This window comes from Symphalangus syndactylus, chromosome 6 (genome assembly GCF_028878055.3).
Source record: "Symphalangus syndactylus isolate Jambi chromosome 6, NHGRI_mSymSyn1-v2.1_pri, whole genome shotgun sequence".
NCBI lineage: Eukaryota > Metazoa > Chordata > Mammalia > Primates > Hylobatidae > Symphalangus > Symphalangus syndactylus.
Window position 1 is genome coordinate 114,205,731 of NC_072428.2, and position 72,089 is coordinate 114,277,819.

Below are 72,089 nucleotides of genomic sequence, written 5' to 3' on the forward strand. Positions count from 1 at the left end.
AGAAGAAGCAATACTTTGGGCATAGCACAACACAACCAAGTGAGCACTGGAAACCTGGTGAGTTCCCTGTTTTCCACTTCAAAAATGCTTCTCAGCCAGTTGAGTCACGGGCAGAATGAGTTTTATAGAATGTTCTCTCCCTTCTTCTGAGATAGAGAATGTTCCATTATACTAACTTGCTTCCAACCCCCTGTCTCTATCATAATGGTTTATTCTCTTTTTCTCACTCAGGATTGGAGACTTTTGTGCTTTGGGGTATCTTTAACTCTCTTTACCCCAACATCCAGGAAGAGAACAAAAAGTCATTCCTTCTTCATGATGGCACATTTTCATTCTTCTGGGAATCACTTTACTCCCATAAAATACTCCCCTAAGCAGCTTCCAGACTGAGGGAGAACATAGCCCCTTTCTTTGAATATCTGAGGAGCTGTGGTACAGAAGCAGCAGGTTGACCTGTGTTGCCTCACAGGGCAGCGAGAAGACTGGGCATCTGAGCTGTGCTGCAGACCACTGTGTTCAGCATCCAGCAACCTCACAAAAGAGTGAATCTCTTATTTCTTTGTTCTAAGCAGAGTTCAGATGATCCTGTCAGGGAGGTGGTAGAAGAGATTTCTACATGGGAAACGTAGTTGAATTTGAATCTGATATTCTGCGATTATTTGATTAAATCATTAATGACATATATATTGCAACAATTTATCAACTTTCTCAGCAGAGTATAGGAAATTCAGAGTAGAATTAAGTGTTATATATTAAGGAAAAACACATAAGCATGTTCAATGGTATTTTAAAATAAGTCTTGGCTTACAGCATCTTATTTAGGTACCATCTTTAGAACAATTAAAATTAATCACGTATGCTCATCCATCTGCTTTATAATATCCTGGTAATAATACTCAGCATTTTAATCAATTTTAATTTAGTTAATACCCTCGTTTCCGTTTTGCAGAGGAATGCAGCACAACGGTCTATAAATGAGGACACTTTCTGGTATTTGGCAAACATGTATTTATTGAAACCTCATGAAAATGAGCAGAAGCTTTGAAGTTTAAGGTTGTCTAAAAATTTTGGCAGCATGCTGAACATGATAGGCAATTCTAAATGCCAGGTGAGATGTTAGTCAGGGAATCCAAAGTAGACAAACAAGAGGTTGGTGGACAATAATTGAGTATTCCTTCTGCATTGAGGTTGTATAAAAGAAGAAAAATAAACAGAACATAGTTTCTGTCTACCTTTATATAAAAGAATAACCCTTTCCACCTTTTAAGATTATAAGTTGTTTGTTTGAATTCTATAAATGCAGTGCATGGATCTTTGTTGTGGAGGAACTTCATGTTCTAGTTTACTTATTTGGTTAAAATATTTATTAAATGCCTACCACATATCAGGATATACCAAGTGGATACGGAATGGATTACTTTTTGTATGAATTCCTGCAAAACCTTTCTGGACTCTTTCCTTACCTTCAGCAAATACTCCTTCCAGTCAGCCCTCCACACTACTGCCAGAGTCATTCTTTTAGAACACAGATTGCCTCACTGTCATAGTTAAACTTTATAACGGTTCCCACTGGCAACCAAATGAAACCCAAACACCTGTTCTATCATCTATTTGTATTTCCAGCCTAGTGTTCTAACGCTCCCTTTTGTGTTCTGTTTCACCCATCATAAATGACCTACTACAGATTTAAGAACAATTATACTTCCATGCTTTGATATATACTGTTTCCTAGACCTTGAATGCACTTTTACTCATTTTCTGCTTTTGCCCTAGTCAATGGGATATATACTGAAGACACTTCCCATTGACTTAATTTTTATTTCTTCTAAGAGTATCTCTTTAACGAGTAAGTTTCTCCTTAGTGTCTTGGTTTTAGTAATCTAGTTCCTCTGGTGAATGCAGGATGGTTAGAAGAGATGATCACTGGGTATGAGAAGACGAATGACATGGAAGGAAGTATTGATGAAGAGGACTCAGTTGAGGAGGCTGACAAAATGTCAGTAGAAGCCAAGTAGGCATCTAGCTTTCACTGTCAGTACCAACTCATTCCACCACTCAAGAGGTTAAAGTCACTCCTCCTTAGGTTGAGAACTTACACATATTTCTGCCTCTTCAAGTATTTTTCAGCACCTTTCTCCCATGAATATTTGTCATCTAGTATAATAATTAGCTTCTTATATTTCTGCCTCCCCGACTAGCCTGGTGTTTCTTAAAGGTAACTAGCCTCTACAAGGTTCTCGATGTGATTTGATGAATGAATAGCAGGCCTTGCTTCCACAGAAAGTGGTGAAAGAAAATGATGACTTCCTCAGCATCAGTCATTATGGCAGACACTGGCTAGGAAGGAAAAAAAAAGACGATTAGGATTCCTTTTGTGGTGAGTGGTGAGTGACAATTTTTATTATTTTTACTCCCTTTCCAGCTTTAAGGTATAATTGACAAACAAAAATTCTATATATTTATTGTGTACAATGTGATGTTGTATACATTGTATACAGTGTATACAATAATATATGTATACATTATAAATTGATTACCATAATCCAGGTAATTAACTTATCTGTCACCTCACTCAGAATATTTTTGTGTGTGCTGAGTACATTTAAGAACTACTCTTTTAGCAATTGTCAAGTATACAATACATTATTATTAGCTGTAGTCACCATGCTGTAGAATAGATCTCCAGGATTTATTCACCCCGTCTAATTAAAACTTTGTATCTTTTGAGTAACATCTTCCCATTTCCCCCCCTTTCCCACGCATCCCCATCCCCCGGCAACCGTCATTATACCCACTTCTCTTGTGAATTTGAATCTTTATATTCCACATATAAGTGAGTCCATGTAGTATTTATCCTTCTGTGCCTAGTTTATTTCACTTAACATAATGTCCTCCAGGATCTTCTATGTTGTCACAGATGACAGAATTTCCTTCTTTTTTTAAGGCTGAATAGTATTCCATTGTGTTCTTCATTCATTAATTAATTGATGGACATGGATTATTCCACATCTTGGTATTGTGAATAATGCTGCAATAAACATGGGAGTCCAGATAGTCTTTGACATCTTGATTTCATTTCCTTTAGATATGTACCTAGAAATGGAATTACTGGATCATATGGTAGTCCTCTTTTTAATTTTGGGGGGAACTTCCATACTGTTTTCATAATAGCTGTGCTCATGTATACTCTCACTACAAGTGTGCAAGAGTTTTCTCCACATCCTTGCTAACACTTGTCTTTCATCTTATTGGCAGTAGCCATTCAGCAGGTGTGAGGTGATATTTTGTTTTTGGTCTTTTTTTTGAGACAGAGTCTTGTTCTGTCACCCAGGCTGGAAGGCAGTGGCACAATTTTGGCTCACTGCAACCTCGAGCTTCCGGGTTCCAGCAACTCTCATGCCTCAGCCTCCCGAGTAGCTGGGATTACAGGCCTGCACCACCACGCCTGGCTAATTTTTGCAAGTTTAGTAGAGATACGTTTTTGCTACATCGCCCAGGCTGGTCTTGAACTCCTGGCCTCAAGTGATCTGCCCACATTGGCTTCCCAAAGTGCTGGGATTACAAGCATAATCCACCGCTTCCAGCCTGTGAGGTGAAATTTGATTGTAGTTTCTTTTTTGTTTCTTTTTAGGCTGAGTCTCATTTTGTTGCCCAGGCTGGAGTGCAGTGGTGCAACCTTGGCTCACTGCAACCTCTGCCTCCCATGTTCAAGGGATTCTCATGCCTCAGCTTCCTGAGTAACTGGGACTACAGACACGTGCCACCATTCCTGGCTAATTTTTTTGTAATTTTAATAGAGACGGGGTTTGACCATGTTGGCCAGGTGAACTCCTGACCTCGGGTGATGTGCCTGCCTTGGCCTCCCAAAGTGCTGTGGTTACAAACCTGAGCCACTGCACCCAGCCTGATTGTAGTTTTGATTTTCATTTCCATCATAATTAATGATGGTAAGCATTTTTTCATATATTAATATTTGTTGGCTATTTGTATGTCTTCTTTTGAGAAATGTCTATTCAGGTCCTTTGGCCATTTTCTAATTGAGTTATTTTCTTGCTATTGAGTTGTTTGAGTTATTTCTCTATTTTGAATATTAACTTCATAGCACATATGTGATTTGTAAACCTTTTTCTCCATTCTATAGGTTGCCTCTTCATTCTGTTCATTCTTTCCTTTGCAATGCAAATGCTTTTAATTTGATGCAGTCCTATTTGTCTATTTTTGGTTATGTTGCCTGTGCTTTTGGGGTTGTATTAAGAAAAATCATTACTCAGACCAATGCCAAGAAACTTTTCCTTATGTTTATTTCCAGGAGTTTTAGGTCCTACACTTAAGTCTTTAATCCATTTGAATTTATTTTTGTATATACTAATGACATGAGATAAGGGTCCAACTTTATCCTTCTGCATTGTGGATAGCCAGTTTTCCCAGCACGATTTGTTGAGGAGACTGCCTTTTTCCCACATTGTGCATTATTGGCACCTTTATGGAACATCAATTGACCATAAATGTGTAGATTTATTTCTGGGCTATCTGTTCTATTAGTCTACATGTCTGTTTTCATGGGCAGACAATTTTTGAAGGAGAGGATCACAGAGAAGTATTACTTATAATTAGAATATAATATGATGATTGCAATTACGAGGTTCTTTACAATGCTGAACATATGATTAGCTTTGCCTTAAAGGATAATTAGGTGGGTAAGATGAGATAAAAGCAATATGTTATATAAAATCATGTTTTAAAGCATGGAGATGTAAATGTATATGTGTCTTCAGAGGCATGATTCATAATTCACCATAACTACAATGAGACTAGCATGTGAGGCATGATATTTATTTAATGATATTTCTGACCCGGGATCATGATTCTAGGTACAAATATCTCCAAATGCCCTAGACTTTCCAAACCTAGTGCAATACTGTAAGACTGTAAGATCCATGAGAGCAGAGAATGTGTCATTGACTTGCGTATCCTAATGTCTCACAACATGCTTAGTCTTCGTAGTTCTAGAGTTATATTTCTGGTTCTCTCTTACCTGGTCTGTGAGAGCCTTTCTGTGATTAGCAACGACACTTTAAAGGCACTGTTCTATTATCAGCTGTGTCCTATGTGTATGAGAGCGCTCTTAACGTGTACTTACAATCTGGGGATTTTGAGAAAAAGTGGGATTTTTTTTTTTGTCTTTTTCCTTCATCTGGCATTTATTACTTCAGATATTCTGATTAGGATAGGTCAGGGACTGTTCTCAAATATTAAGAATCTTTATCTTCAAGGAAATTGAATGTTGGTTAGTACTACAGGTTCAAAGCTAGGGAAAGGATCTTCCTTGTAAAATAGATACATTTCAAATAACAGGCTCTTTTTCCTGTGGGCAGAGAAAACCACCTTGTTTAAGTAAAGCAACTTGATCTCTTCAAGAAACTAAAAGATGTTTCTTTTTAAAATTATCTTTGATTTAGCAATGTAATACTTTAAAAGTGCTTCTGAATATGGATTACAATCAAGTCAGTTGGAGTATCTATATTCAGTTGTAACGCTGGTTTAAACATAGAGTCACAAATGTACTTTGTAGAATTCTGGCATGATGCACACTAGCATTATCATTTATATTTTCTCTAGGATATTCACATTAGTTAAGGGGAAATATTTCTATAAAAAATGTAATAGAGCAGACAGCAGACATACAAACAAGTTATATAAAAACAATAAAAATGAATAAAAACTTATAGTACTTGGGGAAAACTATCGTTTTGAGACCAAACATCCCATTCTCCTCTATTCTTTTATTGGCCTTGTTACCAGCATGTGTACTTAGGTCCTCAAGACTGAGGTAACCTTTGTTTTTCTCATAAAATATAAGAGACAATTTATATTTCAAGTTGACATTATTTCCCTGTAGAAAACCACATTTTTACTCAATCTCTAAATTTTGAATCTGGATTGCTATAATCGCCATATTTAGTATTTTAGAATCAAGACACATATAGAGTAACCCTAGGGAAGTTTTATGAAGCCTTTTAGATTTCAAGGCAAACAGCATTTCAAAGACAAGGCTACCTTTCTGGGGTTAAAACAACTTTTTAATATAAATGGGCATGATCTGGAAAAGGGAACAGTGTATTGTCAACATCAAAATAATGTGGCATTGCCTTTCCAGGATGATGCCCATTTAAAGTCATTTCTTAAAGCAGGTCCCATTTATAATGAGGTTAAAAGTAGTTAGTATGTTGTTATGTGGGTTTTACTGCATAGATTGGGCATAATCAGAAATTCTAATCATAAGAAGCCAAGAGAACATTATAATTGCGGAAGAGGGAGGTCCAGCATGTGTCAAAGTCTCAGAAGGGAAGTGGAGATTTATCACATCAGTGGTGAGACAGGTGATAGATGAATGGGGTGGTTTAGTGTCACTGCAGTGAATTTAGTGAGAAAATGAAAGACAGCCTTTGGGGGGGTGGTCTAAGAAAGAGTTGGGAATTTATGAACTAAAATCTGTGTTATAATGGGATTGATCTCAGGAATCTTACTCTTCTGTTATAGCCACAGCCTCATAGATGAGTCCAGTTAGTATTTTAATAAAAACCTTTCAAGCCAATTGGATGTGCATTACCTCCACGAAATTCTGAACAGCTGCAAGCATTCCAAATTTCAGGTTTATGCCTGTGTGTTCCGTGAAGGTAAAGATCTCGTTACACATTAAGTTTTTCTTTCTGTTAATAGAAATATTTGTGAAGTAACACGTGAACAAAATTAGATTTGTTTTCTTTATTCTCGAACCTACATACCTCCATCTGTACTTAATTATGTATTGTAAATGTTCAGAGTCAGTCATGGTGAAGAGCAAAAGCCCCAAAGGGAAGACTAAGGAGCCTCTTTTTGCTGCTACCTTTTCTTGTCCCAGGTATTTAAAAAACACAGATTTGTAAGGTGAGCATACTGGATTAGCAAGAGATAAATTTGAAGGTCCGTCTTGTTCTAGCATTCCATGAAATAAGAAAGGGACTATGACTCTATTTTATACCTTTAATGAAAAATAAGATCAAATATATAAAATACCAATAGCAACCAAACACCAAATCATAACTATGTCAAAACATTAGCATGTAATATAAAGTAGTAAGTAGATTTACTGATTTTTGTTATATTTATGTCATCATACATGTATATCCTATATCTACATATCTGATGTAAAAATTACACTGTGTCTCTGTCTGCACTGAAAATATTTTATTAGATACACGTTAGGATGGTTATTGTAAAAAAAGAAGAAAAAAACAAGTGTTGGTGAGGGTGGGGAGAAATTGGAACCCTTGCGCATTGCTGGAGGTAACATAAAATGATACAGCCACTGTGGAAAATGGTTTGGCGATTCCTAAAAATGTGGTATATAGAATTACCACATGGTCTAGCTATTCTATGTCTTTGTGTTTACTCAAAATAAATACAAGCAGAGATTCATACAGATGTAAAGGTTCATAGCAGCATTATTCACAATAACCGAAATGTGGAAGCAACCCAAGTGTTCATTGACAGATGAATGAAAAAACAAAATGTAATGTATATGCAGTGGAACAAAATGTGATGTATATACAATATTCAATCTTTAAAAGTAAGTAAATTATGACAGATGCTACAACATGGGTGAACCTTGAAGACATTCTAAGTAAAATAAGCCAGTCACAAAAGGACATTTACTATAATACTTCAGTTATATCAGGTACCTACAGTAATCAAATTCATAGAGACAGAATGCAGAATGTAGAATGCTTGAGGGAGGGGAAGGAAGGGGAAACTAGTGTTTAATGGGTACAGAGTTTTCACTGTGGAAGATAAAAAAGTTACTAAGTCATAATGTTGCACAACAATGTAAACATACTTCTTGCCACAGAACTGTGCACTTAAATTATTAAAATAGTGTATATTATGTTATGTATACGTTACCACAATAAAATATTCTATTAACATAAAAATAATTAATATAGAAGTTCCATTTATACTTTGGAAATGGAGTCACTTTAGTTGGCTTCCTTTTCTGACTAGATTTTTAGGCAATTTACATTTCTACTTTTTCATTATAATGGAAGCCATTGCCAGAAAGTAAGAGAAATAGATGCTGAGTAAGCAAAAGTAGCAAATGCTGTCTATACCATAGCTCCAAAGCAGGATGTAGGCTTGAGGTAGTTGCAAAAGCTAAAAAAACAAGTCAGGAGGAGAGTTCTGGCAATCAGAAGCGAGGGACCATGGATTTTACAGAAGGGTCAAGAGGGCTTTTGTGAATAATGTGTTTTACTTTTAGATTCCTTTCTCCACCCGTAAAATGGGAGACTCATCAGATAACTATTTACAGTTTTTGAATCAGTTTGAATCATCATACAACCCCCATTAATTCAGTTCAGCATTTTGATTCTCCCTCTAGATTGCAAGATCCTTTGAATATAATTGATGCTATTTTTATTCCTAAATTCCTTGTCATTTATGGTAATAATTTATTAATAATGAATAAATGAAGGCAAACTCTGTAACATGGTACTCATCTTATCAGAATGTGCAGTTCAGGGAAATATTGATTTGCTTATCAGCCAAACAACTGATATATCTTAATTGATAAGTTGAACTATCCAGTTCAGGAAAAATATTCAAAGATTTTGTTAATCTACAAGTGCAGAATAAAATACCAATTTTGGTGAGTTGAACCTGCCACAAAATAACAATCCATAGAGAAAGATAAGATAATAAAAGCATAATAACAGTCAACATTTTATTTAGCATCTACTAAGTGCCAGACTCTGGATTAAGCACTTTTTATGAATTCTCTTATTTAAATTTCACAATGAATTTTGAAATATGTATTTTTACTTTAATGGTGAAAGAATCCAAAGATATAAAGTTAAATAATTTTCCCAAGACCAAAGCAACTATTAGATTAAAAGTTTAAACCCAGAGAATTGAATCCGTGACCTATGGGGTTTTAAAACCAATGTACGTTTCTTAACTGGGGTGGCATGAGAAGAAGAAGACCAGGAAGTTCTGACTTTGTGTAAGCATTGGGCCACTCGGCACATGTAACTTCTTAACTCAAAGATTTGTGCTAACTCTACAATGACTGTTGGTGAGATCCTTATTAGTGGTCACAAATTTCACAGCCTTTTTTTTTTCTGTTTTCTGTTTTAAGGAGTGAACATTTTAATGGTTTTCAGTAGTGAAATAGCCATTTAAGGTTTATTAAGAGCATCTGTAAGCCGGAGGCTTTTTGTGGAATTCTATGGGAACAGATACATATTTAAAATAAAAGTGACATGCCTATTTCTGTAAAAAAGGAGCTAAAATATTTCTGTAGGAAAAGATCTGGCTTTTAAAACAGATAGTTAAAAGTAACTTTTTCAATAAAATAAAACAGTTTAACTTCTTAAGTACGTGATTTAGTTATTCATGCCAAAAAAGTAAGTACACATGAGTTCTCATTTTAAGTGCTCATGTGAAAATATTTCTCCTTGCAAAGCATGCTTTACAGGTGTTCCTGTAACATGGGGCCAGCCTTATATGTAGCTTTTCAATATGCTAGACATATATGATATGTATAATACCACTGACCAGGTGTACACTCATTGGTAATTACTCTCTAGCCTATTTAGCTCTTTTGGTTTTAGTGTACTACTAATGAGATCTAGCTCACCACTTCATTCCTCCAAATCACGTAGCTCTAAACAAACAAAGCATAGCTGCATAGAGCATCCTCCACCTCTTTAACCCAATTTAACTCTCGTCCATATGTGTTATATTGATTTGGGCAAGAGAGTCTCTGTTGTGGAAACAAAAGAAACTAAATAAAACAAATAAGAATCATCACCCCTACTCCCACCAGGCAACTCAAAATATAGGCCCTGATTTACCAATACTATTTTTACCTTATTTCTGCATTATTTGATAAAGCCATCAGTTTAATCATTATGTTCTATTTCTGAAGTTGTTTCATTGAAGAATAACAGACACGTAGAAAAAGAAAACACCATGAATATACATCTCAATAATTCATCGTGAAGAAACTATTCTCATTTAACCATTTCCAAGGTATGCACGATAGATAGTGATTTCTAATATTACAGTCTGGTTTTCCCTAGTGTTTGGCTCTGTGAATAAGTGTCTACTCACATTTTTGTTGGTATATACTAGGAAATGGGATTTGCTGCATCACAGTGCAGGTTTAGATTCAGTTTTAAGATATAATACCAAACCATATTGCAACATTGGTTGTTTAATTTTACACTCCTACTACAGGGTAGGAGAGTTTCCATCACTCATATCCTTGCCAACCTTCTTATAAGTAACACGAGGCTGAGTTATATTATTGTACCAATATGACAAATACTTTCTTTTAATTTGGGACATTTCATACTTTTACATTCAGTATAGTTACTGATATGATGTAAATCTGTAATCTCACTCCTTGCTTCATATATGATTCACCTAGCTTTTCTTCCGGTTAATGAGGATCAAACCCTATGTTTTGCTTCCTTGCCTTTGCCTTTCCATCTCCTATTCTAGCTTCATCAAGGGCCCTAGGGAAAAAGCACCCTCACACATAATTTTTTTAAATTCGGCAACTCACACTTTATTCCAGATCTTCTGCAAAAAAACAAAAGCAAAAACAAAAAAAACCCCTACAAAACAAGATCTCTAGTTTATTGTACACATTTAAATTTGAGAACATATAATTTTTATAAGCATTTGGTGTTTGGTGCCTTTTGTGTGCTAGGCATTTCATAAACCTTGTCTCATTTTCTCTTCAAAGAATTTTACATGAGAGAGAGGATAAGAGAAGAAAAAAAGAGAGGGAGAGAGAAATAAGTCAAGCTACATGATCAAGGTCAGGTTCACTTATGTAGGAAGCTAAAGAAGGCAGTATGACCCAGTTTATTTAATTCTAAAGTCTGTACAATTTTCAGAGGATCCCATGATCTTTCTTGTTACATCCACTTTTTAACATAAAAAAGATACAAAATAATCATAAAGCTAATACATTTTATAATTTTAGTTAACAAATGACTGTTTCTTTCTCTGAGAATATTTAACTATAGTTTTACAAATTCATCCCTTCAGAAAACCTATGTATCTGTATACGTATACACATGCAGAGATAAGCACACATGTATATAAATACGTATGAAAGATGTATGTGTGCATACCTATAACATATACATATAGATATAATTTGGAATGTTTTCCCCTTTCATTGTATATATTTATGTATACGTATACTTTCAAGTGTACACATATAAGATTTGGCATGTGTTTTCTTTCCGTTTCTATTTTTTATTTCCAACTTTTTAAGTTCAGGGGTACATGTGCAGGATATGCAAGTTTGTTACATAGGTAAAACTGTGCTGTAGTGCTTTGCTGCACAGATTTTCCCATCACTCAGGTATTAAGCTGAGAATCCACTAACTATTCTTCCTGATCCTCTCCCTCCTCCCTCCCACCCCCAACTCTTCAACAGCCCTAGTGTGTGTTGTTCCTCACCATGCATCCAGGTGTTCTCATAATTTAGCTCCTACTTATAAGTGAGAATGTGTGGTATTTGGTTTTCTGTCCCTGCATTAGTTTGCTAAGGATAATGGCCTCCAGCTCCATTCATGTCCCTGAAAAAGACATGATCTCATTCCTTTTTATGGCTGCATAATATTCCATGATATATATGTATCACATTTTCTTTATCCATTCTATCACTGATGGGGACCTAGGCTTATTCCATGCCTTTGCTATTGTGAATAATGCTGCAATGAACATACACATGCATGTGTCTTTATAATAGAATGATTTATATTCCTCTGGGTATATACCTAGTAATGGGATTGCTGGGTTGAATGATATTGCTGTCTCTAGGTCTTTGAGTAATTGCCACACTGTCTTCCACAATGATTGAACTAATTAACAATTCCACCAACAGTGTAAAAGCGTTCCCTTTTCTCCACAACCTCACCAGCATCTGTTATTTATGACTTTATAATAAAAGTCTTTCCGACTGGTGTGAGATGGTATCTCACTGTGGTTTTGATTTGCATTTCTCTAATGATCAGTGATGCTGAGTTTTGTTTTCATATGTTTTTTGGCCACATGTATGTCTTCTTTTGAAAAGTATCTGTTCATGACCTTTATCCACTTTTTAATGAGGTCTTTTTTTAAAAAAATTGTTTAAGTTCCTTATAGATTCTGGACATTAGACTGTTGTCAGATAGATGGATTGCAAAAATTTTCTCCCATTCTGTAGGTTGTCTGTTCACTCTGTTGACAGTTTCTTTTGCTGTGCAGAAGCTCTTTAGTTTAATTAGATCTCATGTGTCAATTTTTGCTTTTGTTCCACTTGCCTTTGGCATCTTTATCATGAAATCTTTGCCAGAGCATATCTAGTGAATGATATTGCCTAGATTTTCTTCTAGGGTTTTTATAGTTTTGGGTCTTACATTTAAGTCTTGAATGCATCTTGAATTGATTTTTTTATATTGTGTAAGGAAGGGGTCCAGTTTCAATTTTCTCCATATGGCTATCCAATTCTCCTAGCACCGTATATTAAATAGAGAATCCTTTCCCCATTACTTGTTTTTGTCAGGTTTGTCAAAGAGCAGATGATTGTAAGTGTGTGGTCTTACTTCTGGGTTGTCTGTTCTATTCCACTCCATTGGTCTATGTGTCTGTTCTTGTACCAGTACCATGCTGTTTTGATTATTTTAGCCCTGTAGTATAGTTTGAAATCAGGTTGTGTAGTGCCTCCAGCTTTGTTCTTTTTCCTTAGAATTGCCTTTGCCATTTGTGCTCTATTTTGGTTCTATATGAATTTTAAAATAGTTTTTTATAGTTCTGTGAAGAATGTCATTGGTAGTTTGATAGGAATACCATTGAATCTATAAATTGCTTTGGGCAGTGTGGCCATTTTAATGATACTGATTCTTCCTACCCATGAGCATGGAATGATTCTCCACTTGTTTGTGTCATTTCTGATTTCTTTTAGCAGTGGTTTATAGCTCTCCTTGAATAAGTCATTCACTTCCCTTGTTAGCTGTATTCCTAGGTATTTTATTCTTTTTGTGGCAGTCGTGAATGGGAATACATTTGTGATTTGGCTCTCAGCTTGCCTGATGTTGGTGTATAAGAAAATGCTGGTGATTTTTACACATTGATTTTGTATCCTGAGACTTTTTGAAGTTGCTTATAAGCTTAAAAAGCTTTTGGGGTGAGATGATGGGGTTTTCTAGATAACGGATTATGTCATCTTCAAACAAACATAATTTTACTTCCTCACTTCCTAATTGAATATCCTTTATTTCTTTCTCTTGCGTAATTTCCTTGGCCCGAACTTCCAATACTATTTTGAATAGGAGTGGTGAGAGGGGACATCCTTGCCTTGTGCTGGTTTTCAAGGGGAATGCTTCCAGCTTTTGACCATGCAGCATGATATTGGCTGTGGGTTTGTCATATTTGGCTCATTATTTTGAGGTATGTTCCTTCAATACTTAGTTCATTGAGAGTTCTTAACATGAAGTGACGTTGAATTTTATCAAAGGTCTTTTCTGCATCTATTGAGATAATCATGAGGTTTTTGTCTTTAGTTCTGTTTATGTGATGAATCACATTTGTTGATTTGCATATTTTGAACTAACATGGCATGCTGGGGATGAAGCCTACTTGATTGCAATGGATAAGCTTTTGATGTGTTGCTGGATTTGGTTTGCCAGTATTTAGTTGAGGATTTTTGCACTGATAGTCATCAAAGATATTCACCTGAAGTTTTCTTTTTTTGTTGTATTTCTGCCAGGTTTTAGTGTCAGGATGATGCTTGCCTCATAGAATGAGTTAGGGAGTAGTCCCTTCTACTGAAATTTTTGGGACAGTTTCAGTAGGAATGCTATCAGCTCTTCTTCGTACCTCTGGTGGAATTCAGCTGTGAATCTGTCTGGTCCTGGGCTTTTTTTGGTTGGTAGACTATTTTACTGCCTCAATTTTAGAACTCATCATTGATCTATTCAGGTATTCAATTTCTTCATAGTTCAGTCTTGGGGGGGTGTATGTGTCCAGGTATTTATCCATTTCTTCTAGATTTTCTAGTTTATGTGCATAGTGGTGTTTATAGTATTATCTGATGGTTGGTTGTATTTCTGTAAGGTCACTGGTAATATCTCCCTTATTATTTCTGATTGTGTTTATTTGAAGCTTCTCTCTTTTCTTTTATTAGTCTAGCCAGCAGTCTATTTTATTACTTTTTTCAAAAACCAGCTCCTGTATCCATTGATCTTTTGAAGGGCTATTTGTGTGTCTATCTCTTTCAGTTCAGTTCTGATCTTGGTTATTGCTTGTCTTCTGCTAGTTTTGGGGTTTTCTTGCTCTTTGTTCTCTAGTCCTTTTAGTTGTAATGTTAGGTTGTTAACATAAGATATTTCTAGCTTTTCGATGTGGGCATTTAGTGCAATAAATTTTCCTCTTAACACTATGTTAGCTGTGTCCAGGATATTCTGGTACATTGCCTCTTTGTTCTCATTCGTTTCAAAGAACTTGATTCTTCCTTAATTTCATTACTTACCCAAAAGTCATTCAGGAGCAAATTGTTCAATTTCCATGTAGTTCTAACATTTTGAGTGGATGTCTTAATCTTAAATTCTAATTTGGTTGTGCTGTGGTCCAAGAGGCTGTTTGTTATTATTTCAGTTCTTTTGCATTTGCCGAGGAGTGTTTTACTTCCAATTCTGTGATCAAATTTAGAGTAAGTGCCATGTGGCAATAAGAAGAATGTATATTCTTTATTTTAGGGTGGAGATTTATGTAGATATCTATCAGGTACACTTTATCCAGAGCCAAGTTCAGGTCCTGAAATGTATTTGTTAATTTTCTGTCTTGATGATACAATATTGTCAGTTGGGTGTTAAAGTCTCTGATATGGTTTGACTGCTTCCCCATCCAAATTTCATCTCGAATTGTAATTTCCACACGTCAAGGGAAGAACTTGGTGGGAGGTGACTGGATCATGAGGCCAGTTTCCTCCATCTTTCTCATGATAGTGTGGGAGTTCTCATGAGATCTGAGGATTTTAAAAGTGGCAGTTTCCGCTTTGCACTCTCTCCTGCCACCATATAAAATGTGCCTTGCTTCCCAGTCACCTTCTGCCATGACTGTAATTTTCCTGAGGCCTCCCCAGCCATGCAGAACTGTGATTCAATTAAGCCTCCTTTCTTTATAAATTAGCCAGTCTCAGATAGTATTTTTATAGCAGTATAATAATGAATTAATACAGACAATTTGTACCAAGATAGTGGGGCATTGCTATAATGATAACCTGAAAATGTGGAAGCAACTTTGAAACTGGATAACAGTCAGTGGTTGGAATAGTTTGGAGGGCTCAGAAGAAGACAGGAAGATGAGGGAAAGTTTGGAACTTCCCAGAGCCTTGTTGAACGGTTTTGACCAAAATGCTGATAGTGATATGGACAATGAAGTCCAGGCTGAGAGGGTCTCAGGTGGAGATAAGGAACTTATTGGGAACTGGAACAAAGGTCATTATTGCTATGCTTTAGCAAAGAGACTGGTGGCATTTTGCCCCTGCCCTAGAGATCTGTTGAATTTTGATCTTGAGAGAGATGGTTTAAAATTAGAACTTAAGTTTAAAAGCAAGCAGATCATAAAAGTTTGGAAAATTTTCAGCTTGACTATGTGGTCAAAAAGAAAAACCCATTTTCTGGGGAGAAATTCAAGCTGGTTGCAGAAATTTGCACAAGCAATGAGGAGCTAAATGGTAATAGCCAAGATAAGGGGGAAAATGTCTCCAGGGAATATCAGAGATCTTTGAGGCAGCCCCTTCCATCACCTACTTAGAAGCCTAGGAGGGAAAAACAGTTTTGTGGACTGGGCCCACAGCTTCACTGCTCTGTGCAGCTTAGGGACTTGGTGCCCTGCATCCTAGCTGCTTCAGCTCCAGTCTTGGCTAAAAGGGGCCAATGTACAATTCGGGTCATTGCTTCAGAGTGCAGGCCCCAAGGCTCGGTGACTTCCACGTGGTGTTGGGTCTGCAGGTGTGCAGAAGACAATAGTTGAGCTTTGGGAAACTTCTGCCTAGATTTCAGAGGATGTATGGAAATGCCTTGATATCCAGGCAGAAGTCTGCTGCAGGGGCAGAGCCCCCTTGTAGAACCTCTGCTAGGACAGCATGGAAGGGAAATGTGGGGTCAGAATCTCCACACACAGTCCCCACTGGGGCACTGCCTAATGGAGCTGTGAGAAGAGGGCCACCGTCTTCCAGACCCCAGAATGATAGATCCACCAACAACTTTCACCGTGCACCTGGAAAAGCCACAGGCACTCAACTTCAGCACATCGAAGCAGCTGCAGTGGGTGTACCCTGCTAAGCCATAGGGACAGAGCTGCCCAAGGCTGTGGAAGCCTACTCACTTGCATCAGTGTGCCCTGGATGTGAGACATGGAGTCAAAGGAAATTTTGAAGCTTTACGATTTAATGACTGCCCGGCAGGATTTCAGACTTCTGTGGGGCCTGTGACCCTTTTTTTTTTTTTGGCCAATTTCTCCTCTTTGGAATGGAAATGTTTACCCATTGGCTGTATCCCCATTGTATCTTGGAAGTAACTAACTTGGTTTTGACTTTACAGGCTCATAGTCAGAAGGGACTTGACTTGGCTCAGATAAGAGTTTGGACTTGGACTTTTGAGTTAATGATAGAATGAGTTAAGACATTGGGGAACTCTTGAGAAGGCATTATTAATTTTGAAATGTGAAAAGGACATGAGATTTGGGAGGGGCCAGGGGCAGAATAATATGGTTTGGCTCTGTGTCCCCACCCAAATCTCATCTCAAATTGTAATCCCCACATGTTGAGAGAGGGACCTGGTGGGAGGTGATTGGATGATGGAGGCAGTTTTCCTCATGATGTTCTCATAATAGTGAGGGTGTTCTGACACGATCTGGTTGTTCAATAAATATCTAGCATTTCCCCTGCACTCTCTGTCTCTCCTACCACCATGTAAAATGTGCCTTGCTTCCCATTTACCTTCTGCCATGATTGTAATTTTCCTGAGGCCTCCCCAGCCATATGGAACTGTGAGTCAATAAATCTCCTTTCTCTATAAATTACCCTATCTCAGATAGTATCTTTATAGCAGTGTGAAAACTGACTAATACAGTTTCCCAGTATTATTGTGTGGAAGTCTAAGTCTCTGAAGGTCTCTAAGAACTTGCTTTATAAATCTGAGTGTTCCTATATTGGATGCATATATATTTAGGAGAGTTAGATCTTCTCTTTGAATTGAACCCTTTACCATTATGTAGCGCCCCATTTGTCCTTTTTTATCTCTGTTAGTTTAAAGTGTGTTTTGCCAGAAACTAGGATTGCAACCCCTGCTTTTTTTGGTTTTTCATTTGCTGGTAAATTTTCCTCCATCCCTTTATTTTGAGCCTATGTGTGTCTTTGCAATGTGAGCTGCATCTCTTAAAGTTAGCATAGTAGTGGGTCATGGTTCTTTATCCAGCTTGCCACTCTACATCTTTTAATTGGGGCATTTAGCCCATTTACACTTAATGTTAATATTTCTATTTGTAGATTCGATCCTGTCATCATAATGCTAGCTGGTTATTTTGCAGACTTGTTTATGTGGGTGCTTCATAGTGTCACTGGGCTGTGTACTTCAGTGTGTTTTTGCAGTGGCTGGTAATAGGTTTTCTTTCCATATTTACTGCTTCCTTCAGGAACTCTTGTAAGGCAGGGCTAGTGGTAACAAATTTCCTCAGCATTTGCTTGAGGATCTTATTTCTCCTTTGCTAATGAAGCTTAGTTTGTCTGGATATGAAACTCTTAGTTGGAATTTCTTTTCTTTAAGAATGTTGAATATTGGCCCCCAATCTCTTCTGACTTGTAGGGTTTCTGCCCGCAGCTTCCCTTGGTTAGGGGTAGGGGGTCCCTTGGCTCAGTGTCACTCCTGGGTGGGCGGGCGCCCTGCCCTGCTTTCCCCTGTTCTGCATGGATTGAGTTGTTTCCCTGATCAGTTCCAATGTGAGTACCTGGATATTTCAGTTAAAGATGCTTTATTTACCTGCCCCTTTCATTCCTCTCCTGAGTGCCGCACAAGGTAGCTGCTTCTAATCAGCCTTCTTGGCCCTGACCCCTCCTTTCTTTCTTTTAAGACATTGTAATTAAAAAGCCAGTAAGTCATAAATACTTATTTTAAATACATTCTTAGATAAAAAATTTTAATATAAAAGTAAGGATTACTTTTTTTTTCCTTTTTTTTTCTTTTTTTGAGACGGAGTCTCGTACTGTTGCCTGGGCTGGAATGCAGTGATGCGATCTTGGCTCACTGCAGTCTCTGCTTCCCATGTTAAAGAGATCCTCCTGCCTCAGCCTCCCAAGTAGCTGGGATTACAGGAGCTAGCCACCAAGTCCAGCTAATTTTTTGTATTTTTAGTAGAGACAGGGTTTCACCATGTTGGCCAGGCTGGTCTCGAACTCCTAAACTCATGATTTGCCCACCTCAGCCTCCCAAAAAGCTAAGGATTTATAATACAAAACTAAGGAGATTTCAGGAAGCCTAACTATTTTAATAAGTAATATTGACTTTATTTCTTAGAATATTTAAGTTTCTTTCACCATGAAAAAATGTAAACAAAAATCAAATTATTTACTTGGTTTGGAATATATGCTGTTGCAAAGGCCAGTATCTGAACAGTGTCAGCATTAGCCAGAATGGTCTAATTAATTTTAAATCTTTAAAAATACAGTTAATGTTGAAATCTACCTTTTTGACATTAGCATTACACCTTTGTGTAGTCAATTTTTTTAGTATTTCAAATAATTATTTAAAAATCAATCAATTCCAACACTACTATTTGTTTGCTGTGTTGTAAACCTTAACATTTCCCAGATATAGTACTATATCTGACAGTGAAACAGTTGACTACCATTATAAACTTGATATGAAATATTTCGGATTTTGTTTTTCATTTTGAGTGCAGGAACCCATAGGCTATTGAAAGTTATCAGGATATTCTTCCTGCTCCAAGATCCAGGAAAGTAACACATCAATACAGGACAAAGAGATGCTTCAACATCAGAAATGCTTGGGAGAGGTATGTGTTCTTCCCTGGGCTGATTTTGAGCAGTTCTTTGAAGATTGCATTGACTCTTCCTACCTTCCACTCCCCTGTGTGTCTGGCACATCAGTTTGCCCTTAGGTCCTTGCACTGAGTTTCTTTCCCTCAAGATTCCCTTTGCTGAAATTGTTGCTGATTGTAATAAACATCCAGATGAGTTGGGCTGTGCTTTACCACTTGCAAGTATTTTCAGGTCAATTTTTTGTGATTTTTGTTTTATATGAAACATTAATTTTACTATGATGCTTAATGAACTTGTGATAAATATCAAAAAACTATGTCAAAATTTAAGGTTGGACCCGAGTTGTTCATATTTAGGGATTTAGGGATGACTGAGACATCAGTTCAGCCTTTCCACAGGAAGAAAATTATGCACAGTAAAAAATATAAAAACAGAAGGAAAAATAATTACTTTGTGCCTATTTTTGCTAGCTACTGTGCATACATCATTTTATTTTACACAAAAACCCTCAAGGAAGTTACATCACCTCTATTTTATGGAGAAGTAAGTGGGCATTACAGAGGGCAAGTATCATAATTTACAGCACCTGGTAAATTATGAGGATTTACCTCATATGGGTAAATGGGACACAAGCTGACGATTGTAGGATCAAAACCTGGTGAGCCTCATTCCAAAGCCTCTCTTCTTTTCATACAAACATCTCACCCTGCCAGACGTGTAACTATTGGTGATAGTTATGAATATACAGACAAATAGTAGAATAAATCTATGCGAGTAATTTTTTCTAACTTGTTTTTCTCCATGCATGGGAAGCAGGATGGCATAATGGTAGATAAATGCGATTTTGGTGGTCAGGCGAGCACAAATTTCAATCTTAACTCTAATATCTATTAATTACTTTCCCTCTAATATGCATTAGAGTATTAAACTGAACTAACTTCTGTGAGGCTCTGTTTTCTCATATGTAGAATGGGAATAATAATGGTACCTAGATTGTAAGATTGTTTAAGTTATAAATGAGATAATGAAAATTAAATGCTTAACAGTGTATAGTAGATCGTAAGCTTGCAAAAATAATAGCTATAAGTCTTAGTACCTATTGTCAACTTTGACCATTTAAAAACTGCTTAAAACAATGTGCCTATTATTAGCAAAAAATTAAAAAGTAAGTCATAATTTATCACCATGTTGTGTCCAAGAAACATATTTTGATGAGTTGGCAATCATCCATAAACACATTTACCATCATTTAAAAATAAATGGGGCTGAGTGCAGGGGCTCATGCCTGTAGACCCAGTATTTTGGGAGGTTGAAGTAGGAAGATTGCTTGAGGCCAGGAGTTTGAGACCAGCCTGGACAACACAGTGAGACCCTGTCTCTACAAAAATTTTAAAAATTACCAGGAATGGTTGTGTGTGCCTATGACTACTCAAGAGGCTGAGGCAGGAGTTTGAGGCTGCAGTGAGCTATGATCACACCACTGCTCTCTACCTGGGTAAAAGAGTGAGACTCTGTCTCTAAAAAAATAAAAATGTCAAACAATCTTTAAATTGGAAATAAAAGTATCAGTACAAGCACAATTGCAGTTGCTTACTATTAATGAACTTTATACTGACAAGGAAAGTAAGGACTCAAAATGTCCATTTCTTTACATCTTTGCTTAAATCTTCCTGATTCTAATAAGGGTTATAAATTGGGAGTATTAATTGTGAAATCGTTTTTAATAAAATCCAGGTACTTACATAAAATTTTGACCCACTTGTAATTGTTTGGTCTGGAACTTTCTGTAAAGCCATGATGTGGGAGGAACCACATAACACAATAGCTATGGCAGTGAATTATAAATAAATAACTGTTGATATATGGAACAAAGGAATTCATCAAGTTTAGCATTTTATTTCAGCTCAGTAGTGATACCACTTCAAACTGGTATCATCGACTAAGATTGAGTTTACTGGTTGTCATGACCACAGTTCCAAGCACTCATAGTTGTTTTCAGTCCACTCAGCACCTTACAAAAGGGGTAATTTTCTTATCATTGATCTATTTCTTTTTCTTTGGCATGCTTTACATGGGGAACTTCAGAATGTGTCACCTTTCCAATCTTACCTGGGTCACAAGCTGGAGTAGGAAGGGATATCATATTTCTAGCCTGTAGAAAAGGAAGATTTCCAAATATTTGGAAGGAATGGGAAGCCTAGTGGATCCAATTTAACTTCGCAATAAAAACATGTCATTGTACCCTCAAGATTAACAACCTAAGTAAAATATATTATACGTGAATGAGTATTTTTCCCCTCCACATGTGAATAAAAGTCTTGTGGAAATGTTTTTTCCCATGCAACAAAATATTTTTGGATTTTATCAGAAATACTAAATGCAGCATTTTTATGTCTAGTTTACATTTGCCTCTTATCTACAGAAGAACCCTGTGACTCAGAGAAGCTGTTACTCTGTCCTACATTGTTCCTGTGAGAAAGAATACATTACAAAAGAATAGGGCTGTGTCTCAATAAAGCTTTACTTAGGGGTATTGAATTTTGAATATCATATAATTTTCATGTGTCATAAATATTATTTTTAAAATGTTTTTTCAACCCTTTGGAAAAAAAATTCTTAGCTCATCTACCATACAAACACAGGTAGTAGGCTGGATTTGGCCTATGGGCTGGCCCCTGCACCAGGTGACTGAATTGAAAAAAAATTGACATACTGTGATGTTGATGTATCTTACTCATACAAAGGTATCCTGGTCCTTCCCTAAAAAGAATATTCCCAAACTCTCACACTAAAACTAACAGCTCAATATATTAATGACTATTTGAAAAAGTAATTCTTTGACAAAATATAATTAAGTCAATTTTTTTGTATGTTTTATACTCATCATCTGATAGAAAGTTAAGTATTTTTACTGTCCATATTTTCTAAGGAAACTTAATGTATAATTTTTTGGTTTACAAAGGCTTAAGTCCCAATTCTTTTGTCATTTAAAATGTTGAATAATTTATGTCTATGTATTAAAGAACTATAAGAATAGGTTTGTCTGACAGCATAAAACCAATATGTTGCCAGATGTTTGACTGTTCATGGTTGTTTTTACATGCCCACTCTAATTTTTAAGGAGTCTAGGAAGCTCATTTTTGAAAATTATCATGCGAGGATGTTTTAAAAAGTCAATAATGGTGGCAATAAATCAAGATGAGGACCCAAACCTCATGCTTTAATCCCTTTGGGCCTTAGTGTCTTCAACAACTGAAAAATAAAAATGTCTGACTCATGATTTCATGGAGATTCTTTCTAAATGATGACATGCTAGAACCATATAAAAGACTATAAAGGCTAGGATCATTATTTAATTAAAATATCGATTTTAAAGATAAAAAATTGTGGGTATATATGTACGCTTTTTAAGTGGTTATTACATGAATTCAAAATTTGGAATTAAGTATGGAAGTAGAAATTTCTTTGAATGCATGTGTGTTTGCGGGTATATGACATAAGATAGATGTGTATATATATATTCAAGGAGCTTTAATTTACATTTTTTAATAGATAGTTTTAACAAATTTGCCTAAAAGTCTCTTAAATCTGTACTTTTATCACAGAAAAAGATATATATATATATCATAATGAAATGTCTTTGATTTCTTCTTTTAGAGTTGTTGCTGCCATTGAGATGCACTGTGTTCTCTATCTCTGACAGTTAGATTCCAGTATAACTTATCTCTGTCAAGCCAGCTACCCTGAGATGGCAGTCAGGAAATCGCTGTGCACCAGTGATGATGAGGTGAGATGCAGCAGAAAGTATGGGTTGCAGCTGAAGATATCTATGGCACTGCAGCTCATTCTTCCTCAAACTTTGGATTTTTGTCACTTAAGTAACAATTTGCAGTGAATGCCTGAATAAACAACCCAGCTTACTCAATTATTGAATAGTACATGGAAATTCTAATTGTATGCATTCATACTGTATTATTCTGCTGATTGGAATTAAGAGAAATGTAATATGAAAGAATATTGCTTCTTGGATTTCAGAGCTTCAAAACCTTGCCTTTGTCCCCTTGGTGTTTCTTTGATGTATCTGTGCTTGAACTTATTTCTTTAATTTGTTTCCGTTGGTTTAAGAAAGATTATAATTCAATGAACTATTTTTTTTCTTCTTGCATGGCTTTGAGTTTCTTTCTTTATAGATTTAGAGGAAGCTTACCTATTAGATTCATTTCATTTCATTGTGCGGATCACCTTTTACCTGTCTGGTACGTGAGATGAGTGGTAGTTATCAAAAGCAAAATGACTGATCTGCGGTGGTAAAGAGTAGGAAGGATGGGATTATGATGGCTGATGACTGCTGCTATTCAGAGTCAGGCACTTTCATCTCTGGATCCATGTCTTATTTATTTTTCACCCCCAACACATAGAGCAATGCCAAAGAACACAGAAGATAATCAATAACTTTTCAAATAAAAGAAAGAGCAGTAGTGCCTGAAAGAGAAATAGGCATTACATTAGAAGCAAGCCTGCAGCTGATATTTCCGAGAATATGAGCCAAATGTCTTATTTCTGAATGTTGGTACCCTATATGAGCTGGGAGACAGGAGACAGATGATATTTACTACACTCCGTGTCACCCCTCCTGCCAGGCAAAGTTAGAAACAGCAGGGACACTATGAACTCCCTGGTACTTCCTGATGTGTCTCAGTGGTGCTATAGCTCATCTTGCTTTTTCTTCCTCCTCTTACAAAAAACATAGTGTAAATTTCCTGGAGGTTTCATTAAGCATCTTTCAACTTCGGTGATTCTTCTCAGAATTAATGGTATAAGATGAGGGCTACATATCATTTTTTTTCTCTAAATGCTGCTCATCTGCACACTGGAGGCAAGAAGGGACCATAGCCAGGTGGTGGAGACAAGGAGAAAAGGGTGAATTGGAAATGAATCCACACATGAACCTACTAAGTTCTTGCTCCATCTCTTAATCAATTCATGAGATGGCAGGAGAAAAGACAGATACTACCATTTAGATATGTGATAAATTTAAACTAAATGCAAGTGCTATGGTTCTCAATAGTAAAATTTATTTCCAAAGACACACTGAATGTAAAGTTTTATTTAAATTCTAAATCATTCCAAAAAGGAGTTGAATTTGGAGTGCCTATGTATATATAATACAACAATATAAATATATCATGTGTGGTAAACTAAAAGAAAATTGACAATGAAGTTTAAAAATAAGGTGTAATCTAGAGTAAGGACAGTCCCCATGTAAAGAATAGGAACATACAATAAGGTTTTCTATGGAATTGTTAAAGTTGACCAATAAAGTAGTCAGGGTTGTCCAGAGAAACAGAACCAACTATAGATATATGAAGAAGTTCATTGACTCATGTAATTACGAAGGTTAGAAATTCCATAATCGGCAGTCTGCAAGATGGAGGCCCAGGAAACCTCATGGTGTTATTTAAAGACTTGAGAGCCAGAGAGTTGATGGTATAGATTTCAGTCCATGTTTGGAGGCCTGAGAACCAGGAGCACCAAGAACAAGAGAAGGTTGACATCCCAGCTCAGTCAGTCAGGGAGTCATCAAATCCTCATTTTCTCCACCTTTTTGTTCTATTCAGGCCTTCAATAGACTGAAAAATATCCACCTACATTGGGAAAGGCAATCCACTTACCCTGTCTACCAATGCAAGTGTTCATCTCCTCTGGCAAAACCCTCACAGACATACCCAGAAAGAATGTTTAACCAGATACATGGGTATCACATGATCTAGTTAAGTTGATGCATAAAATTAACTATTGTTATCTCTCGTCTTAGTGGTCAAGATTCCATAAGATGAATGTAATGGATTACTGAGGAGACATATTAGTCTTCTGGCATTGAAATTTGTAAAACATTTCTCCTGTGACTCTTATAAAGGAGAAATAGCACAATGCCCTCAGCATTTCCAAAATAAATATAATAGTAAGTTTCAAATAACTGCACCTTCATGAAGGCCAGTGTCATGAGGCCAGAGTATAGTTCAGTTGAGGCGATTCCATGAGACACTGAAGAAAACTTATCCCTATGTATACTTTTCAATATTTAGATTGATGCAATAATAAATTTAGTCTGTAGATCAATGCTTTTCAGTATTTAGTGTGGTATTCCATTAGGGTAGATAACTGATCAATAATATTTAAAACTCCAAAAAAAGTCCTACACTTATATAGTCAATTGATATCTAATAAAAATACTATTGTGGAACTATTTCAACCACTGGATACTCATGGGGAAAAAATGAACCTCAACCACTATCTCACATCTTATACAAAACTTAAACTGTGATGGATCATAGACTTAAACACAAAAGCTGTAACAATAATGTTTCTATCAGAAATACAATAATATATATTCGCAACTTAGGGATAGACCTAGTTTTTTATGCTCTTCTTTTTTCTTTTGACATTCAGCATACATACTGGAGATGTTTTATGTTTTATCTAAGCAATCAGCATAAAAGAAAATAAATTCAGCAACCCAAAACTTTTGTTTATTATAAACAACACCATTATAAAATGCATAAAGAGACCACAGCCTCGAAGACTATATTTGCCAAACACATAAGACTGCAGCTTTCTATTTGACTTTCAGCTTTTATTGCACAGACTGAGGAAAGCCCTCACTCAAGTGAAAAGCTAATAAATGTGTGTCAGTCAGTGCAATTTTCCTCTGTCAAGGGTGACTCCCTTCAAGTTTCTGCCTGCTTTAGGCCCTGGTCCAGTGGATTCAAATACTTCTTTTAAATTTAGGGTACAGAAGCTTATAATTGTTACTTGTTAGAGGGCTAATCCAACCAAGCTACTCCACAATTTCTTAAGGTGATTCTTATAAACTCTAAAGTTTAAGAAGCACTGCTAATTTTTTTTGGAGCGGAGGGGTGGGAGGGGGTGATACGTAAAGTCAGTAATTCCTTTCAGCCAATAATATTTCAAGATCTTGTTTAGTAAATGAATGCATAAGGTGGTCAAAAGCAGTATGGAAAAACGAACTAATTCTTCATCTTTGAAGGAGATGAATGCTCAAAGATCAAACATTATTTCTTTAAACTGTAATTAACTTGGTATGCAGTGAAAAAAAAAGAGACTTAACAAATGTCCATGATTGTAATGTCCATGCCAGAATCCAAAACCGACCTCTGAATCCTTTATATAATCCCAGGGCTGCGTATGTGGAGAATAATTATAGAATTTGGCATAAGAAGAGTAAAATATGGGCTCACCTCCACTTCTTAATAGCTCGGTTGTCTCAGGTGAGTTTTGTGGTCTCTCAGACCTAAAGTAGAGGTCATAATTTTATTGGCCTGAGAAGATACTGTGAATAGCAAATGAAGTAATAGTTGTAGGAGCACTTTGTAATTAAATAGTGATATAAAATACTATTTATTACTATTATTTTCATGGTTGTACCTGGAAATCATTCGTTTGCAGTCTGTTAATCTTTTTAAAGAACTTACTTAAAAAAATGAAAGCATATGCAAAGCTAATTATACAAGTAAAAGGAACCCTGGTAGCTCATCACCCAACTTCAACAACCATTAACTTTCAACCTTTTTGCTTCATCTATTACCACCCCACTTTTTTTTCTTGACATAATTTAAAGCAAATATAAGACCTTATATTATTTCATTTGCAGATACTTCCATATGTTGCTTTACTGGTTAATTGTTAGTAATTACTTAAAACACAGCCATTGTACCACTACCCAACGCAACAAAATTAATAGTAATGTTTAAATATTACATAATGCTCATTCCATCTTCATTTTTTCTCAATTGTCTCACAAAAATATTTTTAAAGTTTATTTAAATTAGGATTAATACAAGTTCTGCCCACTAGATTTGGTTTATATGATTCATAGTTTCATTTAAAGTATAAAAATTATCCCTCCTTTCTTTTTCAAGCTATTTAGTTTTTATAGCAACCAGGTAATTTGTCCTGTAGTATTTCTTTTATTCTGGATTTCACCACTAATAAATAATGGATCTAAACAACTATCATCAATGGCTGATAACACTGTTAGGTGAAAAACTGGTAGAAAACTTCATACTAGATATAACATGTAGATATCATCTGAACCCAACAGTTATTGTAAACATCATTGAAGTGGGGCAACAAGACATTATATTCCTTCTGCTAAATATATAACTGTAAAAATAAAAGTATTATTATAATACTTGGGAGGCTCCTTGAAATGTTACTTTCTTTAAAATAAAAGAAAAATTATGAGAAGATAATTTACATTCACTTTATAGATTCAGTGAAAATGTATCTACAAACAAGAATGTTGTAGTCACTAGGGAATCAAGCCAAGGCCAAAGCAGTACAGCAAAATAAGTACCAAGAGGGAAGTTTATAGCAATAAATGCTTATGCCAAAAATGTAGAAGGACTTCAGATAACCAATGATGTACCTCAAGGAGCTAGTAAACCAAGAACATACCAAACCCAAAATTAGTAGGAGGAAAGAAATAATAAAAATCAGAACAGAAATAAATAAAATTGAAACCAAAAAAAATATGGAAGATTGACAAAATGGAAAATTGGTTTTTTTAAAGGTAAAAAGAATCAACGAAACTTTGGCTAGACTGAGAAAAGAGAGAAGATCCAAATATATGACATCACAAATAAAAAGACATAACAACTGAGACCACAGAAATACAAAGACTCATTAGAGACTATTATAAACAACGTATGCCAACAGCTGGGAAACCTATAAGAAATGGATAAAATCTTGGACACATATAACCTACCAAGATTGAACCACGAAGAAATATAAAACCTCAATAAACCAATAACAAGTAATGAGTTCAAAGTTGTAATAAAATGTCTCCCGTCAATGGAAAGCCTGGGACTGGATGGCTTTACTGCTGAATTCTATCAAGCATTTAATGAAGAACTAACACCAATTCTACACAAAATGTTCAAAGATATGAAGAGGAGAGAACATTTCTAAGCTTCTGTAAGACCAGCAATACCTTGATACCAAAATCAGACAAGTACAGAAAGAAAAAAGGAAAACTGCATGTCAATATCACTGATGAACATAGATTTAAAAATTCTCAACAAAAATACTAGCAAAATGAATTCAACAACATGTTAAAAAGATTATTCACCATCATCAGGAGGGATTCATTATGGGGAGGTGAAAGGATGGCTCAACATTCACAAGTCAATAAATTTGATACATCACATGAACAGAACCAAAGCAAAAATATATATGATTATTGCAATTGATGCAGAAAAGCATTCAATAAAATTCCACATCCCTGAATAATGACAATACATAGACATAGGGAGGGGAACAACACACATCAGGGTTTGCTAGGGGGCAGGGAGCGAGGGGAGGGAACTTAGAGGATGGGTTGATAGATGCAGCAAACCACATGGCACACGTATACTTATGTAACAAACCTGCATGTTCTGTACATGTATCCTAGAAATTAAAGTAAAATAAATAAAGTTCAACATCCTTTTGTGATAAAAACCTTTATCGAAATAGGTATAGAAGGAACATACCTCAATATAATAAAGGTCATATATGAGAAAACCACAGCTAACATTGTACTGACTGGGAAAAAAATTGAAGGCATTTTCTCTTAGATCTGGAACAAGACAATCGTGCCCATTTTCCACCACTTCTGCTCAATATAATACTGGGAATCTTAGCCAGAGCAATTAGTCAAGAGAAATAAATGAAGGGCACCCAAATTGGAAAGGAAGAAATCAAATTAGCCTAATGGCAGAGGACATGATCTTATAAAAACCTGAAGACTCCACACAAAAACTGTTAAGACCAGATAAACAAATTCAGCAAAGTCTCAGGATACAAAAATCAACATACAAAACTTTGTAGCATTTCCATTTGCCAAGAGAAATAATCTGCAAAAGAAACCAAGTAAGCAATCCCATTTAAAGAATATGAAATAGCTAGGAATCTATTTTGCCAAGGAAGTGAAAGATTTGTATGAGGAAAACTATAAAACACTGATAAAAGAAGTTGAAGATGACACAAACAAATAGAAAGTATTCCATGCTCATGGTTGAAAGAATTAATATTGTGAAAATGACAATACTACCCAAAGCAATCTACAGATTCTATGGAACCCTTATCAAAATACCAATGACATTCTTCACAGAAATAGGAAAAACAATCCTAAAATTTATATGGAACCAAAAAGACCCCAAATAGTCAAAGAAATCTAGAAGAAAAAGAACAAAGCTGGAGATACCATATCAACATGGTACTAGCATAATAACAACATATAGATCAATGAAAAAGAATAGAGAACTCAGATATAAATACATACATGTACAGCCAACTCATCTTTGACAGAGGTGCCAAGAACATATAATGGAAAAAGAGAGTCTCTTCAATAAATGGTGCTGGGAAAACTAGATTATGCAGAAGAATGTCACAAAATCCCTATCTCTTACTATACACAAAAATCAAATCAAAATGGATTAAAGCCTTGAATCTAAGGGATTAAAATATGAACCTACTAGAAAAAAAACACTGGAGAAATGCTCCAGGACACTGGTCCGGGCAAAGATTTTGTGTGTGTAAGACCTCAAAAGCACAGGCAACCAAATTAAAAATGAACAAGTGGGATAACACCAAGCCTAAAATCTGCCGGTGTTCTGCTGTTTTCACAGCAAATAAAACAATCAACAAAGTGAAGAGACAACCCACATAATGGGAGAAAATATTTTCAAACTACTCATCTGACAAGGAATTAATAGCCAGACTATATAAGGAGCTCAAACAACTTGGCAGCAAAAAAAAAAAAAAAAAAAAATTTAATGGGCAAAATAATACATTTCTCAAAAGAAGACATACACATGGCAAACAAGTATATGAAAAAATGTTGAGCATCATTAATCATCAGAGAATTGCAAATCAAAGCTTCAATGAGATACCATCTCTCCCCAGTTAAATTGGCTTTTATAAAAAGGCAATAACAGATGCTGGCCAGGATGTGGAAAAGGGGGAACCCTTGTGCACTGTTGGTGGAAGTGTAAGTTAGTACAGCCACTATGGAGAACCATAGGAATGTTCCTCAAAAAAACTAAAAATAGAACTACCATATGATCCCGCAACTCCACCACTGGATGTATATCCAAAAGAAAGGAAATCAATATATCGAAAAGACATTTGTCTCCCATGTTTATTGCAGCACTATTCGCAATAGCCACAACATGGAATCAACCTAACTGCACATCAACACATGAATAGATTTAAAAATGTAATATCTATATCTATATCTATCTATCATCTATCTATTTATCTATCTATCTAATCTACCTATCTATATGCCATATTTTATGGCTGTGCTATTCCACAATGGAATATCATTCAGCTATTAAAAAAAGAATAAAATCCTGTCATTTACAGCAACATGGATGGAAATGGAAGTCATTATATTGAGTGAAATAAGCCAAGCACAGGAAGACAAATATCACATATTCTTACAAAGAGGCTCTCAGGAAGATAAAGAGTAGATTGGTGATTGCTAGACATTGGGAAGAATAGGGAGGATGCGGTACTGAAAAGAAATGAATAATGTATAAAAATATATGGTTTGATAGAAGAAATAAAACTTAAAGTTAGATCACTAGAATGACTATAGGTTACAATAATCTATGGTATATTTCAAAATAGCTAGAAGAGGAGAACTGGAGTGGTTCTACCATAATAAAGAAGAGACAAACATTTAAGGGGATGGATATCCCATGTACCCTGATTTGATCTTTACAAATCATAAGAACATATTAATTTACCCCATGTGCCCTGAAATTATGTACCTCAATTATGCGTGTATTTTTAAAAATTTTAAGAGAATAGAATTTAAAGAGAATATATGTTGACTAAATTAATAAACTAATGCATAATTGGATACTGTTTTAGCCAGATAGTTACTGTAACCTTAGCTTTTTACCTTCCAAACTATTTTACATTCAGTAAGATTCTCCTAGAGAACAGCTCTGTTCATGTTGATTCTTTAAGAAAAATAATTATAAAAACCAAATTTGATCAAAATATCTGGCCTAATATTTAAAGTTATTCACAATTTTATCCATCTTAAATTTTACGTATTCTCATTGGGAACACTATTATGACTGAACTACATTCCCACAACCATGACTCATTTTCTTTACCCTGCCCCGCCGGTTTTATTTTCCTGTAATTAGTAGCCTCTACTTCTCATCTTTACCTAGGGAAATTTTGCCTATATTCAAGACCTAATTTCTAGATGCTTGTTTTAATGGCATTTGTCCAATTATGTTGGAGACAAGTGATTATTTTTACCTCTGAAATTATCCTTAATTTTTACATTTAAAATGCTTTTATTATATTCTTCCCTTTGTTGACTTCTCTTCTCTGGATTATAGTCTATGTGAGGTTAGGAATTTAGCTGATTCATTTTAATATAAATTAATTAAATAATAATTGAATGAACAAAAGATAATGAGGATAAAACATTTGTAGCTGGTTGGTCAGCAATATTATACTATAGTATTATTGGGAAGGTTTTCTACCAAGTGCCTTAAAATACACTATGTCACATCCTCTTGGAAAATCTCTGAGTCACTCCCCTTCTTTTCATTTATTTCTCACATCTCTCTACCTAATTTCCTCTTTTCCCTAGCTTTTATTTTTCTCCCCAGCACACACTTCCAACTTGAACTTGTCTTATGCAAGCTCTCCTTGAGGCTAGGGAAGCCAATGATCCCTATACTCTGCCTGAATATTAAAAAGTTTAAACGTAGGTAAATCAGAAAACATCCTTTTCTTTCAAGCAGTCACAGTCTAGTCAGAAGTATGTTTTTATTGTGGTAAAACACACATAACATGGGATCTACTCGCATACATGTACTGCGGATCTCTCCCCATTTCTGCCTCTCCCCAACCCTAGCAACCACCATTATACTTTCTGCTTCTACACACTTGACTATTTTAGATACCTCACATAATCGGAATCATGCAATGTTTGTCCTTCTGGCTTATTTCACTTAGCATAATGTTCTCAAGTTTCATCCAGGTTGTAGCATATGACAAGATTATTTTTTAAGATTGAATAACATGTCATTGTATGAGTATACCATATTTTATTCACTTATTCATCTGTTAATGGACATTTATGTTGTTGCCACCTTTTGGCTGTCATAAATAATGCTACAGTGAACATGGATATGCAAATATCTCTTTGAGATCCTGTTTTCAATTCTATTTTTAATACCACCTTAATGGATCACGTAAGGGTGTTCCTTGTGAGAAAACAACGGCTCTACGTAGGATAATTTAAAAGAATACTATGTACTCTCAACTCTGACCATTGAAAAATAGAAGACTTGTTAATAATTGACTGCTTTTTTCTTTTCAGTCCTTAGACCTATTAACAATTCAGTACCTAATTTTGCAGCATTGAGAAATCAGGAAAGTAACATTTCTAGGGAGATCTTGAAGGACACTGGAGATTGGCAAATAAAATGTGTAGGTCAGATGTACATTTGTGTACATTTGCTTGTGACCAGAAAATTTTATATTTAACACATCTGCATTAACAAATGAAAGTTTTGGTGAAATTCACAGCACATCAGGGAAAAAATTTAGAAAACCAGAAATTATTTGAATTTCTTTTGTTATTTAAGAAGAACATATCTATATACTTGAGAGTCAAGCTAATAAAAGGCTTTGCCAAACTGCTGAAAAATAAATGGAGGTGGAATATAATTTATTTATAATTTATCTGATAAATTAATCATTTAACAAACATTTCTTGGATAGCCACTGCTTAAAAAATATTGTAAAAGCCATTTGATGAATAATTCTCTGACTCATATACAAATAACTGTAATAAAATTCTTTACGGAGTAAGCACCATGGGTAAGAAATAATATGTTATAGAAATTCAAAGGAAAAAGTGAATTCCAATAGAATGAATAGGCTATAAACTTTCAAAGCTCCAGGCATAGTTGAATGAAATAATTAAAATGTAATTCTTTGACAAGGTAGTTTAATGTAAGCTGTATCCTGACTTGCAGAGGAAGAAAGAGGAGGTACTACAGGTAGAGTAAGTAGTACACTTTAAGCTACATTAGAGAAAACCATAAGATATAGTATGGAAACAATTAATTCAGATTAAATACAAATTATACATGATTAGGATGGAAAGTAGATTGAAGTCACTTTGTAGAAGTCCTTTACCCATTACTCACTAGGATATGGGTGGGGGGTGAGCCTAGGGAGGTTTTTGAGCAGTAGAGTAACAGGACAAAATATTGTTTTTAAAAACTGATCTTAAAGAAATATATAGCATAATCTGTAATCCCAGTACTTTGGGACGCCAAGGCAGGTGGATCATTTGATGTCAGGAGTTCGAGACCAGCCTGACCAACATAGTGAAGTCCTGTCTCTACTAAAAGTACAAAAAATTAGCCAGGTGTGGTGGCACACAGCCTGTAATCTCAGCTACAGCTACTCGAGAGGCTGAGGCAGGAGCGTCCCTCGAAACTGGGAGGCGGAGGTTGCAGTCAGCCTGGAGATCATGCCACTACACTCCAGCCTGGGTGACAGAGATTCCATCTCAAAAGAAAAAAAAAGAAATATATAGTATATACTGAAGGTAACTCATTAGATAATTGCTAAATCTGTAACAAGAGATAATAAGGGCCTAAACTAAAGTGGTGGCAATGTGAGGAGAAATGAGGATATATATGAAAATATCTAATAGAGGTAGAATTGTTAACACTTAGTAACCAATAGGAAATTGTGATGGAGACAAGAAGAAAAAAAAATTTAAGAGACCTTAATTTTTCACATCTAATTTAGGTAGAGAATTTTGCCATTATCAGAAACATTAAAATCAGAAAGAGAGGGTAGATTGAAGAGAAGAGGAAAGATGTCAGATTTATAATACTAACAGCATAGAAGTACACAACATAGTTAGAAAAACAAATAGAATGCTAAGAAGATGTTACAGATTCAGATTTGAAAATCATTTTTAAAGAATTAATAGTCATATGGACTACCATATTATCCAGCAATCCCACTGCTGGGTGTATATGCAAAAGAAAGGAAATGCGTATATTGAAGAGATATTTGCACTGTCATGTTTACTGCAGCACTATTCACATTAGCCAAGATATGAAATCAGCCTGTGTCCATCAACAGATGAATGGATAAAGGAAATGCAGTACATATACACAATGGAATATTATTCAGCTATAAAAGATGAAAATGTTATTTTTAACAACATGGATAAAACTGGAGGATATTTTGTTAAATGAAATAAGCCAGGAACAGAACAACAAATGTAGCATATTCTCACTCATGTAGAGAAGCTTTAAAAAATGGATTTCATAGAGGTAGTGAATAAAATGGTTGTTACCAGAGGCCAGGAAAAGCCATAATGGAGGAGGAGTGGATAAAGAGGGGTTGGTTAATAAATACGAAATACAGTTAGATAGAAGGAATAAGATCCAGTTTTCAGTAGCACAATAGAGCAACTGTAGTTAACAATAATTTATTGTATATTCCAAAGTAGCTAGAAGAGTAGATTTGGAGTATTCCCAACATGAAGTAATGATAAATGTTTGAGGCGGTAGATATCCCAACTACCCATATTTTGTCATTACATATTGTATGCTTGTATCAAAATATCACATTACTTTACAATTATGTATAGCAATTATGTACCCATAAAATTTTTTTCAAAGAAGTAATAGTCAATTCTTTAGAATGTAATGAAATACTAAAGGAAAAGAGAGACTCTGGTGAAAAGGGAAAAAATAAATGCTTGAGAATGTTTTTGTTTAGGGAGAAAATAGAGCCAACTCTATATAGAAGAGGAGGAGTTAGAGATGAGAGGAGACTCAGATTGTGTCACAAAACCCAGTGTGAGCATGGTTATAAGACGGTAAAAAAAAAAAAAACAGGAGAAACAGGAACAGAATTTTCATTATAAGCATCAAAAGAATGATGTGGTAGTGAATAGAGAGAGTAAGAAAATTGTCACTGAAGTAAATGGGGACATAAGTTATGTAATAGTGTTATGAAAGTTTGCAAAGGTAGTGTTTTAGAACAGGCTAGACATAGCACTGTGTCAATAAATCTGAGGAAGTAGATAAGGAGGGACCTGTTTTAAAAAGAAAAAATGTAAATGGCTATATCAGGACAGAGAAAAACACATAGGAAATTTATTATAAAACGGGGGTCAAGGGAGTATCTTTGAAAGGAATTACTCTGATACAAGATAAAAATAGATGCAGAGAAGTTGAGTGAGTTCATTGCGCAGGTTCTTGACCTTCACAGTAAGGAGAAAGTTATATGGTGTGCAGTGACGTTGGGAGGCTAAGACAATTGAAGAGGTTCTGTGTAGCCACACTGAAGGTGGCTGTAAGAGCTCAGGTGATTTGAGTGAAAAAATGTCTGGGCACAGGGGAAGTTAAATGGCAAGAGAGTGGACCCCAGATAGACATAATCTTGCAATAGTATTTGATATACTTGGCTGGCAAAGAAATGGCTTCCATTAAGTTTAAACAAATTTTGCAGGAGATACTGGAACCACATTGAGGAACATGCTAAGTTATTGAACAGCTCAGTAGTTTGTCATGAAAATACATTTTGCTTTTGTTCTTTGTTGTACATATTTCCTTCGGAGAGTTTGTTATAAACCAATATATTGCTTGAGAATGAGAAAACTTAGGAGCATCACTGTTACTCTAAGAAGTCGTTACTATAAACAAACCTGTGCAACTTTGCTCAATCCAATATTTTTCAGATTTTTGTGACAGGAAAATTAGAAACATGTTGATTTGTGTTATGGCACTTGAGTGCTTACATATGATTTCAAACCTAACGGTGTTTTTTTCTTTAAGAGTATTTGTATCTTGGGTTCATGAAGATAATGCATCTTCAATATAGATAACATTCTGCAAATTCATTTAACTATTTTTTTACAGGTACTTCTGGAAGACCCAAAATGCTGCCTTAAAATAGAAAGGATTGTTGAGCTGAAGACTAGAAGCAGCAGATGCCAAAAAGTTCTCTGCTTTCCCTCTATTTGCCTAAAAACAGGATATCGACTTATAATGACAAAATGTACCCTAGCCTCACTTCTATCAGGGAGGAAAACGGTTAACCAGAGAGGACGTCTTAGGACATTTACTGGCCTGGAGATGGTACCAGAGGAGTTTATATTGACAAACTTGACTAACTAGCCTTTATCTCTCATTATTTGTCTTCCCCCAAGATGCTGTCCTATAGAGGCTCAAAGTTATTTTCCTTCGTATTGTCACTTCTCTAAAAATTTACTGTTCTTTGTTGAAGATGCTGTATAAGCTGGATTTCCAAGCTGCCTCTTCCAGAATTCTTCATTCCCTGGTGTCTCACATGTATATATGTAATATACATATTAATAAATCTTGTTTGTTTTTCTCTTATTATTCTGTTTTTTTTTTTGTTAGAGGGGCTGTTCCATCTAAGAACATATGGGGGTTATTCTTCCCCTACACTCTTATTCTTCCATATTTGCGTATATCAGAATCTTTGTTCTTTGTTGTGGAATTGATATTTTTTCTTTCATGTATATCTTCCAAGTTTATTACCAGACAATAACAAAGCTTTTCTTTCAGCTGATACTAATATCCAAGAAATCTAAGACAAAAGCTAAAGTTAGATAAAGGAAGATTTGCTGTCATAGTAAGTGTGGCAGCATGATGGGGAAATTAGAGTTTCTTCCTAAGTAAAAGTATGGATGAGCCCCTAAAATCCCAAAGAAAAAGCTGCAGAACCCTGGGAGGGCAGGGTAATTGCCAACAATAAAGCAGGTGAATGTTTTTATGTTAACCAAAAATAGTGCTTCCCAAACTTTTCCACACCTTAGAAACATCTGGGGAGCTTTTCAAATATCCCAATGCCCAGTCTCATCCAATACCAATTAAATCAGAACATCTGGGGTAGAAGGATGGTATTAGTATCTTTTTAAAGTATACTAGGTGATTCCAAAGTGCAGCATAATTTGGGAACTGCTATTCTGCAATATCCTTTAAAAATACTGACTAAATTCTATTATTTTGACTAAACTCCATATATTAATAGTTTATATTTACCCTGATTCTTTAATTTTCTTATCCAGGCTAATGAAAACTTTTGAGGCTGAAGATTTATGATCAGGCGCATTGCAGTGAGGTGGCTTCAATGAACCCTGACTGTTGCTTTTGTTTTTCCTTCCTTGTTTGCATATCCTTAAGCTACTTATTTGAACTGATTGTCCTAAATGCGAATGTTTTTGCATGATTTCCTCCCTGCTCAAATTGTCTGATTTTGTTCTGCCTCTTGTGATCCTTGCAAAAGTGCCTAAAGTCCAGGGACATGCTTGCGGAGTGACTTCCTCCACTTGGTGTCATTCAATTAGGTAAAGATTACCAACAGCAATTGCTTCTATCCTTTGCAATTTACCCACAGTAGCTACCTCATATGCTTCATTTACATGAAGTTATTTTGTTTACTAACCTCTGGCATAGGTCCCTAAGTCTTAATGCACACTTTAAGTGTCCTAAATAGACAAAACAACGGTTTCCTTGAGGTGGCATTAGATAACGTAATGGTAAAGCTCTTCAAGAGTTTTTCTTTTTTTCTTTTTTTTTTTTTTTACATTATTCACAGGCAGATTTTACTTATAAACTTTTCAATAAGTTATGTAGAAATAGGGTGAGAACAGCTCTAACTTGTATATGATTATATATATGAGAAAATTCACTAGCAAGGACACTCACTAATTGTTTCTCCTAAAACCCTCTTAAAGCTAATCATTCCAACCCACATTAATGTAATCATGGCAGAATTGTTTTTTTTTAATATAAGAGTTGTATTTCTTTTTTTATATTTATTATTATTATTATTATACTTTAAGTTTTAGGGTACATGTGCACAATGTGCAGGTTTGTTACATATGTATCCATGTGCCATGTTGGTGTGCTGCACCCATTAACTCGTCATTTAGGATTAGGTATATCTCCTAATACTATCTCTCCCCCTTCCCCCCCACCCCACAACAGTCCCCAGAGTGTGATGTTCCCCTTCCTGTGTCCATGTGTTCTCATTGTTCAATTCCCACCTATGAGTGAGAACATGTGGTGTTTGGTTTTTTGTCCTTGCGATAGTTTACTGAGAATGATGGTTTCCAGTTTCATCCATGTCCCTACAAAGGACATGAACTCATCATTTTTTATGGTTGCATAGTATTCTATGGTGTATGTGTGCCACATTTTCTTAATCCAGTCTATCGTTGTTTGACATTTGGGTTGGCTCCAAGTCTTTGCTATTGTGAATAGTGCCGCAATAAACATACGTGTTCATGTGTCTTTATAGCAGCATGATTTATAGTCCTTTGGGTGTATACCCAGTAATGGGACGGCTGGGTCAAATGGTATTTCTATTTCTAGATCCCTGAGGAATCGCCACACTGACTTCCACAGTGGTTGAACTAGTTTACAGTCCCACCAACAGTGTAAATGTGTTCCTATTTCTCCACATCCTCTCCAGCACCTGTTGTTTCCTGACTTTTTAATGATGGCCATTCTAACTGGTGTGAGATGGTATCTCATTGTGGTTTTGATTTGCATTTCTCTGATGGCCAGTGATGAAGAGCATTTTTTTCATGTGTTTTTTGGCTGCATAAATGTCTTCTTTTGAGAAGTGTCTGTTCATGTCCTTCGCCCACTTTTTGATGGGGTTGTTTGTTTTTTTCTTGTAAATTTGTTTGAGTTCATTGTAGATTCTGGATATTAGCCCTTTGTCAGATGAGTAGGTTGCGAAAATTTTCTCCCATTCTGTAGGTTGCCTGTTCACTCTGGTGGTAGTTTCTTTTGCTGTGCAGAAGCTCTTTAGTTTAATTAGATCCCATTTGTCAATGTTGGCTTTTGTTGCCATTGCTCTTGGTGTTTTAGACATGAAGTCCTTGCCCATGCCTTTGTCCTGAATGGTATTGCCTAGGTTTTCTTCTAGGGTTTTTATGGTTTTAGGTCTAACATGTAAGTCTTTAATCCATCTCGAATTAATTTTTGTACAAGATGTAAGGAAGGGATCCAGTTTCAGCTTTCTACATATGGCTAGCCAGTTTTCCCAGCACCATTTATTAAATAGGGAATCCTTATCCCATTGCTTGTTTTTGTCAGGTTTGTCAAAGAGCAGATAGTTGTAGATATGTGGCATTATTTCTGAGGGCTCTGTTCTGTTCCATTGATCTATGTCTCTGTTTTGGTACCAGTACCGTGCTGTTCAAGAGTTTTTCTTAAAGTTCCTGCCCATTTGCACTTCCAAGTTTTTATTAGATTTCAAAGCATCATGCATTTATATATATCAATTTCTAAATACTATGAAGTGTTTCATTAAATTGAATTTCTCTGATGTTTCCTGTCTCAGTTATATGCCAATTTCTAAACAAAATATTAACTCAAAATTTGATAATTTGGTATTATCCAAATATTTATGCTTACCTGTATATTAATAATGTCCATTAAATTTATATATATAGTCTATTGAATAGCGACATTCTAAACATATTCACATCTTAGTTATAATTAGTTCATCCAAAAGGTTGTATTAGAATTATTTTTAGGCTATCATTCACATACCTGATTATTTACAGGAAGGATTTGAATGACAAATACAGCAATATCCAGAGACATACAGTGAAGAAGCTATGACATAGAGAGAAGAAAGAAGACAGCCTACTCAAAAACACTGGCCTTGAAAAGCAAAGAGCAATTAACAGGGGAAGAGAATTATTCAATTTTCAGAACTTGAAAAAAAATACACAAAATTCTCTGAATTTTGTGGTAGTCAAATTAAAACAGAAGTGACATAAAATCATAATAATCTCATTAGATATTAAAAGGAAGCATGCCAACTCACTACAAGGGCCAATATTTTTGCTGATTCTGATGTCTACAAGATATGCTGAGTCTGATGTCTAAGAGAGATGCCATCATATAAAGTATGTTTAATCATATTATTACATATGTAGAAAATCATTAATACAACCATGTTTATATAGCCATTCCTTATACTGACCATTAATGTACATCAGTAATAAAAGATTAAATCACAATTGTTCCATGGCAGTTAGAATGCACTGTAAAGCAACTCGTATAGCTGTCTAGTATTTTTACATTATGTCCAGATAAAATTCAGAGAACTCCATTCTAAAGAGAAACATTTTACCATGTCTCATAGGCTATTTTTTACACTAAATTATTTCAGACTATTTCTCTCATCTTTTTTACAATGTAAAGTTTGTTTGTTTGTTTGTTTTCTTTTGCTACGAAATAACCATGACCATATTTGTAGTTAGTAGAGAAGTCACACACATAAATGAATCTTGTATATAGTACAGTGGCCATATTTATTCACCAAGATAAGATTGATATAATATGTAACAATAAAAATAACAGTTGGGTTAATGTGCATTTCTTTATTGTTGCAGTTAGCAAATAATGCAATGAGCAACTAAAGGAGGAAGAGAATTATTCAATTTTCAGAATCTGAAAAAGAAATACACTTAGTCAAATGTGGTTTTGTATGGACTCATGTCTTAAAGGCACAACCAACTCTTCTCTTCCCTGGTCTAACTTATTATAATTTGTTTATTTTTTGGAGTTTATAATTGAGGGTAATCACGGTATTTATCACTCAGACTGACACTTTGTGGACTGAAAACGGTCTTCTATTAATTATGAGGCCAGGAAAATAGATATAACTTGAGATTGTCCTGGAAAAAAGGAATGCAGATTGTGAACACAGAAAAATTAATTTGCTTTCAATTGATCAGCTATTTAAAGAAAGCTTTTTGGTGTCTACCGCTTCTTTCCGAAGTGTTTAATTTATAGATGGTTTAATTACAGCTCTGTTGCAAAATTCTGGGCCGAAAAGAATGTTCACACTCTCAGCTTTATATGCCAGGATGCCCTTTCCTGGATTATTTTCATCCTTCAGTTCACAGTGGAATTATCATCTTACATAAGCCTCTTCTGCTCAGTTCCAAGTAATTCTACAATTTGAGCTCCAAAATAAATAAGGAGAGCACTCCTCTTTCCAAGAATGTAAACAAATAAATGTAGAAGACGTGGTATAGTTAGAAAAGTACCATTCTAAAATCATCATACTAATAATTAATTTAGGTAATAATCATCAATGGAAGCCAAAACCATTTGATGAGAGTTAGTTAGCAGTAAAATATTTATAGTCTCACAGATTCTCCGCACAGAACAGTTAATAATCACACAGGGAAAAAATTAACTGCAGTTAAACAAAATCTAGGCAATATCCATTTAACCAAGTGATCAAAGTTAATATCATCAAAAAATGAGAAAAACTATTAGATGACTTGTAATTTGACACACTGAGGACATAATATTACTTATGTAATATTTACTTTAAAATACCTAATTCAAATCTAACCATTACAAAACAAACCCAGGTTGAAGACAATCTCTTCAAAAATGTCAATGTCACAAAAGACAAAGGAAGTCTAAGGAATAGTTCAAGATTAAAGGATACTAAAGACACAGTATAACTAAATTCAATGCATGATCCTAAAGAAAAAAATTCTATAAAGGACATTATTGAAACAGTTAGCATATAAACTCTTTGCTAGATTATAATATTATATCAAAGGTAAAATTCCTGAAATTTGAAATTATAGTGTGATTAAGAGAATGTCTTTTTTTCTTAGGAGATACATGCTGAAGTATGTAATGATGAAAGATTATGATCTTTTACTTTCGATGGTTTAAAAACCTACTCTCAGTGTTTCATAAACACGAATAAAAATAATACATTAGTCTGCTCAGGCAGCCATAACAAATACCATAGGCTAGGTGGCTGAAGAAACAGAAATTTAGATTCTATTTCTATATTTAGAATATATAGAGGCTGGAATAGATGGAGGCTGGAAATCTGAGGGCAGGACGCTAGCATAGTCAGGCTCTGGTGAAGGCTTTCTTCTTGGGAATGCAGAGAGCCACATGCTCACTATGTCCTCATATGGTAGAGGCAGAGCTTTGGTGTTTCTCTTTTTAATAAAGATACTAATATCACCATGAGGGCCTCACCTGCATGACTTTATCAAAATCTAATTACCTTCAAGAGGCCCCATGTCTAAATCACATTGGGGGTTATGAGGAGGGGCACAATTAAATTAGTATCAAATAACTATCACAGTATTTAAGTTTAATATATGTTTAAAGATATTTAAATATATGTGTATATTTATATATATGTATATATACACACACACACACACACACACACAGAGAACAGGAGAGGAGAGGAGTGGGGAGAACAGGAAAAGAGAAGGAAGAGAAGGAGAGAGGAGCGGAGAGGAGAGGAGAGGAGAGGACTCAGTAGGTGTCCTCTTCCTACTGAGAAGAGGAGTAGAAGTGAGAACAATGTGACTGATATGGTTTGGCTGTGTCCTCACCCAAATCTCATGTTGAATTGTAGCTCCCATAATCCTCATGTGTCATGAGAGGGACCCAGTAGGAGGAAATTGAATTATGAGGGCAAGTTTTTCCAATTTTGTTCTTGTGATAGTGAGTAAGTCTCACAAGATATGATGGTTTTATAAAGGGCGGTTCCCCTGCACATGCTCTTTTTTCTGCCACTGTGTAAGATGTGCCTTTGCTCCCCCTTCACCTTCTGCCATGATTGTGAGGCCTCCCCAGCCATGTGGAACTGTGAGTCCATTAAACCTCTTTTTCTTTATAAACTACCCAGTCTCAAGTATTTCTTCATAGAGTATGAAAATGAATGAATACAGTAAATTGGTACTGCAGAGAGTGGGGTGCTGCTGTAAAGACACCCAAAAATGTGGAAGTGACTTTGTAACTGGGTAACAATTAGAGACTAAAACAGTTTCGGGGGGTGCTCAGAAGAAGATAAGAAAATGTGGGAAAGAGCCAGGCACGGTGGCTCATGCCTGTAATCCCAGCACTTTGGGAGGCTGAGGCGGGCAGATCACGAGGTCAGGAGATTGAGACCATCTTGGCTAACACGGTGAAATGCCGTCTCTACTAAAAATACAAAAAAGTAGCTGGGGTGTGGTGGTGGGTGCCTGTAATCCCAGCTACTCAGGAGGCTGAGGCAGGAGAATGGTGTGAACCCGGGAGGTGGAGCTTGCAGTGAGCCGAGATAGCACCACTGCACTCCTCCGGCCTGGGCGAAAGAGCGAGACTCCTTCTCAAAAAAAAAAAAAAAAAGAAAATGTGGGAAAGTTTGGAACTTCCTAGAGACTTGTTGAATGGCTTTGACCCACATGCTGATAGTGATATGAACAGTAAAGTCCAGGCTGAAGTGGTCTCCATGTAAGACCTTGCCACCATGTAAGACGTGCCTTTGCTCCTCCTTCACTTTCTGCCATGATTGTGAGTCCTCCCCTGCCACATGGAACTGTAAACCCACTAAGCCTATTTTTCTTTATAAATTACCCAGTCTCAGGTATTTCTTCATAGTAGTATGAAAATGGACTAATACAGTGACAAAGTATTAACAATGTGGAAATATAGGTGAATGGTATGTGAGTATTTATTGTAATGTTCTTGCAACTTTCCTGAATGGCTAATTTTTTAAAATAAAGTTTAATAAAACCTTGACTAGATGCCTTTCATCTTATTATTGTCTCTCACAGTGCACTGTTCTTTTCCTGGAACATATACTACAATTTACAGTTTATTTACTTATTTGTCCATTTAATGTCCAATTCCTTTACCAGACCTAACACTGAGACTTGGGATTCGATCTATTTGGCTTATCGTTCTATCCACATCATTTTACAGGCATATTAGTGCTCATTCACTATTTATTGAATGAAGGAATGAGCTGTTTCTGAACTTCCCAAGTAAACAAACTGAAGGAAGATATAGATTTGTATGTACACTCAGCAGTATGGACCTTGCAGAAAACAGCCGTGGATCACCTCTGCCTTCTGACTGAGGAGATCTGGCACCTGCAAGTATCTGGCAATATAGTTGCATTAACACAATTTGCTTCTGAACACTTACAGTCCAGCACCGAATGCATTTACCTTCTGTAAATGGAACACCTGTGGTGAACACTTCTCTCTTAAGAGAAGTGACTTGTGTGAAGGCGCTCCTCATTCATCACGGGTGTTCCATTTACAGAATATGCCTTTCTCATCTTCTCTCACTACCCAGATAGTACTCATGCACTGAGCAACAGCAGAAGAGCCCTCCAGCACTTTCTTGAAGACTTTCTTACCATTTGGTACTGTGATCACCCTCTTTGCTCTGATTTCTTTTGTAATTGTTGAATCATTTATTTGGGTTTTATTTATGTACTAATTTATATTCTTATAAATTGTCCTTGTATTATTATAAATTATCTTATAAACAATGGATTATTTTGTATTATACAGAATAAATTATATTGCATTGTAATTAATCTTATATAAGTTATAAATGATCTTTAATTATTGTTTATGTTTATCCTATCTCCTTAACTATACTTTAAATTCCTTGAATGCAGGGAATACTTATGTGCCATTTTATATTTCCAGTAACACTGTCTTAGTCTTTTTGTGCTGTTTTAACAGATTAGTTCCAGCTATGCCCATCTGCGACTGGGTAATTTATAATAAACGGAAATTTTATTCTCACAGTTCTGGATGTTGGGAAGCAGAAGAACAAGGTGCCAGCAGATCCAGTGTCTGTGAGAGCTGCTGTCAGCTTCCAGATGGTGCCTTATTGCTGCATCCTTTAAGGTGTTGAACCCTGTGTCTTCACATGGCCAAAAGAACAGAAGGGTAAAAAGAGCCTTGCTAGTTCCCTCTAGCCCTTTTATAAGGTACTAATGTCATCTATGAAGCCTCCACCTAATTACCTCTGAAAGGCCCTACCTTTAATAACATTGTATTGGGGATTAACTTTCAACATAAATTTCAGAAGGAACACAAATATTCGAACCATAGCAAGCACCTAACCAATTGTGGTACACATAGGAGGCTCTTGCTTTTGTGTAATAAAATTTGTCTGGACCTGTATCTACATACCTGAAATCATAAGGCTGGGGCATATTTTGTTGTAATTTTATAGACATTATTATGTGTCTCTTTTATTCCTTCTTTTGTAGTAAATGTAAAACTGGAAAATACGTTTAGAATTTGTATTTGCTAATGACAGAGGAAAGATTTGGGTCCAAAATCTGGTAACGATAATGACAAGGAGGGTCTTATGGTATTTAGTCTTAATGGTATTTACAAATTGATAAAAAGAAATTCAACTTTATCAGACAAGAAATTCTCCATTAATCCATTTTTCTATGTTGGGGCATAAACTACAGTATTGCTATAATTATTTTTCTATCCTCTTTCATTAATTTCCTGTATTAATGATGCACTTTAGTAATATGGTTTTTTTTTAGCTTTTTGGTAAATTCTCTGTTGAGATACGAAACGAGGCCACCAATGTTGGAAAGATCACTTAGTTTATGAATTCAAAAACTGTGAATTGGTGATACTACTTTATAATGCTCTTCCAAATGGTTTATACCCCTTTTAAGTTGCCTCATAATGCCAGAGGCAGTTTTAGATTTTCAGGATTAAAATTAATATCAGGGATTTTATATCTATCTATCTATCTATCTATCTATCATCTATCTATCATCTATCATCTATCTAAAGTATATATCTTTTATATACAGTTTTAGCTTATATATATAGCTGTATATGAAACCATAAAAGCTATATATATAATATATATTATATATAATATTATAAACAGGATAGAAAGATATATATATATCTATAGCTATATATATATAGTTTGTATAGTTTTATACACAGTTTTGGCTTTTAAGGATTAAAATTAATATCAGGGATTTTATATATATATAAAATAATCCATTATATATACATATGTTTATATATAGACATAATAATCCATCTCTATATAGGTATGTGTGTGTGTGTGTGTGTGTGTGTGTGTATATATATATATAGGGGTATGTTCTGAAATATATGTTAGAGATAATTTAATTGTATTGCTTCTAACGCAGGGACCATGGAATCCTAGGAAACTATAAAATTAGTGCATACTGTCCACAAATACTTCTCTGCTTGGCACATTGCCTAAGAAACAAATATTAATATCTTTTTCATGTGTAGTTTTTCAATGATACAGAAATCATATTACGATGAATAAAATTCATTTCTCAAAACATTACATAATTTATAGCACCATTTTGCTATGTACTTCTGAAGGAATTATAACAAACTATTGATATTTGTTACAATGTTTGTTTAGTATTCTAATGTCTAAATATGTTTTTAAAATGTTATAAGAATTTTTAAAAATAGATTCTAATGCTTGAAAACATGGGCACATTCATGACTTTTAACACTAGCGATTCTCCAAGTGTGACCAAGCTCCCTGAAATCCCTGAGAAGTTTTAGTGAGTTGTATGAGGTCAAAACTATTTTTATAGCAACACTAAGACATTATTCACCTTTCTCTCTCTTCTCTCACGCAATTCCAGAGACTCCGAAGAATAAGATATTGCAGCAGATTGAATACAAAAGCAGATATAAGGATACAGCTGTCTTTTATAAAGCCAGATATTAAAGAAATTTGTTAAAACATAAAACAGTGCCATTCTTGCACTAGTATTTTGTCTTAGAAAATTATCTTTATAAATATATTGTTTTATTAACATATTTTGGTTTATTACTATTTTAAATTAATAATGTTTTTAAATTTTCTCAGTTATAATTTCTAATGTAGTAAATATAGGTGTATAGGTAACACATATAAACAAAGTTCTTTGGGCTTCTCAGTAATTTTAAAAATATGAAGGGGCTCTCAGACCAAAGCACTCCAGGATTGCTGTTTCAGCTGATGAAAATATATCCTCTATCACACTTCTAGAATGAGTACTTGTTCGGTAATTCCTGCTCCAAGAACTTAATTTTCAATGTTTCAATATAAAAAACTCTATAGTGTTGGTTTTTGTAGCTCATTGTCCTGTGTAATAATTTATTTGGTAACCTGAGAAAGTAAAAGCTTAATAAGCAGTGTTCTCCCTTTCCTTTTGCAAAAAGGCAACTCAACAATCAATCAAAATTAGACTTTTAGCTATCAATTTTAAAATTTCTTCCATTCCACTAAATATAACTGCCTACAAGAAGAAAGTATTATGTGGCAAGTTATTTGCTTTACTCCAAATTCATAGAGACTTGAACATAGCTCTCTGGCTAACAATAGCTTAATACTAGATTTCACGGTCACACAACTTATTATTCATTGGAAGTTCTCTTGACATCAATTTCCACTTACTCTGATGTTCATTAATTCTGTATATTACTTTAGTTCAACCTAATGGCTAAGAATAGACTAGGTCAAATGGGTTAAGTTTGCCATTTCTGTGTGTGAGATGATGCTCAGTAGCCACAATGACTGCAACTTTGGGCAGGAGAATAAACATGCTACCGTCCAGGTAAAGGCAAGAGAAATAGTTTCACCTTTCAGAAATGTCACTGTGGTTAGTCTTCTGAACAAAGACATGATACATCCTTGCTTAATATTTCATTTTACCTTATTATATCTCTAGTGCTGCTCATTACAGAACATGAATAGGAAGCACAGGATGAAGTGCAGATCTGATACGTTAGGTTCAAGCATGAATGCTGATGAAGATAGCCACATGCTGATTACATGTGTGGGAAAGTGGTTCTGTAAAATGACATGTTAAAACCATTGCAGTAGCTAAGATGAACAATAGAGACATTACAAAGAAAAATACAAGGAGGTCACAGGCAGACTCCGGAACACAATTTTATTTAAGACATGGCAAGTAGTGGAATAATTACGTGCTTAGTACTTGATTGTGAATTCCTTTTTGACAGGGAGTTGCACAGTTTCTAGCATGTCTTCAATATTGAATGAATAAATGAAGGAAATAGGCCATTAGATAAAAGCAGAATAAGGAAAATAAAGTTATTTGGCAATTAAGAGAATACTTTTTATAAGAACGGAGGGTGAGAAGCAAGTAAGATTAATCAACATTATTCGTTGGTGCCGAGAAGTTATGCCAAATGAGCACTACTAAAAACATTTTTGGATATGGCTGTAAAGAGTCTGTGGCTGGAGCAAAATATTTTCAATAGAGTGGTGTGGAGTTTGAAGACAACTGAGAGTAGTAAGGGGCAAGCTGACTATAAGGAAAATGTATGTGATTATATGGTAAATAAACATTATTCCTTTAAGAATTTTGGTGGAACAAAGTAGAGAAAAGCAACAGCAACTTGTGTATGTATGTAGCAGGTACATGTAATTCTTAGATGCTTTTCTTTCAAATTTTTAGGATGAAAGAACAACTTTTTCAGTTACAATTAAAAATTAGGAATACTGAAAAAAAGAATGGAATGGCATAATGTATTTCAAAGTATTTTCTTTTTCTTTTCCTTGGATTTATTTATTTACTTATTTTGAGACAGGGTTTCGTTGTATCACTTAGGCTGGAGTGCAATGGCATAATCACAGCTAACTGCAGCCTAGACCTCCCCAGCTCGAGTGATCCTCCCATTGGTCATACGTAGCTGGAGCTTTAGGCACAGACCACCACATGGGTTAATTTTGTTTATTTTTTGTAGAGACAAGGTCTCACTATATTGCCCAGGGTGGTCTCAAACTCCTGGGCTCCAGTGATCCTCCCACGTTGGCCTCTCATAGTGCTGAGATTAGAGGCGTGAACCACTGCAGTCAGTCAAAGTATTTTCAAACCTTTACAATCACAATCAGATGAAGCTCAAATTTTAAAACGTGGGTATAATTATTTCAGGTCTTTTGTACCCTTCTGTAATTACGAAGATACGTTTTCTCAGTTTTCTGGTCTGTGACTCAACTAATGCTAAATTATGGTAATTTAGAGAGTAATCAGATTCATCCTCAACCACACAGACCTAATCTGGGTCATCACTGTACCTTTGTGAAGTTTATTGCTATTGTTACAATTTATAAGCAAAGAAACAGAAACTAGCTCTTTTTCTCTTTTTTCTTTTTTATTTTTGTTCTATCTCTTTAGAGTCTTCAAAGAGTTTGAATAGAGGAAGAAAAAACAAAGTAGGATATTTCCTTTATCTGTATTCTTAACTGTCATTTTTTTTTTTTTACAATTTCAGAAGTCTTAGAAGGAGGAGATGGGCAAGGAGAAGAACATCAGGAAAGAGAGAAAGAGCCACACACATAATTTCACACACTGCTGTGGCTCACTAGCACCATGGAGTATTCAGGATGTCAATTAATATGAATATTATTTGGATTCTCTCTCAAATTGCACAGAAAATGCATGTATTCTCTTCCCCTGACTTTTGGAATGCTTTGATGTCACTAAGGATAACTTCAGTTGTACAAGGAAGACTCTTGACTCATAAATTATTCATTCTTTATATAATCGCCCGGGAGCACTTCTTTATTGTCTTAACCATTCATTGCTTAGCACACAATTTTAAGCAGAGGAATAAAGTCATATTTGTAAAATAGGAAAACTTTAATTTCTTGGGGGAGCCACAAAATAATATGGTTGATAATTAGCTGAACTATTCAGCTTTAAATATATGTCCTGCTCTACAGTATGTATTTTGATCTGCTAATTTGTAAAACAATTTTGGTAGTTAGATACAAAATTTATATTTATCCTCATTACATTTATTCTGTTCATTTAATTCAGTTCATAAACATTTTATTTCCTTTTCTGTATCTTAATTCTCTAACGTAACATGTGAGTTGTTTGAGTCGGATTTGGTACATCACACTGAGATATTGATGAAACTGACAAAAGAGTCTAGCATAGGCTACAAAATATTTGAACAGTTGGGAAGGACCCACTAAACAGGAGTCTTAGCTCATGGCCATTCTGCCATTTATGAACCTAAATAACTGTACTATCAACTGCTTACTTCTTCAGTTTGTTCTTAAACCCATCAGAGGAGACGTTTACAAATAAAATAATAACTATATTCACTTTCTCTGCAGTAAGCTCTCAGGCACAGCAGCAGCAGCGGTTAAGAGGAGGATTTGCTCCAACTCTGAAACTAGTTAGCAGTGTAGCCTGGCACAAATAGATGCTGGCATCGCTGGTCACAGCAGACAAATTATAGAATGTGAAAGTATATAAATGACGTGGAAAATAAGGCTGAAAAAGTCTACTAAAATCCCTGATACTTGTTTGTTCCTAGAAAGTGACAAATTAGAAAATTACCCAATACGACTCTGTCCTTAATGGTGCATCTGCATCTGTGGGTGATGCAGTCTTTCATTTAAAAAGTGAGAGAAAGAGAATAAAAGCCTCTTCCTCTCTCTCCATAGCCTTGTTCTTTCAATTTTTAATTGTCCAAAACAGTGCATGTATTTATCAAGTATAATATGGTGTTTTGAAATATTGTGAAATACAATGGAATGGCTAAATTTACATAACTGACACATGCATGACCTCACAAACATCATTTTTTTGTAGTGAAAACATGTAAAATCTACTCTTTTAACAATTTTCAAGGACAGAACACAGGCATACCTTGGAGATATTGCAAGTTTGTTCCAGATTACAGCATTATAATGAAATCACATACTTTTAAAAATTTCCCAAAGCATATAAAAGCTATGTTTACACTACACTGTCATCTATTAAGTGTGCAATAGCATTACGTCTAAAAAATGCACATACCTTAATTTAAAAATACTTTATTTTTAAAAAATGCTAATGGTCATCTAAGCCTTCAGTTAAACATAATCTTTTCCACTGATGAAGGGTCTTGTCTCTATGTTGATGGCTGCTGACTGATCAGGGTGGTGGCTGCTGAAGGCTGAGATGGCTGTTGCCATTTTTAAAAATAAAACAATGGAGTTTGCCACATCGATTGACTCTTCCTTTCACAAAAGATTTCTCTGTAGCTAGCAATGCTGTTTGATAGCATTTTACCCACAGTAGATGCTCGTTCAAAATTAGAAGTAATCCTCTCAAACCCTACCTTTTATTTATCAACTAAGTTTATGATATATTCTAAATCCTTTGTTGTCATTTTAATAACATTCACAGCATCTTCACCGGGAGTACATTCTATCTCAAGAAACTATTTTCTTTGCTCATCTGTAAGAAGCAGCTACTCATCCATTCAGGTTTGATCATGAAATTGAAGCCATTTGTTCATATCTTCAGGCTTCACTTTTAATTCTAGTTTTTTTGCTGTTTTTACCACATCTGCGGTTACTACCTCCACTAAAGTTTTGAACTCCTCCAAAAATTATCCATGAGGTTTTCAATCAACTTCTTTCAAACTCCTGTTAATATTGGTATTTTGACTTTCTCCCATGAATCATGATTAATTTTAATGGCATCTAGACTGATGATACCATATATTTTCCAGAAGGTTGTCAATTTACCTTGCTCACATCGATCAGAGGAATCACTATCTATGGTAACAATAGCCTTACAATATGTATTTCTTAAATAATAAGGCTTGAGTGTCAAAATTACTACTTAATACATGGGCTGCAGACTGGATGTTGTGTTAGAAAGCATGAAAACAACATTAATCTCCTTGTACATCTCTATCAAAGCCCTTGGGGGACTAGGCACACCATCGATGACCAGTAATATTTTGAAAGGAATCTTCTGAGAAGTAGGTCTCATCAGTGGGCTTAAAATATACAATAAGCCATGCTGTAAACAAATGTGCTGTCATCCAGGCTTTGTTGTTCCATTTACAGATCCCAGAGTTGATTCTGCATAATTCTGAAGGGCCCTGGGATTTTCAGGATGGCAAATGAGCATTGGCTTCGGCTTAAAGTCACCAGCTGCATTAGCCCCATACAAGAGAGTCAGCCTGTCCTTGGAAGCTTTGAAGCCAATCATTGGCTTCTTTCTAGCGAGAAAAGTCCTAGATGGCATCTTCTTCCATTTGATCTACATCTTCTTCTATTTGGTCTACATTGAAAATCTGTTGTTTAGTGTAGCCATCTTCATCAATGATCTTAAGTAGAGCTTCTGAATAACTTGTTGCATCTTCTACATAACACTGCTTCGCCTTCCACTTTCATGTTACGAAGATGGCCTCTTTCCTTAAACTCATGAACCAACATCTGCTAGCTTTGTGCTGTTCTTCTGCAGCTTCCTCCCTTTCTCAGCCTTCATAGCCTAATCTCGCCTGGATTAGACTTTGGCTTAAGGGAATGTTGTGGCTGGTTTGATCTTCTATCCAGACCACTAAAGCTTTCTTCATATCGCCAATAAGGCTATTTTGCTTAATCATTCATGTGTCCCCTGAAGTAGTGCTTTTAATTTCCTTCAAGAACTTTTCCTTTGCATTCACAACTGGTATTAATTAGAAAATACCTTATTGCTAAAAAATGCTAATGGTCATCTAAGCCTTCAGCAAATCATAATCTTTTCTGCTAATGAAGGGTCTTGCCTCTATGTTGATGGCATACCTTAGCTTCCGCCATGCCTCACTAAGCTTAATCATTTCTAGCTTTTGATTTAAGGTGAGAGGTATGAAACTCTTTCTTTCACTTGAACACTTAGAGGTCATTGTAGGGTTATTAATTGGACTAACTTCAATATCATTGTGTCTTAAGGAATAGGGTAGCCCCCAAAAATAGGGAGAGAGATGGAGGAATGCCCAGCTCATGGATCCATCAGAATGCGCACATTTATCAAGTTCACTGTCTTATATGGGCATGGTTCCTGGCACCCCAAATAAATTACAATAATAACATCAAAAATGACTGATCCCAGATTACCATAACATATAATAATAATAAATCAGTTGAAATATTGCAAGAATTACCAAAACGTGACATGGAGATACCAACGCTGTTGGAAAATGGTGCCAATAATTTGCTTGATGCTGGTTGCCACATATGTTTAATTTGTAAAATAATGCAATACCTGCAAAACACAAGAAACCAAAGGGTGGTAAATGGAGGCATGCTTGTATTTTAATTGACAAAAAAACATATATACTTATCATATATAACTAGATGTTTTGAAATACATATACATTGTGGAATGGCTAAATTATGTTAATTAATATATTCATTAGCTTACATACTTATATTTTTGCAGTGAGAACACTTAAAATCTACTCTTTTAGTGATTTTCAAGAATAAAATACATTGTTATTAAGTATAGTCATTATATTGTACAGTAAATATTTTGAATTTATTTTTCTTATTTAACCAAAGTGTTGTATCCTTTGACTAACATCTTCCCAACCATGTCCTTGTTTTTTTATTTTATTTTATTTTTCATTTTCTCAGGCTTCACCTTTTACTCAGCATTCAGAACTCCTGCATACTGGCTAATCTCATAGTGAATTTTCAGGATGGTAAATGAGCACTGGCTTTGACTTAAAATCACCAGCTGCATTAGCCCCTTACAAGACAGTCAGCCTCTACCGAAAACCAAAAATAAGAATTTATTTCTATGTGGTTTCTGGTTCTGGTTTTACTCTCAGATGACCCTTTCAGTTCTCCCTCTTCACCACACACTGTGGGGTCAGTGTTAGCCCATGGCCACCCCTACCATTACCCCTTGCTTTAGGTCTTCCAGGACTGTGTTTATCTGGAAGGAGAGTTTGGGCAAGTATACTTAGGGAAGAGAGAGCAGGATGAGGAGATTTAAAACCCCCTCAATAGAGACTGGATACACTAGAGAATGTGGAAGGATTCACAGTAACTCTCTAACAAATATAACATGAAAATATTAGAAATTTAGAAAAACTCTTTAGATTTATATGTTCCAGTAGAGGTATGATAGGTTTCCACTCTTTGTTTTCTAAATTTATGAAGATGTTTTGGAAGAATGTGAAAGCACCATGTCAACCATGATTGGCACTTAGTACTTTTTTAAAATTTATTTTTATTTCAATAGGTTTTTGGGGAACAGGTGGTATTTGATGACATGAATAAGTTCTTTAGTGGTGACTTCTGAGATTTTGGTGCACCTATCAGCCAAGGGTACACTGTACCCAATGTGTATTCTTTTCCCCCTCACCACTCTTCCACCCTTTCCTCCAAGTGCCCAAAGTCCATTGTATCATTCTTATGCCTTTGCAACCTCATAGCTTAGGGCCCAATTATGAATGAGAACTTATGATGTTTGGTTTTCCATTCCTGAGTTACTTTACTTAGAATAATAGTCACCAATTTCATCCAAGTTGCTGTGAATTCCATTATTTTATTCTTTTTATGGCTGAGTAGTATTCCATTGTATATAAACACATATATGTATACACATATATATATGTGTGTATATATACACACATATATATGTGTGTATATATACACACATATATATATGTGTATATATACACACATATATATATGTGTATATATACACACAACATTTTGTTTATCCATTCATTGACTGATGGGCATTTTGTAAATAACTAGTAGTGGGATTGATGGATCAAATGGTAGATCTACTTTTAGTTCTTTAAGGAATCTCCACACTATTTTCCATAGTGGTTGTACTAGTTCACATTTCCACCAGCAGTATAAAAATGTTCCCTTTTCACTACATCCACACCAACATCTATTATTTTTTGATTATGACCATTCTTGCAGGAGTAAGCTGGTATCACATTGTGGTTTTGATTTGCATTTCCCTGATCATTAGTAATGTTGAGCATTTTTCTACATGCTTGCTGGCCATTTGTATATCTTCTTTTGAGAATTGTCTGTTCTTAATACCATTTAAATCTCATTGCTTTTTATTGATCTGTTCAGAGATTCTTTATCTTCCTGGTTTAATCTAGGAGGGTGTATATTTCCAGGAACTGTTGCATCTCCTCTAGGTTTTCTAGTTTATGTGTGTAAAGGTGTTCATGGTAGCCTTGCATAATTTTTTGTATTTCTGTTGTATCAGTTGTAATAGCTCCCATTTTTTTCTAATTGAAACTTTTTGATGGGATTGTTTGTTTTTTCTTACCAATTTGTTTGAATTCTTTGTAGATTCGTGATAGTAGTCCTTTGTTGGATGTGTAGATTGTGAAGACTTTCTCCAACTCTGTGGGTTGTGTATTAACTCCGCTATTTCTTTTGCTGTGCAGAAGCTTTTTAGTTTAATTAAATATCATCTATTTATCTTTCTTTGTGTTGCATTTGCTGTTGGGTTCTTTGTCACGAAGTCTTTGCCTAAGCCAATGCCCAGAAGTGGTTTTTTATGTTATCTTCTACAATTTTTATGGTTTCAGGTCTTAGATTTAAGTATTTCACCCATCTTGAGTTGATTTTTGTGTAAGGAGAGAGATCAGAATCCAGTTTCACTCCTCTGCATGTGGCATGCCAATTAGCCCAGCAATATTTGTTGAATAGGGTATCCTTTTCCCCACTTTATGTTTTTGTTTGCTTTGTTGATGATCAGCTGGCTGTAAGTATTTGGGTTTATTTCTGGGTTCTCTACTCTGTCGCATTTGTCTATATGTCTATTTTTGTACCAGTACCATGTTGTTTTGTACTAGTACCATGTATAGTTTGAAGTCAGGTAATGTGATGCCTTCAGATTTGTTCTTTTTGCTTGATCTTGCTTTGGCTCTTTTTGGGTTTCATATGATTCTTAGGATTGTTTTATCCAGTTCTGTGAAGAATAATGGTGGTATTTTAATGGGAATTACATTGAATTTGTAAATTGCTTTTGGCAGTATGCTCATTTTCACAATATTGATTCTACTCATCCATGGGCATGGAATGTGTTTCCATTTGTTTGTGTCATCAATGATTTCTTTCAGCAATGTTTTGTAGTTTTCCTTTTAGAGGTCTTTCACTTCCTTGGATAGGTATATTCCTACATATTTTATTATTACTATTTTTTGCAGCTATGGTAAAAGAGGTTGAGTTCTTGATTTGATTCTCAGCTTAGTCGCTGTTGGTGTATAGCAGACCTACTGATTTGTGTACATTAATTTTGTATTCTGAAAGTTTTCTGAATTCATTTACCAGTTCTAGGAGCTTTTTGGAGGATTCTTTAGGTTTTCTAGGTAGACAATCATGTCATCAGCAAACAGCGACAGTTTGACTTCCTCTTTACTCATTTGGATGCTCTTTATTTCCTTCCCTTGTCTGATTGCTCTGCCTAGAACTTCCAGTACTGTGTTGAAGAAAAGTGGTGAAAGTGGGTGTCCTTGTTCCAGTTCTGAGGGGGAATGATTTTAACTTTTCCCTGTTCAGTATAATGTTGGCTGTGGGTTTTCCATAGATGGCTTTTATTACCTGAAGGTTTGTCTCTTCTATGCCGATTTTGCTGGGGGTTTTAATCATAAAGGGATGCTGAATTTTGTCAAATGCTTTTTCTGTGATTATTGAGATATGATGTAATTTTTGTTTTTAATTCTGTTTATGTGGTATATCATATTTATTGACTTGTAAATATTAAACCATCCCTGCATCCCTGGTATGAAACCCACTTAATCATGGTGCATTATCTTTTTTATATGCTGTTGGATTGGTTAACTAGTATTTTGTTGAGGATTTTTGGATCAATATTCATCTGGGATATTGGCCTGCAGTTTTCGCTTTTTGTTATCTCTTTCCCTGGTGTTGGTACTATGGTGATACTGGCTTCATAGAATGATTTAGGGAGGATTTTGTCTTTCTCTATCATGTGGAATAGTGTCAACAGAATTGGTACCAGTCTCTGAATGTCTGATAGAATTCAGCTGTTAATCCATCTGGTCCTGGATTTTTTTGGTTGGCAATTTTTTTAAAATACCATTTAAATCTCATTGCTTTCTATTGGTCTGTTCAGAGATTCTTTATCTTCCTGGTTTAATCTAGGAGGGTGTATATTTCCAGGAACTGTTGCGTCTCCTCTAGGTTTTCTAGTTTATGTGTGTAAAGGTGTTCATGGTAGCCTTGCATAATTTTTTCTATTTCTGTTGTATCAGTTGTAATATCTCCCATTTTTTTTCTAATTGAGCTTATTTGGATCATCTTTCTTCTTTTCCTGGTTAATCTCACTAATGGTTTATCAACTTTATTTATCTCTTCAAAGAACCAGCTTTTTGTTTCACTTACCTTTTGTATTTTTTGTTGTTGTTGTTTCAGTTTCATTTAGTTCTCTTCTTGTCTTGGTTATTTCTGTTCTTCTGCTGGGTTTGGGTTTGGATTGTTCTTTTTTCTCCAGCTCTGTGAGATGTGAGCTTAGATTGTTTATTTGTGCTCTTTCAGACTTTTTGATATAGGCATTTAATGCTATGAACTTTCCTCTTAGAACTGCTTTTGCAGTATCCCAGAGGTTTTGACAGGTGTGACACTATTATCATTTAGTTCAAAGAATTTTTAAATTTCCATCTTGATTCACTGTTGGCCCAGTGATCATTCAGGAGCAGGTTATTTAATTTCCATGGTTTTGGGGGTTCCTTTTTGAGTTGATTTCCAATACTATTCCACTATGGTCTGAGAGAGTACTTTATAGAATTTCACTTTTCTTAAATTTACTGAGACTCGTTTTGTGGCCTATCATGTGGTCTATCTTGGAGAATGTTCCATGTGCTGATGAATAGAATGTATATTCTGCAGTTATTGGGTAGAATATCTGTAAATATCTGTTAAGTCCATTTGTCATAGGGCATAAGTTAAATTCATTGTTTCTTTGTTGACTTTCTGTCTTGATGACCTGTCTAGTGCTTTCAGTGGAGTATTAAATTCCCCCACTATTATTTGTTGCCATCTCTCTCATTTCTTAGGTCTCATAGTAATTGTTTTATGAATTTGTGAGCTCCAGTGTTAGGTGCTGATATGGCTTGGTTGTGTCCCCACCCAAATCTCATCTTGAATTGTAACCCCCATGGTTCCCACATGTTGTGGGAGGAACTCAGTGGGAGATGATTGAATTGTGGGGATGGGTCTTTCCTGTGCTGTTCTCATGATAGTGAATGAGCCTCATGAGATCCGATGGTTTTAAAAATGGATGTTTCCCTGCACAAGTTCTTCTTCTCTTGTCTGCTGCCATGTGAGATATGCCTTTCACCTTCTGCCGTGATTGTGAGATCAATCCAGCCATGTGGAACCGTGAGTCCATTAAACCTCTTTTTCTCCCCAGTCTCAGGTATGTCTTTATCAGCAGTGTGAAAATGGACTCATACAGGTGCATATACATTTAGGAATGTGATATTTTCCTGTTGGACTAGTCCTTTTATTATTATATAATGACTTTCTTTGTCTTTTTTAACTGCTGGTGCTTTAAAGTTTATTTTGTCTGATATAAGAATAGCTGTTTCTGCTCACTTTTGGTGTCTATTTGCATGGAGCATTTTTTCCACACCTTTACCTTAAGTTTATGTGAGTCTTTATGTGTTAAGTGAGTATCCTAAAGAGCAGACACTTAGTTGGTGAATTCTTATCATTCTGCCATTCTGTAACTTTTAAGTAGAACATTTAGGCCATTCACATTCAATGTTAGTACTGAGATGTGAGGTACTACTACATTCATCATGCTATTTGTTGCCTGAACACCTTGTTTGTGTTTTTTCATTGTTATTGTTACATAGGTCCTGTGAGACTTTTGCTTTGAGGAGGTTCTATTTTGATGTATTTCAAGGATTTGTTTTAAGATTTAGAGCTCCTTTTGGCAGTTCTTGTAGTGTTGGCTTGGTAGTGGTGAATTCTCCTAGCATTTATTTGTCTGGAAAAGACTGTGTCTTTCCTTCATTTATGAAGCTTAGTTTTGCTGGATACAAAATTCTTGGCGGATAATAATTGTTTCCTTTAAGGAGAATAAAAATAGGACCCTGATCCCTTCTAGCTGTAGGGTTTATGCTGAGGAATCTGCTGTTACTTTGATAGATTTTCCTTTGTAGTTTACCGGATGCTTTTGCTTCATAGCTTTTAAGATTATTTCATTCATCTAGACTTTAGATAACCTGATGACCATTTACTGAGGCAATGATCTTTTTGTGATGAATTTCCCAGTGTTCTTTGAGCTTCTTGTATTTGAAGGTGTAGATCTCTAGCAAGGCTGGGAAAGTTTTCCTTAATTATTCCTTCAAATATGTTTTCCAAGCTTTTAGATTTCTCTTCTTCCTCAGAATCACCAACTATTCTTAGGTTTGGACAGTTAACATAGTCCCAAACTTCTTTTTTTTTTTATTTTTTTATTTTTTTTATTATACGTTAGGGTTTTAGGGTACATGTGCACAATGTGCAGGTTTGTTACATATGTATCCATGTGCCATGTTGATTTCCTGTACCCATTAACTTGTCATTTAGCATTAGGTGTATCTCCTAATGCTGCCCCTCCCCCCTTCCCCCACCCCACAACAGTCCCCGGAGTGTGATGTTCCCCTTCCTGTGTCCATGAGTTCTCATTGTTCAATTCCCACCTATGAGTGAGAACATGCGGTGTTTGGTTTTTTGTCCTTGCGATAGTTTACTGAGAATGATGTTTTCTAGTTTCATCCGTGTCCCTACAAAGGACATGAACTCATCATTTTTTATGGCTGCATAATATTCCATGGTGTTCATGTGCCACATTTTCTTAATTCAGTCTATCGTTGTTGGACATTTGGGTTGGTTCCAACTCTTTGCTATTGTGAGTAGTGCCACAATAAACATACGTGTGCATGTGTCTTTATAGCAGCATGATTTATAGTCCTTTGGGTATATACCCAGTAATGGGATAGCTGGGTCAAATGGTATTTCTAGTTCGAGATCCCTGAGGAATCGCCACACTGACTTCCACAATGGTTGAACTAGTTTACAGTCCCACCAACAGTGTAAAAGTGTTCCTAATTCTCCACATCCTCTCCAGCACCTGTTGTTTCCTGATTTTTTAATGATGGCCATTCTAACTGGTGTGAGATGGTATCTCACTGTGGTTTTGATTTGCATTTCTCTGATGGCCAGTGAGGATGAGCATTTCTTCATGTGTTTTTTGGCTGCATAAATGTCTTCTTTTGAGAAGTGTCTGTTCATGTCCTTCGCCCACTTTTTGATGGGGTTGTTTGTTTTTTTCTTGTAAATTTGTTTGAGTTCATTGTAGATTCTGGATATTAGCCCTTTGTCAGATGAGTAGGTTGCAAAAATTTTCTCCCATTCTGTAGGTTGCCTGTTCACTCTGATGATAGTTTCTTTTGCTGTGCAGAAGCTCTTTAGTTTAGTGAGATCCCATTTATCGATTTTGGCTTTTGTTGCCATTGCTTTTGGTGTTTTAGACATGAAGTCCTTGCCCACGCCTATGTCCTGAATGGTATTGCCTAGGTTTTCTTGTAGGATTTTAATGGTTTTAGGTCTAACATATAAGTCTTTAATCCATCTTGAATTAATTTTTGTATAAGGTGTAAGGAAGGGATCCAGTTGCAGCTTTCTCCATATGGCTAGCCAGTTTTCCCAGCACCATTTATTAAATAGGGAATCCTTTCCCCATTTCTTGTTTTTGTCAGGTTTGTCAAAGATCAGATAGTTGTAGCTATGCAGCATCATTTCTGAGGGCTCTGTTCTGTTCCATTGATCTATGTCTCTGTTGTGGTACCAGTACCATGCTGTTTTGGTTACTGTAGCCTTGTAGTAGAGTTTAAAGTCAGGTAGCGTGATGCCTCCAGCTTTGTTCTTTTGGCTTAGGATTGACTTGGCGATGCGGGCTCTTTTTTGGTTCCATATGAACTTTAAAGTAGTTTTTTCCAATTCTGTGAAGAAAGTCATTGGTAGCTTGATGGGGATGGCATTGAATCTATAAATTACCTTGGGCAGTATGGCCATTTTCACAATATTGATTCTTCCAACCCATGAGCATGGAATGTTCTTCCATTTGTTTGTATCCTCTTTTATTTCATTGAGCAGTGGTTTGTAGTTCTCCTTGAAGAGGTCTTTCACATCCCTAGTAAGTTGGATTCCTAGGTATTTTATTCTCTTTGAAGCAATTGTGAATGGGAGTTCACTCATGATTTGGCTCTCTGTTTGTCTGTTATTGGTGTACAAGAATGCTTGTGATTTTTGTACATTAATTTTGTATCCTGAGACTTTGCTGAAGTTGCTAATCAGCTTAAGGAGATTTTGGGCTGAGACAATGGGGTTTTCTAGATATACAATCATGTCATCTGCAAACAGGGACAATTTGGCTTCCTCTTTTCCTAATTGAATACCCTTTATTTCCTTCTCCTGCCTGATTGCTCTGGCCAGAACTTCCAGCACTATGTTGAATAGGAGCGGTGAGAGAGGGCATCCCTGTCTTGTGCCAGTTTTCAGAGGGAATGCTTCCAGTTTTTGCCCATTCAGTATGATATTGGCTGTGGGTTTGTCATAGATAGCTCTTATGATTTTGAGATATGTCCCATCAATACCTAATTTATTGAGAGTTTTTAGCATGAAGGGTTGTTGAATTTTGTCAAAGGCCTTTTCTGCATCTATTGAGATAATCATGTGGTTTTTGTCTTTGGTTCTGTTTATATGCTGGATTACATTTATTGATTTGCGTATGTTGAACCAGCCTTGCATCCCAGGGATGAAGCCCACTTGATCATGGTGGATAAGCTTTTTGATGTGCTGCTGGATTCGGTTTGCTAGTATTTTATTGAGGATTTTTGCATCAATGTTCATCAAGGATATTGGTCTGAAATTCTCTTTTTTGGTTAAGTCTCTGCCAGGCTTTGGTATCAGGACGATGCTGGCTTCGTAAAATGTGTTAGGGAGGATTCCCTCTTTTTCTATCGATTGGAATAGTTTCAGAAGGAATGGTACCAGTTCCTCCTTGTACCTCTGGTAGAATTCAGCTGTGAATCCATCAGGTCCTGGACTCTTTTTGGTTGGTAAGCTATTGATTATTGCCACAATTTCAGAACCTGTTATTGGTCTATTCAGAGATTCAACTTCTTCCTGGTTTAGTCTTGGGAGGGTGTATTTGTCGAGGAATTTATCCATTTCTTCTAGATTTTCTAGTTTATTTGCATAGAGGTGTTTGTAGTATTCTCTGATGGTAGATTGTATTTCTGTGGGATCGGTGGTGATAACCCCTTTTTCGTTTTTTATTGCATCTATTTGATTCTTCTCTCTTTTCTTCTTTATTAGTCTTGCTAGCAGTCCATTAATTTTGTTGATCTTTTCAAAAAACCAGCTCCTGGATTCATTAATTTTTTGAAGGATTTTTTGTGTCTCTATTTCCTTCAGTTCTGCTCTGATTTTAGTTATTTCTAGCCTTCTGCTAGCTTTTGAATGTGTTTGCTCTTGCTTTTCTAGTTCTTTTAATTGTGATGTTAGGGTGTCAATTTTGGATCTTTCCTGCTTTCTCTTGTGGGCATTTAGTGCTATAAATTTCCCTCTACACACTGCTTTGAACGTGTCCCAGAGATTCTGGTATGTTGTGTCTTTGTTCTCATTGGTTTCAAAGAACATCTTTATTTCTGCCTTCATTTCATTATGTACCCAATAGTCATTCAGGAGCAGGTTGTTCAGTTTCCATGTAGTTGAGCGGTTTTGAGTGAGTTTCTTAATCCTGAGTTCTAGTTTGATTGCACTGTGGTCTGAGATACAGTTTGTTATAATTTCTGTTCTTTTACATTTGCTGAGGAGAGCTTTACTTCCAACTATGTGGTCAATTTTGGAATAGGTGTGGTGTGGTGCTGAAAAAAATGTATATTCTGTTGACTTGGGGTGGAGAGTTCTGTAGATGTCTATTAGGTCCACTTTATGTAGAGCTGAGTTCAATTCCTGCATATCCTTGTTAACTTTCTGTCTCATTGATCTGTCTAATGCTGACAGTGGGGTGTTAAAATCTCCCATTATTATTGTGTGGGAGTTTAAGTCCCTTTGTAGGTCACTGAGGACTTGCTTTATGAATCTGGGTGCTCCTGTGTTGGGTGCATATATATTTAGGATAGTTAGCTCTTCTTGTTGAATTGATCCCTTTACCATTATGTAATGGCCTTCTTTGTCTCTTTTGATCTTTGTTGGTTTAAAGTCTATTTTATCAGAGACTAGGATTGCAACCCCTGCCTTTTTTTGATTTCCAGTTGCTTGATAGATCTTCCTCCATCCCTTTATTTTGAGTCTATGTGTGTCTCTGCACGTGAGATGGGTTTCCTGAATACAGCACACTGATGGGTCCTGACTCCTTATCCAGTTTGCCAGTCTGTGTCTTTTGATTGGAGCATTTAGCCCATTTACATTTAACATTAATATTGTTATGTGTGAATCTGATCCTGTCATTATGATGTTAGTTGGTTATTTTGCTCGTTAGTTGCTATAGTTTCTTCCTAGCCTCGATGGTCTTTACAATTTGGCGTGTTTTTGCAGTGGCTGGTACCGGTTGTTCCTTTCCATGTTTAGTGCTTCCTTCAGGAGCTCTTTTAGGGCAGGCCTGGTGGTGACAAAATCACTCAGCGTTTGCTTGTCTGTAAAGTATTTTATTTCTCCTTCACTTATGAAGCTTAGTTTGGCGGGATAGGAAATTCTGGGTTGAAAATTCTTTTCTTTAAGAATGGTGAATATCGGCCCCCACTCTCTTCTGGCTTGTAGAGTTTCTGCTGAGAGATCAGCTGTTAGTGTGATGGGCTTCCCTTTGTGGGTAACCCGACCTTTCTCTCTGGCTGCCCTTAACATTTTTTCCTTCATTTCAACTTTGGTGAATCTGACAATTATGTGTCTTAGAGTTGCCCTTCTCGAGGAGTATCTTTGTGGCGTTCTCTGTATTTCCTGAATCTGAATGCTGGCCTGCCTTGCTACATTGGGGAACTTCTCCTGGATAATATCTTGCAGAGTGTTTTCCAACTTGGTTCCATTCTCCCCATCATTTTCAGGTACACCAATCAGACGTAGGTTTGGTCTTTTCACATAGTCCCAAATTTCTTGGAGGCTTTGTTCATTTCTTTTTATTCCTTTTTCTCTAAACTTCCCTTCTCTCTTCATTTCATTCATTTCATCTTCCATCAGAAATACCCTTTCTTCCAGTTGATCGCATCTGCTACTGAGGCTTCTGCAATCTTCGCGTAGTTCTCGAAACTTGGCTTTCAGCTCCATCAGCTCCTTTAAGCCCTTCTCTCCATTGATTATTCTAGTTATCCATTCTTCTAATTTTTTTTCAAAGTTTTTAACTTCTTTGCTATTGTTTTGAATTTCCTCTCGTAGCTCAGAGTAGTTTGATCGTCTGAAGCCTTCTTCTCTCAACTCATCAAAGTCATCCTCCATCCAGCTTTGTTCTGTTGCTGGTGAGGAACTGCGTTCCTTTGGAGGATGAGAGGTGCTCTGTTTTTTAGAGTTTCCAGTTTTTGTGCTCTGTTTTTTCTCCATCTTTGTGGTTTTATCTACTTTTTGTCTTTGATGATGGTGATGTACAGATGGGTTTTTGGGGTGGATGTCCTTTCTGTTGTTAGTTTTCCTTCTACCAGACAGGACCCTCAGCTGCAGGTCTGTTGGAGTTTACTAGAGGTCCACTCCAGACCCTGTTTGGCTGGGTGTCAGCAGCGGTGGCTGCAGAGCAGCGGATTTTCGTGAGACCACAAATTCAGCTGTCTGATAGTTCCTCTGAAAGTTTTGTCTCAGAGGAGTACCTGGTTGAATGAGGTGTCAGTCTGTCCCTACTGGGGGGGTGCCTCCCAGTTACGCTGCTCAGGGGTGAGGGACCCACTTTAGGAGGCAGTCTGTCCGTTCTCAGATCTCCAGCTGCATGCTGGGGGAACCACTACTCTCTTCAAAGCTGTCAGTCAGACAGGGACATTTAAGGCTGTGGAGGTTCTTGCTGAGTTTTTGTTTGTCTGTGCCCTGCCCCCAGAGGTGGAGCCTACAGAGGCAGGCAGGCCTCCTTGAGCTGTGGTGGGCTCCACCCAGTTCGAGCTTCCTGGCTGCTTTGTTTACCTAAGCAAGCCTGGGCAATGGCGGGCGCCCCTCCCCCAGCCTCACTGCAGCCTTGCAGCTTGATCTCAGACTGCTGTGCTAGCAATCAGCGAGACTCCGTGGGCATAGGACCCTCCGAGCCAGGTGTGGGACACAATCTCCTAGTGTGCCATTTTCCAGGCCCGTTGGAAAAGCGCAGTATTAGGATGGGACTGACCCGAGATTCCAGGTGCAGTCTGTTTCCCCTTTCTTTGACTAGGAAAGGGAACTCCCTCACCCCTTGTGCTTCCCGAGTGAGGCAATGCCTCGCCCTGCTTCGGCTCGCGCACAGTGTGCTTCACCGACTGTCCTGCACCCACTGTTAGGCACTCCCTAGTGAGATGAAACCGGTACCTCAAGCAGAATTGCAGAAATCACCTGTCTTCTGTGTAGCTGGGGCTGGGAGCTGGAGACGGGAGCTGTTCCTATTTGGCCATCTTGGCTCCACCCCCGAAACTAGTCCATAGTCCCAAACTTCTTGGAGGCTTTGTTCATTTTTAAAAAATTATTTTTTCTTTGTCTTTGACAGATTGGGTTAATTAGAGAGCCTTGTCTTCAAGCTCTGAAGTTTTTTCTTCTGCTTGTTTGATTCTATTGTTGAGACTTTCCAGTGCATTTTGCATTGGACGTCTCTAAGTGTGTCCTTAATTTCCAGAAGTTGTGATTGTTTTTTATTTATGCTATCTGTTTCACTGAAGATTTTTTTTTTTATCCTGAATCTTTTTTTTTTATTTCTTTGAGTTGGAGTTCACTTTTCTCTGGTGCCTCCTTGATTAGCTTAATAATCAACCTTCTGAATTCTTTTTCTGGCAATTCAGCGATTTCACCTTGGTTTGGCTCCATTGCTGGTGAGCTGGTGTGATCTTTGGGGGTGTTAAAAAATCTTGTTTTGTCATATTACCAGAATTATTTTTCTGGTTTCTTCTCATTTGGGTAGACTATGTCAGAGAAAAGATCTGGGACTCAGTGGCTCCTGTTCAGATTCTTTTGTCCTACAGGTGCTCCCTTGATGTGGTGTTCTCCCCCTTCCCCTAGGAATGGGGCTTCCTGAGAGCCAAACTGCAGTGATTGTTTTAGCTCTTCTGGGTCTAGCCACTCAGTGAAGCTACCTGGCTCTGTGCTTGTATTGGGAAGTGTCTGCAAGGAGTCCTGTGATATGCTCTGTCTTCAGGTCTTTCAGCCATGGATACCATCACCTGCTATGGTGGAGGTAGCAGGGGAGTGAAATGGACTCTGTGGGGGTCCTTGGTTGTATTTTTGTTCAGGATGCTGGTTTTGTGTTAGTTGGCCTCCAACCAAGATGTGGTACTTTCAAGAGTGCATCAGCTATGGTACTCTAGGGCGGTTGCAAACTTGTCCTAAGGTCATCTGGTTAAGTATTCATGTTTCTCAGGCAGTGGGCAGAGCCATAGAGCTCCCAAGAGATATGTCCTTTATCTTTGGTAACCAGGGCTGGTAGAGAAAAAACATGAGGTTGGGGCAGGGATAGGCTTGTCTGAGCTCAGACTCTCCTTTGGAGGGGCTTGCTATGGCTGCTATGGAGGATGGGGGTGTGGTTCCCAGGCCAATGGAGTTATGTTCCCAGAAGGATTATGGCTGCCTCTGCTGAGTCATATGGTCACCAGGGAATTTCAGGAAAGCTGCCAGTCACAGGCCTCAACCCATTCCCACACAGCCCACAATCCTAAAAGCCAGTCTCACTCCCACCATGCCCCACAAAGAGCACTGACTCTATTACCAGGCAGCCAGTTGTCAGGGCTGAGAACTAGCCCCAGACCACCAGCCTCTCCGCTGAGAAAGCAAACAGACTCACCGTTTTTCGGGATCTCAGGGAGCCTGCAGCAGCAATCCAGTTCCTTCAAATGGCCTGTGGTTTATCTTAGCTTTCCTGGTATCTTCCTGTGGAAGTTCTTGGAGCGAAAGTTCATGATGTAAGTCACTACACATTGTTTTGTCTGTCTAAGCCAGAGCTGCAAGCTCGTCTTGCCTCTTATCCACCACTAGAAATTGTGTTAAGGGAAAAATCTGAAGAATTATAAAATGAAAGTCCATTTAGGGGAGTTTGGGAATTCTTTCCAGGCTGAGAAACAGTTTCAGATTTCAGACCTCAGCCTCTATATAGATCAGTTATTTCACAGGTAACCAAGTCACCCTTTTCTGAGTTACTGGTGCCCAATTAAGTAATACTGAATATTAAGGTTTTTTTTTTTAACTGTATATAACTGACCCTAAAGACTCTCAAGGCTTCTTTGTAGAATTGGGAGCTGCTCTGCTGTTACTCCAATAAAACTGAATAGTGGGTTGGCATTTGGAATAATTGAATTTAGGTTGTTGCTACAGTCCTGCAAACCCTGGACTTCTCAAACTAAAACATGTCAAATTATGAAACTGTAGTCACTTAAGAACCTGAACTGGAATTTTATGCTTCAACATGTTCATCATGAGAATTTTCAGATTTACAATTTGTAGACCTAATCATTGTAAATACCTATGCATTCAACAGATCACCTCTGTTGGATGCAGAGACCCTTAACTGAGCCAAAGGGACAATTTTTTTTCCTCCTGCGATAGGTGGCTCTACTGTCGTGGGTGGGAAACATGTACAATACATTACTTCTGCTAAAGAAAGGGTGTTGAAATCTAAAGCCCAAGTTGATCTCTTGATGCCTTCTATATTTTGCAAGCTCATATTCAACTGTCATTGCAGTTGTTATTACCTTAGTATACAATATAAGTGATGACATGTAACCCTTTATGAATTAATAGTGTATGCAAATACTAGGAGCTTCAGTTTCTTTTCTCATGAGTGTTTGTTATTCAAATAAAATAATCTTGAGGGCTTATTGGTATAAGTAGATATAGAAATCATCTATTTTTAACTATTTCTAACTAATTATTTTACAAATAAATAAAGTGAGGCCTATGGTTAAAAAGCAAATGAATATGCCAGGCGTGGTGGCTCACGCCTGTAATCCCAGCACTTTGGAAGGCCGAGGCAGGCGGATCACGAGTCCTGACTAACACGGTGAAACCCCGTCTCTACTAAAAAACAAAAAATTAGCTGGGCGTGGTGGCAGGTGCCTGTAGTCCCAGGGACTCGCGAGGCGGAGGCAGGAGAATGGCGTGAACCCAGGAGGCAGAACTTGCAGTGAGCTGAGATCGCGCCACTGCACTCCAGCCTGGGCAACAGAGCAAGACTCCATCTCAAAAAAAAAAAAAGCAAATGAATAATAAAGGCAGAACTGACACTCTTGCTCTTGAACTTTTTACTAATGGTCTTTCTACTGATTCCCTTTTTGTAAATAAAATCATCTTTTAGCCTCAAGTTTTTCCAATATTATTAACTTAGGAATAAAAGCCTTTATTTAATCACCAAAGTCTATGGCATTTTAGCAAAACATCCTAACAATATGTCAGCTAGACTATTTGAAAATATAATTCATTATTTTGAAGATGGTAAAGCACAGGTATTATAAATGATTCCTCATGAATATTTGTGACTTCAACACCAATTTCTTGCATATATACACACATACCCCTACACACACACATACACACACACACCCACCCCTACCTACAAACACACCTTTCAGGAATGCCATCCTTTACATAAAGATGCATATAAATGTGGGTGTGCATACACATACACACATATATCTACACACACACAGGCACACATCTTTCAGGATTGCCATGACTTACTTGAAGATGGAGTCCTAACATTCAATATTTTTTAAAACTATTAGGAATTGTGCTCATTGAGAGAAATCCAATACTTACAATGCTAAATATTCAAGCTATTGAGGAAATAGCTGGAAAAATTGGAAAAAAGATTTGTTTCTTTCTGTTCCTTTTCAAGGGCAGAATGAAAACTGAGGTGTGAAGTTTACAGCTGTGTTTCGGTTCCATAATGAAAGGTCTTGGAATCACAAGTTGATGTAATTTTAATAGTGCGTATCATTCCCATCACTTTGGGTACTTTGGGAGGTGTTTCCTCCTGTCTGGGTCTGTTAACATGTTCATGCAGCCTGCCATCTGAGAAGGAATTTTCCCTGGCGACCATGACCTAATTTCAAGGTTCTGGCAGCTGAATGCAGGCAACTGACAGCCAAGGTTTTCCTACTTAGCTTATTAATCACCTCCATTTTTAGCATGCAGCCATGATAAGAGGAAGCCAGTGATGGATTCGCCACCTTTTCTGAAAATCAGGCTGATAGAACACCCTGTGCACCTCTGTAGACCTCAGACTTTCCACACATACATTTTTGCGGGCATAGCTGAGTTTCCGTTTCTGGCTCTTGTTCAGACTTGAACATATGCTATATACAGTGGAAAGTGGTTGGATTCTAGAAGGTGTCGAAGTTTACTAGCTCAGATAAAAAGCAGCCTGTTGCTTTTTTGTTGATTACTTTTTCTTCCCCTTTAATTCCCTTTTATACTTGTTCTTGTAATCTAAGGAACAATATTTCATTTTTCTATAGAAGGAGATGCTTATGCAGAGCCAAATGAACCATTGCACTGTTCTATTTTCTGATGATATGCATTTTTAGTGATATAAGAATAGAAAATCTTATTGATTTAGCATTCAATAAGAGTAAAATGATAAAATATTCAAATAAATATTTCAGTGTTTGAAAATGTTATAGGATCTATTGTTTGTGAAAATCTTTGGACTTATCTGAAATAACTTACTGTTTTATTTCTTTATAAACTTGGCAAATATTTACTTTCTTTGCATTAGAGGTCATAGGAAATGAAACAGATTGCTGTTTTCATGAGGTAATATTGTTCCTTATCTCATTCTGTTTACTTTTAGTTAGCTTTCTTTGTTTGGATGGCGTGAATTTTGGCCAAAACACTTTTTTTTTTCCAAGTAGTCATAGGCTGCTAACACTATCGAAAAGGAAATTTAATAATAAATATATTGGTATTTTTAATTATCACATTGAAGTTTTCATTTTTCTTTGAGATTCTAGCTAAAAGTCAGTGATAAATATGATGAAAAAACAAAGGATTGTTCTGAAAAAATCATGTCATTTTATTTTCCTGTATATGTCTTGGGTTTGTTTTCAACTGTGTGATTGTTTTTCTCAGAGGCATTTACAGAGGGAAATAAGGACATTTACCAAATAGGGCTAATCTGAAGAAGGACACAACTGACTTAGGAGGAAGAAGGCAGAAGAATTATCTGCTGGTAGTCAAGACTCTGAAAATAAGACTGAAGATAAAAGATTTGATACATGCAAGAATAGAGTTCTTAAAGATCACCAGCTGAAGATTGTGATTTTTCATTCTTCTATGCCCTAAGACAGCCATATTTTACCATTTGAAACATAAGTAAAAATGACTTCCAGACTTATTTGATTACCGACTGAATTACTCTATCATAGGATGACAAGCAATGACAGATAGGTTCCCCATAATGGAAAGTCCGTGAGACTTCATATTTCCTGTAAAAGATGATATGAGGAAACCAGGCAGATTTTTCTTTCATTCATACTCTTTTATATGTGGGCAATAGTACTGTCAATCTCTATTATATCATCAGGTAACCTGGAAGGTCTTATGTTTGGCAGTGGAATGTAAGTTTTAGGGTAATTTTTCTGAGTGGCAACCCAAGGCCAATGTAGTAAATTCTGAAAGATCAATTAAATTACAGAAAAGGCTTGCATAACATAAATGTGTTCTGCCCACTTGTCAACATGGGTAAGGATATTAATATTGTAGTAAGTGCAATGACAGAATTTCATTTTCAGACTTGTTAACAGTAGCAGTGGCAAGGCATCAAACCAGTGAGTTTTGCTTCTTTAATAGTTTCTATAAAACTTGACAGCCTTTCGGTACATTGCAAATACTCTAAAACCACATTGACTTTATACATTAGCTAAATTGCCTAGGAACTTTTTCTAGAAACAGCTAATTCCTGAAGGTGAAGAAGACAGTGTGAGGATTGCAAGATCATGGATGCAGTTCTTCGAGGTAAAAGGCTGTTTTACTCACATTTGTGATGTCCTGTTTGTCACATAAAAGAAAGTCAATAGATGCTTCACTGAATGAATGTATAAAGCTGTGATCTAAGAAATTTCTCTGGAGAAAAAGGTGAGAAGTCTGAATTCTCAGGCACCTCAAGTGATAGTCATTGTTAAGTAAACCTGAGTGTCATGAAAGTGTAGGGTCAAGGATGATAAAAGGGACATTTTAAAATTATATTTAAACAGGAGGTGCCATTGCGTAATATTTTCAGTTTAGAATCAAAAAAGAAAATGACTTTTTCTGCCAAAGACAAAAGTGTAAATCTGTTTCCTTCTCCACCATATGCCACAAACAAAAAAAAAAAAAATCACAGATGTCAAAGAGAACACAGGCTGGAGGAAGCCATCCAGCTACAAGGACCAGTAAATAGTCAAAACCCATTCCTAGTTCAACAGTAAAGCAAAATCCAATATTTAATAAGCATAGCAGAGAGGAGAGTTGTAAGATATGTACTTAAATTTTACCTGCATGCACATATGTCTTCAGACCTTCAGATTTGCTCTCACTCCTGGATCCAAAGTTCTGTTCTCTACATACTTTTTGTATTGTTCTAATTTTTACTCTAGAACTTATGTCAAGCATCATGCATTCTTCCCTGATTTTTTTTTATTTTTGGAGCGATCTTCTTGACTCCTCCCAACAGCATATTACATATGCCTCTCTTTCTGCATTTGCTTTTACTCCAGTTAGAATTTGGGAGCCCAACAGGATTATATCTTGTTTGTAATTGCTGCTGTAGCTTCTAGCACACCATTTGACACATAAAGGTAATAAGCAAATATTTATTAAGTAGATGTTAATTAAAGCAAAATCCGAAACTTGGTAACAAAAACACATTATCAAATAAATGAACACTCCCAGCAGGCAAAGAGGACATAACAATCATTGAAAATGTGACAAGTCTAGGAAAAGAAACCAGAAGAGAAGAAAAATGAAAATCTTCTGTATTCGCATATTTGATTTTTCCTTCTTACAGCTGATAAACTATCCAGTCTAAAGGCAGTGTCATTGTTAGTGCATTAAAATACTGTAATCCCAGCACTTTGGGA

At 36.2% G+C, this 72,089-nt stretch overlaps 1 long non-coding RNA gene across 1 annotated transcript in view; it reads right to left on the minus strand.

The window, feature by feature from the left end:
* Positions 1-1,519, minus strand: part of LOC134736959 (uncharacterized) — a 14,153-nt gene extending 12,634 nt beyond the window's left edge. The window contains exons 1-2 of the long non-coding RNA XR_010121462.1: positions 1,464-1,519; positions 1-585 (exon numbers count right to left, since the gene is read on the minus strand). The exon at positions 1-585 is cut by the window's left edge and continues 115 nt beyond it. This is a non-coding gene — a long non-coding RNA (uncharacterized lncRNA). The remainder of the gene's footprint in view (positions 586-1,463) is intronic.
* Positions 1,520-72,089: the final 70,570 nt, after the last annotated feature.